We start from the raw sequence: 72,089 nt of genomic DNA, 5'->3' as shown, positions 1-72,089 counted from the left end.
GAAAAGCAGTGTAGGCTCAAGGGGTGTAGATTTAGTATGAAATGAGTCAAAAGCGTAGATAAAGTGGGTGCAGAAATGTATTTGGAGTGTAAGAAATTAAAGGATTGTGAGAGGTTTAAGAAGCAATGGTAATTATGTTAGATGTTTTAAGTGTTTGCAGGTAAAATTGCATTGGTGCAGCTGTGCTTAAAAAACAAAATTACAATAATACAGATACAGGCATTTGTAGGTGAAATGGATGGTTTATGAAATGTCCAAGTAAGGTAGTTCTGTGCTATGTAATCAGATGCAACAATCAGGAGGTGAGTGATCTGAGGAGTAAGTGACTCACATTTGTTATTAGTTCTTCAGTTTTCTTTGTTTTGTTAGATTGGTGTGCTTCTGTTTTCCTTCTTTTTCACTTCGATTGAACGCTGATTGAACACTGCTGTTATGTGTCAATTTTATCACGCTTTGATAAAAATGCACGCTTAGATCAATAAATGCACAGCCAAATGGCTTTGCACAGCCTACACCAGGCAAGTCCAAACTGCGGCCCTCCAGCTGTTGTGAAACTACATATCCCAGCATGCCCTGACACAGTTTTTCTGTCAGAGAATGCAAAAGTTGCATGCTGGGATGTGTAGTTTCTCAACAGCTGGAGGGCCACAGTTTGGACATGCCTGGCCTACACCATTGGACTTAAGTAGAAGACTATTACAAGTGAAACCAATAATTGAAATCTGTAACCACACCCCACCCCCTCAAATGCCAGGCAATAAATTACCTTAAAAACAACAACCAGGCATTCCACAAAGATTAAACTGGGTCTATATCATTCAAAACTTTAAAAAAGTACTTCAAAATCACATACTATGCAATAATGTTTCAATTTGCATTACCCAGCAGAATTAGCTTTGCATATATAGATATAGTGCAGCAGAATATATTGGTGGTTGTAGTCAATTGTAATTACCTGGAGGTGACAAGAAGAGAAGAAACGTCAATTCACAATCGATATCAGCTGAAGATAAATTAATGCTGATTGAACACTGCTGTTATGTGTCAATTTTATCACGCTTTGATAAAAATGCATGCTTAGATCAATAAATGCACAGCCAAACGGCTTTGCACAGCCTACACCATTGGACTTAAGTAGAAGACTATTACAAGTGAAACCAATAATTGAAATCTGTAACCACACCCCACCCCCTCAAATGCCAGGCAATAAATTACCTTAAAAACAACAACCAGGCATTCCACAAAGATTAAACTGGGTCTATATCATTCAAAACTTTAAAAAAGTACTTCAAAATCACATACTATGCAATAATGTTTCAATTTGCATAACCCAGCAGAATTAGCTTTGCATATATAGATATAGTGCAGCAGAATATATTGGTGGTTGTAGTCAATTGTAATTACCTGTAGGTGACAAGAAGAGAAGAAACGTCAATTCACAATTGATATCAGTTGAAGATAAATTAATGCTGATTGAACACTGCTGTTATGTGTCAATTTTATCACGCTTTGATAAAAATGCACGCTTAGATCAATAAATGCACAGCCAAACGGCTTTGCACAGCCTACACCATTGGACTTAAGTAGAAGACTATTACAAGTGAAACCAATAATTGAAATCTGTAACCACACCCCACCCCCTCAAATGCCAGGCAATAAATTACCTTAAAAACAACAACCAGGCATTCCACAAAGATTAAACTGGGTCTATATCATTCAAAACTTTAAAAAAGTACTTCAAAATCACATACTATGCAATAATGTTTCAATTTGCATAACCCAGCAGAATTAGCTTTGCATATATAGATATAGTGCAGCAGAATATATTGGTGGTTGTAGTCAATTGTAATTACCTGTAGGTGACAAGAAGAGAAGAAACGTCAATTCACAATTGATATCAGTTGAAGATAAATTAATGCTGATTGAACACTGCTGTTATGTGTCAATTTTATCACGCTTTGATAAAAATGCACGCTTAGATCAATAAATGCACAGCCAAACGGCTTTGCACAGCCTACACCATTGGACTTAAGTAGAAGACTATTACAAGTAAAACCAATAATTGAAATCTGTAACCAAACCCCCCCCCCACCTCAAATGCCAGGCAATAAATTTCCTTAAAAACAACAACCAGGCATTCCACAAAGATTAAACTGGGTCTATATCATTCAAAACTTTAAAAAAGTACTTAAAAATCACATACTATGCAATAATGTTTCAATTTGCATTACCCAGCAGAATTAGCTTTGCATATATAGATATAGTGCAGCAGAATATATTGGTGGTTGTAGTCAATTGTAATTACTCAGCAGAATTAGCTTTGCATATATAGATATAGTGCAGCAGAATATATTGGTGGTTGTAGTCAATTGTAATTACCCAGCAGAATTAGCTTTGCAAATATAGATATAGTGCAGCAGAATATATTGGTGGTTGTAGTCAATTGTAATTACCCAGCAGAATTAGCTTTGCATATATATAGTGCAGCAGAATATATTGGTGGTTGTAGTAAATTGTAATTACCCAGCAGCAGCTCTACTGCACTCAACATCACCAGTGCTCACAATATATATAATGCTATATACTATGCCATAGTGGTGCTTACTATATAACACCTCCTACTGCGTTCCCCCTGGCAATGAGCATGACACCCAGAGAGTGAAACCCCTGGCAATGAGCATGACACCCAGCACGTGAAACTCTTGGCGTTGAGCAGTTTTTGTAAAAGTAATTAGAAGCTTTACTGTAGGGCATAGTGTATCACAGATATTGTGGTGAGTGACATAATATGTTCCAAAGGGCATTAATGTGTGGGGCTTAACATGGTGGAAATTACTGTACTTTTTTCCCTGTGGTGGCCGAGGTCTGTTGGTGCAGGGTCAAGAACTAGGGTGTAAGGTAGTCTTTGCCTGCAAGGCTACGCTCATTTTATGGAGACCATACCCATACATTTAAGTGTGGCATATACCTGCGCTTGCTCGCGGGGTGAGAACATCTCCCTAATTGAATTCAGCGATATGAATAGAGGTTGTGCAGCAGCCACAGAAAGGGTTAATCTCTGCAGCTTGTCACTAAATTACATTGTTGCAATTTTAGCTGGGAGCTGCAATAATTACTCTAATACATAACACAGCCAACACTTCTATATTCACACAATATACTGCATGGTGAATATAGAAGTGGTGCTTGCTAAACAGCACCTCCTACTGCATTCCACATCACCGCTGGTCACACTCATATCAGGCCCATAATGCTGTATACTATGCCATAGTGGTGCTTACTATATAACACCAGGTGCTGTGCAGTGGTCAAAACACACTAACTGGTCCCATGCTGTTGTTGAACTAAAGGCCTATACACACGATGAGATCCGGTCTATGCTAATAGGTTTAAAAAGGTTACATAAAAGCTACTTTATGTATTTATTCATTAAAGTTTTTAAGTTGTATTTTACAACCATACAATGATATGATATATAATGTATCGTATAATCATTACATAATGTTGATGGCATTGAATTGTCTCTGCCTTGACTAGTGGCAGCAGCTTCAGCACTAGGTGGAAGTGGATCTTGATCTTTCCCTATTTTACCCTCCACCTTTTTGTTCTCCATTTTTTAATGTGTGGAATTATATGCCAGTAATATATCTGGAATTAGACGGTGGTAATGTCTGGAATTAGATACCACTAGATAGATACCAGATATCACTGTGACTGGAATGATGACATATGCACAGTGACAGGACACTACCACAGCACCCTACAGCAGCCATATGCGGCACAAGACACTGGAGTATTAGCAATGTACTGTAGTATACTGAGCACCACAAGACAATGAGCAGTGATACGGAGCACTGATGAGATTACTAGAACTGACACTGAGCAGCCAGATGCAGCACTGGACTATTAGTAATGTTCTGTAGTATACTGAGCACCACAATGCAGCACAAGACAATGAGCAGTGATACTGAGCACTGATGAGGATACTAGAACTGACACTGAGCAGCAAGATGCAGCACTGGACTATTAGTAATGTACTCTAGTATACTGAGCACCACATTGCAGCACAAGACAATGAGCAGTGATACTGAGCACTGATGAGGATACTACTGAGAACTGACACTGAGCAGGAGAGACACACTACAATTTCATCTTGCGCCTCTTTTTTATTTATCTTTGCATCATGTGCTGTTTGGGGCTATTTTTTTAAGTGCCATCCTGTCTGACACTGCAGTGCCACTCCTAGATGGGCCAGGTGTTTGTGCTGCCCACTTGGGTCGCTTAGCTTAGTCATCCAGGGACCTTGGTGCAAATTTTAGGACTAAAAATAATATTGGGAGGTGTGAGGTGTTCAGAATAGACTGGAAAGGAGTAGAAATTATGGTTATTGAGCTTAATACTATAGGATCAAAATTACCCCCAAATTCTATGATTTTAGCTGTTTGAGGTTTTAAAAAAAAATCACCCGAATACAAAACCCGAAAGGGTGGTTTTGCCAAAACGCGTCCGTATCCAAAACACAACTGCGGATCCGAAACCAAAACCAAAACATGAAACATGAAAAATGCCCGCTGCACATCTCTAGTTAGGGGAGAAGCATGTAGCCTTGTAGACTATGCACAGCTATATCTAGAAAAATATACGATCTAATCTTTAACCAACCAATGCAAGAAAGTATTTAATGTGAAAATAGGAAACACTAGACTAATTGGAGGTGCGCCCTAAAGCAAATTACAATGTTAGGATTAGGGGGTTCGGAAAGACCTCTAGTGTAAACACTACTATATATATTTTAAGATAGGAAGGTACAAATTACATATTCACATTGCATCTATGGGCTGGATTCAAATGTCCCTTTCCTCCCTCAATCGTGCCCGTCAGCAGCTATTCTAATGTTGCTGCCAACGGGTGCGACATGTTTATTTCAGCTCGCTACCCCCAGGGGAAACAAGCTGAAATGTGTGCAAAGAGACCCATTTGGGCAACCAAACGGTGTCTTTTCATGATCGCGCCCATTACTTTATTCAGGTTTAGGTGCTTTGTGCACCTAAACCAGAGTGTAATGGGCGCAATAATTGAGGACATTTGAATTTCCCTTATATGTGTGTGTGTGTGTGATATACACACAGACACACATACTGTATTTCTTTATATAATGGACACCTCAGTTTCTATTCATTCATGTCCTGCCCCCTACTCTGTCAGACCCCTTCCCCTCTACTTTTCTGACCCCAAACGCCACTCATTCTTGTTGAGTGCTGGTGGGCCCATTCAGAATTTTGCTATGGGGCCCACAAAGGTCTAGTTACGCCACTGGGCAGGGTTATAGATGAGGCGGTGCAAGGCATCCTGGGAACAGTCAAAGCTTTAGCCTGTTGGTGCCTTGGATCAAGATCCAACTCTACACCCCGATGTTAGTGTAGTGCCTTTTGGGGTTAAGGTTTTACAGAAAGTTACAGGTTTTTTTAATTTAGTAAAATATGCCCCATTTTAAAGATAGGGCATTTACATTTGTTGCACCTGTGCAGTACATAGCAGCCTGCAGGGCATGTACAGTGGCTTCATTTGGGTGCACATACATTGCCGGCTCCTGGTCGCAAACTGAAATTATTGTGTGTAAGTGGAATTAGCGGTGTTTATGTCATACAGGGGGGTGGGGGAGGTTTGTGGTTGGTGGGGGGCACGCTGTGTGATTATTATCCTGCATCTATACATACATGCGCTAACACCTGGACATACACTGATGTACCCACACCTAATATCCATACATACACGCCCTGACACCTGGACATACACCAACATTCCCACACCTGCATCTATACATACACATGCTGACACCTGGACATACACCAACATACAAGCACCTGCATCTATATATACACGCGCTGACAAATGGACATACACCGACGTACTAGAGATGAGCGCCTGAAATTTTTCGGGTTTTGTGTTTTGGTTTTGGGTTCGGTTCCGCGGCCGTGTTTTGGGTTCGAACGCGTTTTGGCAAAACCTCACCGAATTTTTTTTGTCGGATTCGGGTGTGTTTTGGATTCGGGTGTTTTTTTCAAAAAACACTAAAAAACAGCTTAAATCATAGAATTTGGGGGTCATTTTGATCCCAAAGTATTATTAACCTCAAAAACCATAATTTACACTCATTTTCAGTCTATTCTGAATACCTCACACCTCACAATATTATTTTTAGTCCTAAAATTTGCACCGAGGTCGCTGTGTGAGTAAGATAAGCGACCCTAGTGGCCGACACAAACACCGGGCCCATCTAGGAGTGGCACTGCAGTGTCACGCAGGATGTCCCTTCCAAAAAACCCTCCCCAAACAGCACATGACGCAAAGAAAAAAAGAGGCGCAATGAGGTAGCTGTGTGAGTAAGATTAGCGACCCTAGTGGCCGACACAAACACCGGGCCCATCTAGGAGTGGCACTGCAGTGTCACGCAGGATGGCCCTTCCAAAAAACCCTCCCCAAACAGCACATGACGCAAAGAAAAAAAGAGGCGCAATGAGGTAGCTGTGTGAGTAAGATTAGCGACCCTAGTGGCCGACACAAACACCGGGCCCATCTAGGAGTGGCACTGCAGTGTCACGCATGATGTCCCTTCCAAAAAACCCTCCCCAAACAGCACATGACGCAAAGAAAAAAAGAGGCGCAATGAGGTAGCTGTGTGAGTAAGATTAGCGACCCTAGTGGCCGACACAAACACCGGGCCCATCTAGGAGTGGCACTGCAGTGTCACGCAGGATGTCCCTTCCAAAAAACCCTCCCCAAACAGCACATGACGCAAAGAAAAAAAGAGGCTCAATGAGGTAGCTGACTGTGTGAGTAAGATTAGCGACCCTAGTGGCCGACACAAACACCGGGCCCATCTAGGAGTGGCACTGCAGTGTCACGCAGGATGTCCCTTCCAAAAAACCCTCCCCAATCAGCACATGATGCAAAGAAAAAGAAAAGAAAAAAGAGGTGCAAGATGGAATTGTCCTTGGGCCCTCCCACCCACCCTTATGTTGTATAAACAAAACAGGACATGCACACTTTAACCAACCCATCATTTCAGTGACAGGGTCTGCCACACGACTGTGACTGATATGACGGGTTGGTTTGGACCCCCCCCAAAAAAGAAGCAATTAATCTCTCCTTGCACAAACTGGCTCTACAGAGGCAAGATGTCCACCTCATCTTCACCCTCCGATATATCACCGTGTACATCCCCCTCCTCACAGATTATCAATTCGTCCCCACTGGAATCCACCATCTCAGCTCCCTGTGTACTTTGTGGAGGCAATTGCTGCTGGTCAATGTCTCCGCGGAGGAATTGATTATAATTCATTTTAATGAACATCATCTTCTCCACATTTTCTGGATGTAACCTCGTACGCCGATTGCTGACAAGGTGAGCGGCGGCACTAAACACTCTTTCGGAGTACACACTTGTGGGAGGGCAACTTAGGTAGAATAAAGCCAGTTTGTGCAAGGGCCTCCAAATTGCCTCTTTTTCCTGCCAGTATAAGTACGGACTGTGTGACGTGCCTACTTGGATGCGGTCACTCATATAATCCTCCACCATTCTATCAATGTTGAGAGAATCATGACAATTCTAAATTCTTTTGTCGTATAAACAACCCTTAATGAAGTCTAAGAACACTGTACGCTGTTTACTTAAGAAGTACCGTAAGGGTACGCTAGTTGCGTAACGATCGCTCAGCCGTAGGCGAGACGCTCAAGCGTCACGTTCGCTCACGGCCCAGTGATCACAGGACAGCACGTTATTGGTTATGTCTAGAGTAATGATTCGCTATGGCGTAGCGTACGCTCGAGACCACGAGGAGATCACCAGCGACGCAGACGCTCACAACGCTATACCTTTATGTCTAAACCTTTTATCAATGAAATACACAGAATACCTTAATGTGAATACAGGGTGTATGTGCAACCTTGTGTAACCTAACTAACTACAAAGCTGCTTGAGCGTCACCGACGCTCAAGTGAACACTTAAAACTATAGAAAATACACAGATACTGGTTTAGGGTCCAAAGCCTATTAACTGTATTATATCTAATATACTTGTAAAAAGAATAACAGTACAAATGATACACTACAATATAACAGAGACTTCCTAACCAAAATACAATACTATCTAATACAATACAATACTAGTCTAGGGGAGATGTGAGAGAAAAGAGAAGGGAGAGAGAGAAATGGAGAGAGATGAGAGAAATTGGCTCACAGTAAGACAATGATTACGGAGAGAAAACTTACGCACAAGGGGAAACGATCGCATGCGCCTGGACATCCAGCACCCGATTTTCAGCAATGAGAACCGTTGAAGAGTGAGAGCTGGATGTGGTCGGCCTGCCTATTTATGCCCCACACACAATGCAATCCAATGGTCCCTACAATCTTGTCACCCATTGGACACAGGAATTCGGCTTCGCATCATAACAAAAGGTCATAGGTTGATTCATACAGGTGGGCTGTGACGATTTCCAACAGCTCAGGTGGGTGGGAAACTGGGTTTCCCGCCGCATACCTGAGTATGAGTAAATAATAGAAATGGACATAAACTTCTTATGTCCATAACTATCCGCACGAGCGATTAATACGCTCCAAACCAACACCGGAATATTGTTAATTAAATACTCTTCCGATGGGTACCAAACACTGCTATATGATTCCTGTTAGACCCTTCGTACAATACAAAGAGGGATTCCTCCGTTCAGGGATGTTCTATATTAACCAAACTTTCAGGAACCATTAAAGGGATCATGATCTATAAACTACATTAATTATGAAAATGTGTAACGAATGAGTCGCACGCTACGACTACATAAACTCTACCGTAAATACGCATACCGTGCGCCCGCGGGTGCACGCTATTGCGGGTATGCGCCTTCACGGGAGAGCGTACGCATGCGCAGCGCGGACCAGTGTGCGGTGCAAATATGGCAACGTGTATAGAGATATTTTTCTGACTTTGACAGTCCACCCTTTGGCAGTCAATAATAACTGCCACCTTCTAAAACATTTCAAAAGGAGAAAAATATATGTCAGGGGTTAATTCATTTCCATGGTTGGGTAGGGGAGGAGAGAGGAGTAGGTGTGAAGAGGGTATGACCTAGTGAGATAGCAGAAGCATGTGTGTATGAGTCCATGTTTGGGGGGGTCATGTATCATCGTGCCGTACGTGTTGTAAATCAAGCTTCGAGGTATTGCGAAGTATACATTTGAATTCCTTCTTATCCTGCGGTACAGGTCTGTGGATGGGCTGTCAAACTTTACCGAGCTCTTTTCGGATTTTTGAACAAAATGGGGAGCACATTTTAGTTGATGATACATGAATGGGGGAATATGTGATTGTTGATATCTGTGCCTGTATTCCCTATACTATGTGTGTTATTACCTGAGGGTTGTAGAGATGAAGATGAAGAACACTTATGGAAAATGCAATGATATTCTATGTCAGGTAAATGTACATCTGTCGTCGAAGTTTTGTTCGGTATCAGTTGAAAGTCGTCTTCTTTGCGCTGTTTTGCTCCTTAGGCATGAGCAACAAGCTTTGTCAGTGCCATCAGATTTACAAAAAATGTTGGGCTAGCGTGAGTTTAAAAATACTAGGGAAACTGGGGATCCATGGCAAAGTTCATCAAGTGTCCATTTCTCAAGTGGTCAAAACTTCATCTTTGGTGCTTGTCTGTTGTCTGTATAGTGTCTCATCAACTTCCTCGTCCAAAAGGGGTCTTGTTATCTTGGAGAAAAGCAGAAAAACAGGTGAAAGAAACGGACCGTATAATCGCATTTTCATCACATCCTGGTTTCTATCATTGGGTCATAAATCAAATCCAGGTTAATTACGGTTTCCTCACTCCTCAAGCTCATCACTTTTGTACTTTGTTTGCACCTCATTAAAGCCTGCCCGCATCTAAATATCAATCCAATGGATATAACAACACCCAAGATACATAGTAGAAACTTTCCAACATCCATTATGACTCCTTGAGCCCAGTCTCCTAAACCGGAGAACCAATTTCGCGGGTTCAACCATGACACCCAACCAGTCAGCTCATTACCTACAGCAGCAAGGGTGAGATTGTGTTTTCGACGAAATTCCCACTTCAATTGGAGAATGTCGTCCATCTTTTGGTCTATGACCTCTACCGGATCCTCGGTGCTATTTGTGATATACGTGCAACACTTTATGCCGTACTGTGTTGCCAATGTAACACAATATCCGCCTGTTACTGCTGTAAGATAATTAAGAACCATTCTATGCTGAACTAGTTCTGTTTTGTAGGCCTGAAGTTCTCTTCCAGTGTATCTAAACGTGTCATCATACATTTCAGTGATATTATCTAACAAATTGGCGAGTGCGGAAATGTATCTATAATTCATCACTCCTCGAGCGGTGCGAGTGAAATCTAACGCTACCAGAACCTGAATCCCGGTGGATTCATGGATAAGATCAGAGGCCGGATGCTCTAACCTTTCTGACAGTTGTCTTTTAACTCGGTGCTCGTAATGAGTGTGAGTATAAGGAGCTTGGGCACCACGGTGTATGTCCTTCATTTTGTCATGTGTTACAGTCATCACTTCAGGCAATACTTTTCCAATATAACACAATCCTTCAGAGTTTGGGGCAAGCCACTTGTACGCCTTTCTCCCGCATATGAAATATGCATCATCGGGGAGAACATATGGGACGGAGAAGGACATTACCATGTTACACACCTTCCAGGTGAACTCTCCTGACCCTAATTCTTCCATCTGTTTAATGCACGTATCAGTTTGTACGATATGTGCACAGTATCCTGGTGATACCTCTCCAACTCTAGTAATCCTATTTCCTAAGGTATATCGATACCGGAAAGATTTTCCTCTACTGGCTATGTGGCGTACAAGCTCTGTATCTGTAGGCATTCTATCTGCTCTATGCGAAAAGGTCATGGTAAGGTTGCTCCATGACACTTCCCAATTTCCCGGCTTACGGGGATTGGAGATATTAAAACATAAGAGGGACCTATCCACATGGTATTGGTGGAGCTTCAAACTAGGAGGGCTGGAGATGTTAAACCTCCGGTCCACCGGTCTCCCACCACTTAGCTCAAGTACCTCCCCTAACGTTAAAGGAAATGGTACTAGCCCTGATTTGCTATGACCCTGAGGTACTTGAGAGCATACCCAACAATCTGTTTGGTTTAGTATGTTACCCACTAAGGAGTGATAGTCACTCAATGGATGCCGGTCCATATGGATATTAAAACTGGATTGGCATTTCTTTATGCATCCATCTTCAATCAAATTGTCACAAAGCCTACAGATACAGTTTTCTTCAGCTAACAATCCATCACAATTTCTTCTATCGGATCGTTTTCTGATACTCGCCTTTGCTTGTTGGTTTGGTTGATCTTGGAAAACTACGCCTTCATCATCATAATCGGAACCCATTCCAGAACCTCTTTCGACCTCTATGGTACTCTCGCCGGAACAGACTGCTCTGGTCAACATCATGGTCAACAGGAAAATTCGGATCACAGTCTCTTGGGGCAAGTCCATCTTTGAGGAGGAAATGGAGAAGTATGAGAAGGGGGAAAAAGAAATTTCAAGGGAGAGGGGATGGGAAGTGGAAAAAAAACAATAAAGGGGAGAAGGGAGTCGACAACTGCTTTTGGTCTTCAAGGCTCAGGTGCCGCCTCAGTCCTCCTGGAACAGACACTCCAGTGATACAACCTCTACCGTCTGTTCCTTATCACGGGACTTCTCTGGATCAGCAACCTTCTTGCAGTGGGATGAATGGACCCAAGTCTCTCTCTCAGCAACCTTCAATGCTGTGGTGCTAGTCAATAAGACCTGGTATGGTCCTTCCCATCTATCAATAAGACAACCTGAGCGTAGAAAATTTCGTATCATTACATAATCCCCAGGTTCAATGTCATGACAATTACTACCTGGTAAATCAGGAATCACCAACTTCAGATTATCATTTTGATTCCTCAACTGCTTGCTCATGTTAATCAAGTATTTTACAGTTACTTCATTGTTACATTTCAAATCATCCTGAGGGTTAATCATGACATGCGGTTGTCGACCAAACAAGATTTCAAAAGGGGACAGATTAAGAGGGGACCTGGGAGTGGTTCTGATGCTATACAAAACAATGGGTAAAGCTTCTGGCCACGTCAATCCTGTCTCTGCCATTACTTTACTCAATTTATTTTTAATAGTGCTGTTCACTCTTTCGACCTTCGCACTCGCCTGTGGACGGTACGGAGTGTGCAGCTTGCTATCAATTCCCATCAACTTACACATTCCTTGAAAGACATCACCGGTAAAATGGGTACCCCTATCACTTTCAATTATTCTAGGGATACCATATCTACATACAAATTCCTGCACAATTTTCTTAGCTGTAAACATAGCGGTATTTGTGGCTGCTGGAAAAGCTTCGACCCAATTTGAGAAAACATCTATACAAACAAGTACATATTTCAAATTTCGACATGGGGGTAATTGAATGAAGTCAATTTGTATTACCTGAAAAGGGCCGCCGGCAGGTGGGATATGGGATGGTTCTGTAGGTATTGCCTTTCCAATATTCTTTCTCAGACAGGTAAGGCATGACATTGCTCTTTTACTCGCATGAGAGGAGAATCCTGGGGCGCACCAGTATGCTCTTACCAATTTGCACATCCCCTCCTTGCCTAGATGAGTCAGCCCGTGAGCTGCTTCAGCCAGACATGGAAGATATGCTCTGGGGGCCACTGGTTTACCATGTCCATCCGTCCAGAGCCCTGAGGACTCCTGGCCATATCCTTTTGCCTTCCAGACTGCTCTTTCCTGTGTGGAACACAAATTCTGCATCTCACACAACTTTTGTGTGTTGATGGTATTAAATACCATCAGTTGTGTGGTGTCTGTCTGTATGGGGGTAGCAGCTGCAAGCTTTGCGGCTTCGTCTGCTCGGCTGTTACCAAGGGATACTGGGTCTTGACTATATGTATGTGCTTTACATTTGATAACAGCCACTCTGTCGGGTTCCTGTATCGCTGTTAGAAGCCTTTTTATATAAGCTGCATGCGCTATCGGTGTACCAGCTGCCGTCATGAAATTTCTGAGGCGCCATAGGGCTCCGAAATCATGTACTACCCCGAAGGCGTATCTAGAATCGGTGTAGATATTGGCTGACTTACCCTTAGCCAATTCACATGCTCTGGTTAGGGCGACCAGTTCAGCAACCTGGGCTGAGTGAGGTGGACCTAGCGGTTCCGCTTCTATGGTGTCTTGGTCATTTACGACTGCGTATCCAGTACACAAGTCTCCCGAGTCTGACTGTCTATGACAACTACCGTCAGTGTAGAACGTGAGTTCTGCATCTTCCAGTGGATTGTCACTGATGTCAGGCCTTGCGGTAAAATTTTGGGTCAAATATTCCATACAATCATGTGTATCTTCCTTTGTATTAAATCCTCCTTCCCCATCACTCTCACCTTCCACCCTTTGTGCCTGACCAGGCACACCTGGGAGATATGTTGCAGGATTTAATGCGCTGCATCTCCTTATGGTGATGTTTACTGGGGCCATTAGTGCCAATTCCCATCTTGTAAACCTTGCTGATGAGACGTGTCTGGTTTGGGCAGAATTCAATAAGGCTGATACTGCATGTGGTGTATGGATTGTGAGGTTGTGGCCTAGCACGACATCTTCGCTTTTTGTCACTAGCAATGCTATCGCAGCAACGCTTCGCAAGCATGTGGGGAGGGACCGCGCTACCGTATCTAGCTGAGCGCTGTAGTATGCAACTGGCCTGCTGGCATCACCGTGTTTTTGGGTTAGTACACCTGCTGCGCAACCAGCACTTTCTGTTCCGTATAGTTCAAAGGGTTTCCCATAGTCTGGCATACCTAGTGCTGGCGCCTGCGTTAGGCACTGTTTGAGTCTCTCAAATGCTGTTTCGGATTCGTCAGTATGCGAAATCCTATCAGGTTTGTTTGAGGAGACCATTTCCTGCAGAGGTAACGCCAATATGGAAAACCCTGGGATCCAATTACGGCAATACCCACACATTCCTAAAAACGTCCTGATCTGTTGCTGGGTTTGTGGCAGTGTCATGTCTCTAATGGCTTGGATTCTATCAGCGGTCAGGTGTCTCAGTCCTTGTGTTAGACAGTGTCCCAAATATTTTACCTTAGTTTGGCATAATTGTAACTTGTCTTTGGAAACCTTGTGACCTGTGTCTGAAAGATGAAACAGGAGCTGTTTCGTATCCTTCAGAGAGGCTTCCAGTGAATCTGAACACAGCAGTAAATCGTCCACGTACTGTATCAATACTGATCCACTCTCTGGTTGGAAAGACTGTAAACAATCATGCAAAGCCTGAGAAAATATACTTGGACTATCTATGAAACCTTGGGGTAACCGAGTCCACGTGTATTGGACTCCTCTGTATGTGAATGCAAACAAATATTGGCTGTCAGGATGCAGAGGTACCGAAAAGAAAGCGGAGCAGAGGTCAATAACAGTGAAAAATTTGGCAGTGGGAGGAATTTGCATTAGGATGACAGCTGGATTAGGCACTACGGGGAACTGACTCTCAACTATTTTGTTAATCCCCCTTAGATCCTGCACTAACCTGTAACCCCTCCCCCCACTCTTTTTAACAGGGAAGATGGGACTATTTGCTGTGCTGGACGTTCTTACCAGAATGCCCTGTTGCAGCAAGCGCTCTATTACTGGGAAAACTCCTAACTCCACCTCTGGCTTCAGAGGATACTGTGGGATTTTTGGAGCTATCCTACCATCTTTTACTTGTACAACTACTGGAGCTACGTTTGCCATTAATCCAGTGTCCTGTCCATCTTTTGTCCAAAGTGACTCTGGTATCTGAGATGTCATCTCTTCTACTTGGGATGGATTCCTATTTGTCATAATGGAATGTGACATTAATTTTGATGGGGAGTCTAACATGTCTCGTACCTCCTGAGCGTGATTCTCAGGAATGTCCAAGAATACACCTTCAGGAGTACAATAAATGACGCAACCCATTTTACATAGTAAGTCTCTACCCAGGAGATTAGTTGGTGCAGATGCAGCCAGCAAAAAGGAATGCTTGGTATGCAAAGGCCCTATTGTAATCTCGGCTGGTTTGCTAACAGGGTAGTGCTGGACTACTCCTGTTACTCCCATGGCTGGAATTGTCCTACCAGTGGTTCTCATGCCCACTGTCGAATTTATCACTGACTTGGCCGCCCCTGTGTCTACAAGAAAGTTTAAAGTTTTACCAGCTACATTGATTGCGATTTCTGGTTCACTTCCAAGACTGGCAATCAATTTTACTGGCTGCAGATTACAGGTATGGCCACACCCCTAGTGGGTATGCTGACCTCCCTGAATCCCGCTGGCAGCAACTACTTGTGAGGGGGTTAGCTGGGAACTACCAGAGGCATGCCAATCTCTGTTCGGGGGGTATCTTTTTGTTTCCCCTGTATGTGGCTCATAACTCCGCCTCTGTGGATCCTGATCCCAATGTCTTGTGTTGTGTCGTTGTCTAGGGGGTTGGTATGATTTTGGTACATTTCTTACTCTACATTCTCGTGCATAGTGTCCCGGTCTGTTACAGGAATAACAAGTTATTACAGTTGACTTACTTACAGGATTCGATGGTACATACGCAGGCTGCTTTGTAGTCAGCGCCTGTATACTTACTGACATTAACTTATCACTTTGCGACTCTCTGTGCCTGGTGATGTTTCTGTCGTGATCAATAGCAGCCTCTCTCAAGGTGGACACTGACAGACTCTTCATTTTCTAGCTTTATTTTTATGCTAACAAATTTGTTCTCTGAAAAGTGTCCACAAAGCCAAGTCTCTGATTAACACCTTTGTAGGGATGGTTTTTCACCTATTACTAAATTAAACTTGCTTCATTGGAAAGGCAGCAAGATGCATCCTCATTTCAATGTCTACTGAAATAATACAAGTTGACACCAGGAAACATTAACGCCACTGCATCCTTGCTGCTTTCTCATGTGGAAGTCTGTTTAATGCGAAAACAAGGTGATATCTAATTAGCACACAGGTAAGGAATTAAGAAAATCTTTATTTAAGGGTGAAGATGTTTCTCACAAAATCGTTGCCCCAATGCATCATTGAAATTCAAGCTGGAAAGATGATTTTAATATATCACTTGTACATTTTGTATTGCTCTTCTGGTGACAATGTAGTTTGTTTTTGTCAATTACCATTTTAATAATAGGGTAAAGAAAATTATGTGGAATTTTGAAAGAAAACAATACTGTCAATATACTATTAAAACAAATTAAAATGGTAAAAGTTATTGTACTTTAAGTAAAAATAAAAGAGCCAAAATATCAATCCCAGTTTTGGATTACTTTAATTAAAAAAAAAAAAGCATACAGCAGAGGATAGTTTCAATCTGCCTACCTCTGGGTTATGAGCCCAGCATGCTTCCATTGCTGTACTTTGCTGCACATGTAAGTGCAAGAGATCCTGAAGCACTCACTCATCATGGGAAAGTACCAATGTGTTTCTTCGTTGGTTGATGGAAGAAACATCTTACAAAAACTCTCCAGATTATTGACTTTTTAAAGTTTTTCTAGGAAACGTTTTAGATGAATGCTTATTAGCCTTTGTCAGTATGCACTTTCGCAAAGTGTCTCTGTGGCGCAATCAGTTAGTGTGTATGGCTATTAACTAAAAGGTTGGTGGTTCAATCCCACCCAGGGATGTAATTGATCTTGTTATCAGATTTTGGTGATCTTTAAGTAGACAAGTCAAAATTTCAAACCCCCTCTTATGGTGTAGGGTACCTGGCCTTCTCTGATGTAATCAGAGTTAGATTTGATTCATTGATTTTATAAAAACAGCGAGGAAGCACAATTTAGCAGTGGTTTGCAGAGAAAAAAAATATGCTGGCAGAAAAATCCAATTGAGTGATTAAACAGCTCTTCATTTTCTGGCTTTATTTTTATGCTAACAAATTTGTTCTCTGAAAAGTGTCCACAAAGCCAAGTCTCTGATTAACACCTTTGTAGGGATGGTTTTTCACCTATTACTAAATTAAACTTGCTTCATTGGAAAGGCAGCAAGATGCATCCTCATTTCAATGTCTACTGAAATAATACAAGTTGACACCAGGAAACATTAACGCCACTGCATCCTTGCTGCTTTCTCATGTGGAAGTCTGTTTAATGTGAAAACAAGGTGATATCTAATTAGCACACAGGTAAGGAATTACGAAAATCTTTATTTAAGGGTGAAGATGTTTCTCACAAAATCGTTGCCCCAATGCATCATTGAAATTCAAGCTGGAAAGATGATTTTAATATATCACTTGTACATTTTGTATTGCTCTTCTGGTGACAATGTAGTTTGTTTTTGTCAATTACCATTTTAATAATAGGGTAAAGAAAATTAAGTGGATTTTTGACAGAAAACAATACTGTCAATATACTATTAAAACAAATTAAAATGGTAAAAGTTATTGTACTTTAAGTAAAAATAAAAGAGCCAAAATATCAATCCCAGTTTTGGATTACTTTAATTAAAAAAAAAAAAGCATACAGCAGAGGATAGTTTCAATCTGCCTACCTCTGGGTTATGAGCCCAGCATGCTTCCATTGCTGTACTTTGCTGCACATGTAAGTGCAAGAGATCCTGAAGCACTCACTCATCATGGGAAAGTACCAATGTGTTTCTTCGTTGGTTGATGGAAGAAACATCTTACAAAAACTCTCCAGATTATTGACTTTTTAAAGTTTTTCTAGGAAACGTTTTAGATGAATGCTTATTAGCCTTTGTCAGTATGCACTTTCGCAAAGTGTCTCTGTGGCGCAATCAGTTAGTGTGTATGGCTATTAACTAAAAGGTTGGTGGTTCAATCCCACCCAGGGATGTAATTGATCTTGTTATCAGATTTTGGTGATCTTTAAGTAGACAAGTCAAAATTTCAAACCCCCTCTTATGGTGTAGGGTACCTGGCCTTCTCTGATGTAATCAGAGTTAGATTTGATTCATTGATTTTATAAAAACAGCGAGGAAGCACAATTTAGCAGTGGTTTGCAGAGAAAAAAAATATGCTGGCAGAAAAATCCAATTGAGTGATTAAACAGCTCTTCATTTTCTGGCTTTATTTTTATGCTAACAAATTTGTTCTCTGAAAAGTGTCCACAAAGCCAAGTCTCTGATTAACACCTTTGTAGGGATGGTTTTTCACCTATTACTAAATTAAACTTGCTTCATTGGAAAGGCAGCAAGATGCATCCTCATTTCAATGTCTACTGAAATAATACAAGTTGACACCAGGAAACATTAACGCCACTGCATCCTTGCTGCTTTCTCATGTGGAAGTCTGTTTAATGTGAAAACAAGGTGATATCTAATTAGCACACAGGTAAGGAATTACGAAAATCTTTATTTAAGGGTGAAGATGTTTCTCACAAAATCGTTGCCCCAATGCATCATTGAAATTCAAGCTGGAAAGATGATTTTAATATATCACTTGTACATTTTGTATTGCTCTTCTGGTGACAATGTAGTTTGTTTTTGTCAATTACCATTTTAATAATAGGGTAAAGAAAATTAAGTGGATTTTTGACAGAAAACAATACTGTCAATATACTATTAAAACAAATTAAAATGGTAAAAGTTATTGTACTTTAAGTAAAAATAAAAGAGCCAAAATATCAATCCCAGTTTTGGATTACTTTAATTAAAAAAAAAAAAGCATACAGCAGAGGATAGTTTCAATCTGCCTACCTCTGGGTTATGAGCCCAGCATGCTTCCATTGCTGTACTTTGCTGCACATGTAAGTGCAAGAGATCCTGAAGCACTCACTCATCATGGGAAAGTACCAATGTGTTTCTTCGTTGGTTGATGGAAGAAACATCTTACAAAAACTCTCCAGATTATTGACTTTTTAAAGTTTTTCTAGGAAACGATTTAGATGAATGCTTATTAGCCTTTGTCAGTATGCACTTTCGCAAAGTGTCTCTGTGGCGCAATCAGTTAGTGTGTACGACTATTAACTAAAAGGTTGGTGGTTCAATCCCACCCAGGGATGTAATTGATCTTGTTATCAGATTTTGGTGATCTTTAAGTAGACAAGTCAAAATTTCAAACCCCCTCTTATGGTGTAGGGTACCTGGCCTTCTCTGATGTAATCAGAGTTAGATTTGATTCATTGATTTTATAAAAACAGCGAGGAAGCACAATTTAGCAGTGGTTTGCAGAGAAAAAAAATATGCTGGCAGAAAAATCCAATTGAGTGATTAAACAGCTCTTCATTTTCTGGCTTTATTTTTATGCTAACAAATTTGTTCTCTGAAAAGTGTCCACAAAGCCAAGTCTCTGATTAGCACCTTTGTAAGGATGGTTTTTCACCTATTACTAAATTAAACTTGCTTCATTGGAAAGGCAGCAAGATGCATCCTCATTTCAATGTCTACTGAAATAATACAAGTTGACACCAGGAAACATTAACGCCACTGCATCCTTGCTGCTTTCTCATGTGGAAGTCTGTTTAATGCGAAAACAAGGTGATATCTAATTATCACACAGGTAAGGAATTAAGAAAATCTTTATTTAAGGGTGAAGATGTTTCTCACAAAATCGTTGCCCCAATGCATCATTGAAATTCAAGCTGGAAAGATGATTTTAATATATCACTTGTACATTTTGTATTGCTCTTCTGGTGACAATGTAGTTTGTTTTTGTCAATTACCATTTTAATAATAGGGTAAAGAAAATTAAGTGGATTTTTGAAAGAAAACAATACTGTCAATATACTATTAAAACAAATTAAAATGGTAAAAGTTATTGTACTTTAAGTAAAAATAAAAGAGCCAAAATATCAATCCCAGTTTTGGATTACTTTAATTAACAAAAAAAAAAGCATATAGCAGAGGATAGTTTCAATCTGCCTACCTCTGGGTTATGGGCCCAGCATGCTTCCATTGCTGTACTCTGCTGCACATGTAAGTGCAAGAGATCCTGAAGCACTCACTCATCATGGGAAAGTACCAATGTGTTTCTTCGTTGGTTGATGGAAGAAACATCTTACAAAAACTCTCCAGATTATTAACTTTTTAAAGTTTTTCTAGGAAACGTTTTAGATGAATGCTTATTAGCCCTTGTCAGTATATACTTTTGCAATGTGTCTCTGTGGCGCAATCAGTTAGTGTGTACGGCTATTAACCAAAAGGTTGGTGGTTCAATCCCACCCAGGTACGTAATTGACCTTGTTATCAGATTTTGGTGATCTTTAAGTAGACAAGTCAAAATTTCAAACCCCCTGTTATGGTGTAGGGTACCTGGCCTTCTCTGATGTAATCAGAGTTAGATTTGATTCAGTGATTTATAAAAACAGCTAGGAAGCACAATTTAGCAGTGGGTTGTAGAGAAAAAGAAATATGCTGGCAGAAAAATCCAATTGAGTGATTAAACAGCTCTTCATTTTCTGGCTTTATTTTTATGCTAACAAATTTGTTCTCTGAAAAGTGTCCACAAAGCAAAGTCTCTGATTAACACCTTTGTAGGGATGGTTTTTCACCTATTACTAAATTAAACTTGCTTCATTGGAAAGGCAGCAAGATGCATCCTCATTTCAATGTCTACTGAAATAATACAAGTTGACACCAGGAAACATTCACGCCACTGCATCCTTGCTGCTTTCTCATGTGGAAGTCTGTTTAATGTGAAAACAAGGTGATATCTAATTAGCACACAGGTAAGGAATTAAGAAAATCTTTATTTAAGGGTGAAGATGTTTCTCACAAAATCGTTGCCCCAATGCATCATTGAAATTCAAGCTGGAAAGATGATTTTAATATATCACTTGTACATTTTGTATTGCTCTTCTGGTGACAATGTAGTTTGTTTTTGTCAATTACCATTTTAATAATAGGGTAAAGAAAATGAAGTGGATTTTTGAAAGAAAACAATACTGTCAATATACTATTAAAACAAATTAAAATGGTAAGAGTTATTGTACTTTAAGTAAAAATAAAAGAGCCAAAATATCAATCCCAGTTTTGGATTACTTTAATTAACAAAAAAAAATGCATATAGCAGAGGATAGTTTCAATCTGCCTACCTCTGGGTTATGGGCCCAGCATGCTTCCATTGCTGTACTCTGCTGCACATGTAAGTGCAAGAGATCCTGAAGCACTCACTCATCATGGGAAAGTACCAATGTGTTTCTTCGTTGGTTGATAGAAGAAACATCTTACAAAAACTCTCCAGATTATTGACTTTTTTAAGTTTTTCTAGGAAACGTTTTAGATGAATGCTTATTAGCATTTGTCAGTATGTACTTTTGCAAAGTGTCTCTGTGGCGCAATCAGTTAGTGTGTACGGCTATTAACCAAAAGGTTAGTGCTTCAATCCCACCCAGGGACGCAATTGACCTTGTGATCAGATTTTGGTGATCTTTAAGTAGACAAGTCAAATTTCATACTCCCTGTTATTGTGTAGGGTACCTGGCCTTCTCTGATGTAATCAGAGTTAGATTTGATTCAGTGATTTTATAAAAAAAAGCTAGGAAGCACAATTTAGCAGTGGGTTGCAGAGAAAAAAAATATGCTGGCAGAAAAATCCAATTGAGTGATTAAACAGCTCTTTATTTTCTGGCTTTATTTTTATGCTAACAAATTTGTTCTCTGAAAAGTGTCCACAAAGCCAAGTCTCTGATTAACACCTTTGTAAGGATGGTTTTTCACCTATTACTAAATTAAACTTGCTTCATTGGAAAGGCAGCAAGATGCATCCTCATTTCAATGTCTACTGAAATAATACAGGTTGACACCAGGAAACATTAACGCCACTGCATCCTTGCTGCTTTCTCATGTGGAAGTCTGTTTAATGTGAAAACAAGGTGATATCTAATTAGCACACAGGTAAGGAATTAAGAAAATCTTTATTTAAGGGTGAAGATGTTTCTCACAAAATCGTTGCCCCAATGCATCATTGAAATTCAAGCTGGAAAGATGATTTTAATATATCACTTGTACATTTTGTATTGCTCTTCTGGTGACAATGTAGTTTGTTTTTGTCAATTACCATTTTAATAATAGGGTAAAGAAAATGAAGTGGATTTTTGAAAGAAAACAATACTGTCAATATACAATTAAAACAAATTAAAATGGTAAAAGTTATTGTACTTTAAGTAAAAATAAAAGAGCCAAAATATCAATCCCAGTTTTGGAATACTTTAATTAACAAACAAAAAAATGCATATAGCAGAGGATAGTTTCAATCTGCCTACCTCTGGGTTATGGGCCCAGCATGCTTCCATTGCTGTACTGTGCTGCACATGTAAGTGCAAGAGATCCTGAAGCACTCACTCATCATGGGAAAGTACCAATGTGTTTCTTCGTTGGTTGATAGAAGAAACATCTTACAAAAACTCTCCAGATTATTGACTTTATTAAGTTTTTCTAGGAAACGTTTTAGATGAATGCTTATTAGCCTTTGTCAGTATGTACTTTTGCAAAGTGTCTCTGTGGCGCAATCAGTTAGAGTGTATGGCTATTAACCAAAAGGTTGGTGGTTCAATCCCACCCAGGGACGTAATTGACCTTGTTATCAGATTTTGGTGATATTTAAGTAGACAAGTCAAAATTTCAAACCCCCTCTTATTGTGTAGGGTACCTGGCCTTCTCTGATGTAATCAGAGTTAGATTTGATTCAGTGATTTTATAAAAACATCTAGGAAGCACAATTTAGCAGTGGGTTGCAGAGAAAAAGAAATATGCTTGCAAAAAAATCCAATTGCTTGATTTAACAGCTCTTCATTTTCTGGCTTTATTTTTATGCTAACAAATTTGTTCTCTGAAAAGTGTCCACAAAGCCAAGTCTCTGATTAACACCTTTGTAGGGATGGTTTTTCACCTATTACTAAATTAAACTTGCTTCATTGGAAAGGCAGCAAGATGCATCCTCATTTCAATGTCTACTGAAATAATACAGGTTGACACCAGGAAACATTAACGCCACTGCATCCTTGCTGCTTTCTCATGTGGAAGTCTGTTTAATGTGAAAACAAGGTGATATCTAATTAGCACACAGGTAAGGAATTACGAAAATCTTTATTTAAGGGTGAAGATGTTTCTCACAAAATTGTTGCCCCAATGCATCATTGAAATTCAAGCTGGAAAGATGATTTTAATATATCACTTGTACATTTTGTATTGCTCTTCTGGTGACAATGTAGTTTTTTTTGTCAATTACCATTTTAATAACAGGGTAAAGAAAATTAAGTGGATTTTTGAAAGAAAACTATACTGTCAATATACTATTAAAACAAATTAAAATGGTAAAAGTTATTGTACTTTAAGTAAAAATAAAAGAGCAAAAATATCAATCCCAGTTTTGATTACTTAAATTAACAAAAAAAATGCATATAGCAAAGGATAGTTTCAATCTGCCTACCTCTGGGTTATGGGTCCAGCATGCTTCCATTGCAGTACTCTGCTGCACATGTAAGTGCAAGAGATCCTGAAGCACTCACTCATCATGGGAAAGTACCAAAGTGTTTCTTCATTGGTTGATGGAAGAAACATCTTACAAAAACTCTCCAGATTATTAACTTTTTAAAGTTTTTCTAGGAAACGTTTTAGATGAATGCTTATTAGCCCTTGTCAGTATATACTTTTGCAATGTGTCTCTGTGGCGCAATCAGTTAGTGTGAACGGCTATTAACCAAAAGGTTGGTGGTTCAATCCCACCCAGGTACGTAATTGACCTTGTTATCAGATTTTGGTGATCTTTAAGTAGACAAGTCAAAATTTCAAACCCCCTGTTATGGTGTAGGGTACCTGGCCTTCTCTGATGTAATCAGAGTTAGATTTGATTCAGTGATTTATAAAAACAGCTAGGAAGCACAATTTAGCAGTGGGTTGTAGAGAAAAAGAAATATGCTGGCAGAAAAATCCAATTGAGTGATTAAACAGCTCTTCATTTTCTGGCTTTATTTTTATGCTAACAAATTTGTTCTCTGAAAAGTGTCCACAAAGCAAAGTCTCTGATTAACACCTTTGTAGGGATGGTTTTTCACCTATTACTAAATTAAACTTGCTTCATTGGAAAGGCAGCAAGATGCATCCTCATTTCAATGTCTACTGAAATAATACAAGTTGACACCAGGAAACATTCACGCCACTGCATCCTTGCTGCTTTCTCATGTGGAAGTCTGTTTAATGTGAAAACAAGGTGATATCTAATTAGCACACAGGTAAGGAATTAAGAAAATCTTTATTTAAGGGTGAAGATGTTTCTCACAAAATCGTTGCCCCAATGCATCATTGAAATTCAAGCTGGAAAGATGATTTTAATATATCACTTGTACATTTTGTATTGCTCTTCTGGTGACAATGTAGTTTGTTTTTGTCAATTACCATTTTAATAATAGGGTAAAGAAAATGAAGTGGATTTTTGAAAGAAAACAATACTGTCAATATACTATTAAAACAAATTAAAATGGTAAGAGTTATTGTACTTTAAGTAAAAATAAAAGAGCCAAAATATCAATCCCAGTTTTGGATTACTTTAATTAACAAAAAAAAATGCATATAGCAGAGGATAGTTTCAATCTGCCTACCTCTGGGTTATGGGCCCAGCATGCTTCCATTGCTGTACTCTGCTGCACATGTAAGTGCAAGAGATCCTGAAGCACTCACTCATCATGGGAAAGTACCAATGTGTTTCTTCGTTGGTTGATAGAAGAAACATCTTACAAAAACTCTCCAGATTATTGACTTTTTTAAGTTTTTCTAGGAAACGTTTTATATGAATGCTTATTAGCATTTGTCAGTATGTACTTTTGCAAAGTGTCTCTGTGGCGCAATCAGTTAGTGTGTACGGCTATTAACCAAAAGGTTAGTGGTTCAATCCCACCCAGGGACGCAATTGACCTTGTGATCAGATTTTGGTGATCTTTAAGTAGACAAGTCAAATTTCATACTCCCTGTTATTGTGTAGGGTACCTGGCCTTCTCTGATGTAATCAGAGTTAGATTTGATTCAGTGATTTTATAAAAAAAGCTAGGAAGCACAATTTAGCAGTGGGTTGCAGAGAAAAAAAATATGCTGGCAGAAAAATCCAATTGAGTGATTAAACAGCTCTTTATTTTCTGGCTTTATTTTTATGCTAACAAATTTGTTCTCTGAAAAGTGTCCACAAAGCCAAGTCTCTGATTAACACCTTTGTAAGGATGGTTTTTCACCTATTACTAAATTAAACTTGCTTCATTGGAAAGGCAGCAAGATGCATCCTCATTTCAATGTCTACTGAAATAATACAAGTTGACACCAGGAAACATTCACGCCACTGCATCCTTGCTGCTTTCTCATGTGGAAGTCTGTTTAATGTGAAAACAAGGTGATATCTAATTAGCACACAGGTAAGGAATTAAGAAAATCTTTATTTAAGGGTGAAGATGTTTCTCACAAAATCGTTGCCCCAATGCATCATTGAAATTCAAGCTGGAAAGATGATTTTAATATATCACTTGTACATTTTGTATTGCTCTTCTGGTGACAATGTAGTTTGTTTTTGTCAATTACCATTTTAATAATAGGGTAAAGAAAATGAAGTGGATTTTTGAAAGAAAACAATACTGTCAATATACTATTAAAACAAATTAAAATGGTAAGAGTTATTGTACTTTAAGTAAAAATAAAAGAGCCAAAATATCAATCCCAGTTTTGGATTACTTTAATTAACAAAAAAAAATGCATATAGCAGAGGATAGTTTCAATCTGCCTACCTCTGGGTTATGGGCCCAGCATGCTTCCATTGCTGTACTCTGCTGCACATGTAAGTGCAAGAGATCCTGAAGCACTCACTCATCATGGGAAAGTACCAATGTGTTTCTTCGTTGGTTGATAGAAGAAACATCTTACAAAAACTCTCCAGATTATTGACTTTTTTAAGTTTTTCTAGGAAACGTTTTAGATGAATGCTTATTAGCATTTGTCAGTATGTACTTTTGCAAAGTGTCTCTGTGGCGCAATCAGTTAGTGTGTACGGCTATTAACCAAAAGGTTAGTGGTTCAATCCCACCCAGGGACGCAATTGACCTTGTGATCAGATTTTGGTGATCTTTAAGTAGACAAGTCAAATTTCATACTCCCTGTTATTGTGTAGGGTACCTGGCCTTCTCTGATGTAATCAGAGTTAGATTTGATTCAGTGATTTTATAAAAAAAGCTAGGAAGCACAATTTAGCAGTGGGTTGCAGAGAAAAAAAATATGCTGGCAGAAAAATCCAATTGAGTGATTAAACAGCTCTTTATTTTCTGGCTTTATTTTTATGCTAACAAATTTGTTCTCTGAAAAGTGTCCACAAAGCCAAGTCTCTGATTAACACCTTTGTAAGGATGGTTTTTCACCTATTACTAAATTAAACTTGCTTCATTGGAAAGGCAGCAAGATGCATCCTCATTTCAATGTCTACTGAAATAATACAGGTTGACACCAGGAAACATTAACGCCACTGCATCCTTGCTGCTTTCTCATGTGAAAGTCTGTTTAATGTGAAAACAAGGTGATATCTAATTAGCACACAGGTAAGGAATTAAGAAAATCTTTATTTAAGGGTGAAGATGTTTCTCACAAAATCGTTGCCCCAATGCATCATTGAAATTCAAGCTGGAAAGATGATTTTAATATATCACTTGTACATTTTGTATTGCTCTTCTGGTGACAATGTAGTTTGTTTTTGTCAATTACCATTTTAATAATAGGGTAAAGAAAATGAAGTGGATTTTTGAAAGAAAACAATACTGTCAATATACTATTAAAACAAATTAAAATGGTAAAAGTTATTGTACTTTAAGTAAAAATAAAAGAGCCAAAATATCAATCCCAGTTTTGGAATACTTTAATTAACAAACAAAAAAATGCATATAGCAGAGGATAGTTTCAATCTGCCTACCTCTGGGTTATGGGCCCAGCATGCTTCCATTGCTGTACTGTGCTGCACATGTAAGTGCAAGAGATCCTGAAGCACTCACTCATCATGGGAAAGTACCAATGTGTTTCTTCGTTGGTTGATAGAAGAAACATCTTACAAAAACTCTCCAGATTATTGACTTTATTAAGTTTTTCTAGGAAACGTTTTAGATGAATGCTTATTAGCCTTTGTCAGTATGTACTTTTGCAAAGTGTCTCTGTGGCGCAATCAGTTAGTGTGTATGGCTATTAACCAAAAGGTTGGTGGTTCAATCCCACCCAGGGACGTAATTGACCTTGTTATCAGATTTTGGTGATATTTAAGTAGACAAGTCAAAATTTCAAACCCCCTCTTATTGTGTAGGGTACCTGGCCTTCTCTGATGTAATCAGAGTTAGATTTGATTCAGTGATTTTATAAAAACATCTAGGAAGCACAATTTAGCAGTGGGTTGCAGAGAAAAAGAAAAATGCTTGCAAAAAAATCAAATTGCTTGATTTAACAGCTCTTCATTTTCTGGCTTTATTTTTATGCTAACAAATTTGTTCTCTGAAAAGTGTCCACAAAGCCAAGTCTCTGAATAACACCTTTGTAGGGATGGTTTTTCACCTATTACTAAATTAAACTTGCTTCATTGGAAAGGCAGCAAGATGCATCCTCATTTCAATGTCTACTGAAATAATACAGGTTGACACCAGGAAACATTAACGCCACTGCATCCTTGCTGCTTTCTCATGTGGAAGTCTGTTTAATGTGAAAACAAGGTGATATCTAATTAGCACACAGGTAAGGAATTACGAAAATCTTTATTTAAGGGTGAAGATGTTTCTCACAAAATTGTTGCCCCAATGCATCATTGAAATTCAAGCTGGAAAGATGATTTTAATATATCACTTGTACATTTTGTATTGCTCTTCTGGTGACAATGTAGTTTTTTTTGTCAATTACCATTTTAATAACAGGGTAAAGAAAATTAAGTGGATTTTTGAAAGAAAACTATACTGTCAATATACTATTAAAACAAATTAAAATGGTAAAAGTTATTGTACTTTAAGTAAAAATAAAAGAGCCAAAATATCAATCCCAGTTTTGGATTACTTTAATTAACAAAAAAAAATGCATATAGCAGAGGATAGTTTCAATCTGCCTACCTCTGGGTTATGGGCCCAGCATGCTTCCATTGCTGTACTCTGCTGCACATGTAAGTGCAAGAGATCCTGAAGCACTCACTCATCATGGGAAAGTACCAATGTGTTTCTTCGTTGGTTGATAGAAGAAACATCTTACAAAAACTCTCCAGATTATTGACTTTTTTAAGTTTTTCTAGGAAACGTTTTAGATGAATGCTTATTAGCATTTGTCAGTATGTACTTTTGCAAAGTGTCTCTGTGGCGCAATCAGTTAGTGTGTACGGCTATTAACCAAAAGGTTAGTGGTTCAATCCCACCCAGGGACGCAATTGACCTTGTGATCAGATTTTGGTGATCTTTAAGTAGACAAGTCAAATTTCATACTCCCTGTTATTGTGTAGGGTACCTGGCCTTCTCTGATGTAATCAGAGTTAGATTTGATTCAGTGATTTTATAAAAAAAGCTAGGAAGCACAATTTAGCAGTGGGTTGCAGAGAAAAAAAATATGCTGGCAGAAAAATCCAATTGAGTGATTAAACAGCTCTTTATTTTCTGGCTTTATTTTTATGCTAACAAATTTGTTCTCTGAAAAGTGTCCACAAAGCCAAGTCTCTGATTAACACCTTTGTAAGGATGGTTTTTCACCTATTACTAAATTAAACTTGCTTCATTGGAAAGGCAGCAAGATGCATCCTCATTTCAATGTCTACTGAAATAATACAGGTTGACACCAGGAAACATTAACGCCACTGCATCCTTGCTGCTTTCTCATGTGAAAGTCTGTTTAATGTGAAAACAAGGTGATATCTAATTAGCACACAGGTAAGGAATTAAGAAAATCTTTATTTAAGGGTGAAGATGTTTCTCACAAAATCGTTGCCCCAATGCATCATTGAAATTCAAGCTGGAAAGATGATTTTAATATATCACTTGTACATTTTGTATTGCTCTTCTGGTGACAATGTAGTTTGTTTTTGTCAATTACCATTTTAATAATAGGGTAAAGAAAATGAAGTGGATTTTTGAAAGAAAACAATACTGTCAATATACTATTAAAACAAATTAAAATGGTAAAAGTTATTGTACTTTAAGTAAAAATAAAAGAGCCAAAATATCAATCCCAGTTTTGGAATACTTTAATTAACAAACAAAAAAATGCATATAGCAGAGGATAGTTTCAATCTGCCTACCTCTGGGTTATGGGCCCAGCATGCTTCCATTGCTGTACTGTGCTGCACATGTAAGTGCAAGAGATCCTGAAGCACTCACTCATCATGGGAAAGTACCAATGTGTTTCTTCGTTGGTTGATAGAAGAAACATCTTACAAAAACTCTCCAGATTATTGACTTTATTAAGTTTTTCTAGGAAACGTTTTAGATGAATGCTTATTAGCCTTTGTCAGTATGTACTTTTGCAAAGTGTCTCTGTGGCGCAATCAGTTAGTGTGTATGGCTATTAACCAAAAGGTTGGTGGTTCAATCCCACCCAGGGACGTAATTGACCTTGTTATCAGATTTTGGTGATATTTAAGTAGACAAGTCAAAATTTCAAACCCCCTCTTATGGTGTAGGGTACATGGCCTTCTCTGATGTAATCAGAGTTACATTTGATTCAGTGATTTTATAAAAAAACAGCTAGGAAGCACAATTTAGCAGTGGGTTGCAGAGAAAAAAAATATGCTGGCAGAAAAATCCAATCGAGTGATTAAACAGCTCTTCATTTTCTGGCTTTATTTTTATGCTAACAAATTTGTTCTCTGAAAAGTGTCCACAAAGCCAAGTCTCTGATTAACACCTTTGTAAGGATGGTTTTTCACCTATTACTAAATTAAACTTGCTTCATTGGAAAGGCAGCAAGATGCATCCTCATTTCAATGTCTACTGAAATAATACAAGTTGACACCAGGAAACATTCACGCCACTGCATCCTTGCTGCTTTCTCATGTGGAAGTCTGTTTAATGTGAAAACAAGGTGATATCTAATTAGCACACAGGTAAGGAATTAAGAAAATCTTTATTTAAGGGTGAAGATGTTTCTCACAAAATCGTTGCCCCAATGCATCATTGAAATTCAAGCTGGAAAGATGATTTTAATATATCACTTGTACATTTTGTATTGCTCTTCTGGTGACAATGTAGTTTGTTTTTGTCAATTACCATTTTAATAATAGGGTAAAGAAAATGAAGTGGAATTTTGAAAGAAAACAATACTGTCAATATACTATTAAAACAAATTAAAATGGTAAGAGTTATTGTACTTTAAGTAAAAATAAAAGAGCCAAAATATCAATCCCAGTTTTGGATTACTTTAATTAACAAAAAAAAATGCATATAGCAGAGGATAGTTTCAATCTGCCTACCTCTGGGTTATGGGCCCAGCATGCTTCCATTGCTGTACTCTGCTGCACATGTAAGTGCAAGAGATCCTGAAGCACTCACTCATCATGGGAAAGTACCAATGTGTTTCTTCGTTGGTTGATAGAAGAAACATCTTACAAAAACTCTCCAGATTATTGACTTTTTTAAGTTTTTCTAGGAAACGTTTTAGATGAATGCTTATTAGCATTTGTCAGTATGTACTTTTGCAAAGTGTCTCTGTGGCGCAATCAGTTAGTGTGTACGGCTATTAACCAAAAGGTTAGTGGTTCAATCCCACCCAGGGACGCAATTGACCTTGTGATCAGATTTTGGTGATCTTTAAGTAGACAAGTCAAATTTCATACTCCCTGTTATTGTGTAGGGTACCTGGCCTTCTCTGATGTAATCAGAGTTAGATTTGATTCAGTGATTTTATAAAAAAAGCTAGGAAGCACAATTTAGCAGTGGGTTGCAGAGAAAAAAATATGCTGGCAGAAAAATCCAATTGAGTGATTAAACAGCTCTTTATTTTCTGGCTTTATTTTTATGCTAACAAATTTGTTCTCTGAAAAGTGTCCACAAAGCCAAGTCTCTGATTAACACCTTTGTAAGGATGGTTTTTCACCTATTACTAAATTAAACTTGCTTCATTGGAAAGGCAGCAAGATGCATCCTCATTTCAATGTCTACTGAAATAATACAGGTTGACACCAGGAAACATTAACGCCACTGCATCCTTGCTGCTTTCTCATGTGAAAGTCTGTTTAATGTGAAAACAAGGTGATATCTAATTAGCACACAGGTAAGGAATTAAGAAAATCTTTATTTAAGGGTGAAGATGTTTCTCACAAAATCGTTGCCCCAATGCATCATTGAAATTCAAGCTGGAAAGATGATTTTAATATATCACTTGTACATTTTGTATTGCTCTTCTGGTGACAATGTAGTTTGTTTTTGTCAATTACCATTTTAATAATAGGGTAAAGAAAATGAAGTGGATTTTTGAAAGAAAACAATACTGTCAATATACTATTAAAACAAATTAAAATGGTAAAAGTTATTGTACTTTAAGTAAAAATAAAAGAGCCAAAATATCAATCCCAGTTTTGGAATACTTTAATTAACAAACAAAAAAATGCATATAGCAGAGGATAGTTTCAATCTGCCTACCTCTGGGTTATGGGCCCAGCATGCTTCCATTGCTGTACTGTGCTGCACATGTAAGTGCAAGAGATCCTGAAGCACTCACTCATCATGGGAAAGTACCAATGTGTTTCTTCGTTGGTTGATAGAAGAAACATCTTACAAAAACTCTCCAGATTATTGACTTTATTAAGTTTTTCTAGGAAACGTTTTAGATGAATGCTTATTAGCCTTTGTCAGTATGTACTTTTGCAAAGTGTCTCTGTGGCGCAATCAGTTAGTGTGTATGGCTATTAACCAAAAGGTTGGTGGTTCAATCCCACCCAGGGACGTAATTGACCTTGTTATCAGATTTTGGTGATATTTAAGTAGACAAGTCAAAATTTCAAACCCCCTCTTATGGTGTAGGGTACATGGCCTTCTCTGATGTAATCAGAGTTACATTTGATTCAGTGATTTTATAAAAAAACAGCTAGGAAGCACAATTTAGCAGTGGGTTGCAGAGAAAAAAAATATGCTGGCAGAAAAATCCAATCGAGTGATTAAACAGCTCTTCATTTTCTGGCTTTATTTTTATGCTAACAAATTTGTTCTCTGAAAAGTGTCCACAAAGCCAAGTCTCTGATTAACACCTTTGTAAGGATGGTTTTTCACCTATTACTAAATTAAACTTGCTTCATTGGAAAGGCAGCAAGATGCATCCTCATTTCAATGTCTACTGAAATAATACAAGTTGACACCAGGAAACATTAACGCCACTGCTTCCTTGCTGCTTTCTCATGTGGAAGTCTGTTTAATGTGAAAACAAGGTGATATCTAATTAGCACACAGGTAAGGAATTAAGAAAATCTTTATTTAAGGGTGAAGATGTTTCTCACAAAATCGTTGCCCCAATGCATCATTGAAATTCAAGCTGGAAAGATGATTTTAATATATCACTTGTACATTTTGTATTGCTCTTCTGGTGACAATGTAGTTTGTTTTTGTCAATTACCATTTTAATAATAGGGTAAAGAAAATGAAGTGGATTATTGAAAGAAAACAATACTGTCAATATACTATTAAAACAAATTAAAATGGTAAGAGTTATTGTACTTTAAGTAAAAATAAAAGAGCCAAAATATCAATCCCAGTTTTGGATTACTTTAATTAACAAAAAAAAATGCATATAGCAGAGGATAGTTTCAATCTGCCTACCTCTGGGTTATGGGCCCAGCATGCTTCCATTGCTGTACTCTGCTGCACATGTAAGTGCAAGAGATCCTGAAGCACTCACTCATCATGGGAAAGTACCAATGTGTTTCTTCGTTGGTTGATAGAAGAAACATCTTACAAAAACTCTCCAGATTATTGACTTTTTTAAGTTTTTCTAGGAAACGTTTTAGATGAATGCTTATTAGCATTTGTCAGTATGTACTTTTGCAAAGTGTCTCTGTGGCGCAATCAGTTAGTGTGTACGGCTATTAACCAAAAGGTTGGTGGTTCAATCCCACCCAGTGACGTAATTGACCTTGTTATCAGATTTTGGTGATCTTTAAGTAGACAAGTCAAATGTCATACCCCCTGTTATTGTGTAGGGTACCTGGCCTTCTCTGATGTAATCAGAGTTAGATTTGATTCAGTGATTTTATAAAAAACTGCTAGGAAGCACAATTTAGCAGTGGGTTGCAGAGAAAAAAAATATGCTGGCAGAAAAATCCAATTGAGTGATTAAACAGCTCTTCATTTTCTGGCTTTATTTTTATGCTAACAAATTTGTTCTCTGAAAAGTGTCCACAAAGCCAAGTCTCTGATTAACACCTTTGTAGGGATGGTTTTTCACCTATTACTAAATTAAACTTGCTTCATTGGAAAGGCAGCAAGATGCATCCTCATTTCAATGTTTACTGAAATAATACAGGTTGACACCAGGAAACATTAACGCCACTGCATCCTTGCTGCTTTCTCATGTGGAAGTCTGTTTAATGTGAAAACAAGGTGATATCTAATTAGCACACAGGTAAGGAATTAAGAAAATCTTTATTTAAGGGTGAAGATGTTTCTCACAAAATCGTTGCCCCAATGCATCATTGAAATTCAAGCTGGAAAGATTATTTTAATATATCACTTGTACATTTTGTATTGCTCTTCTGGTGACAATGTAGTTTGTTTTTGTCAATTACAATTTTAATAATAGGGTAAAGAAAATTAAGTGGATTTTTAAAAGAAAACAATACTGTCAATATACTATCAAAACAAATTAAAATGGTAAAAGTTATTGTACTTTAAGTAAAAATAAAAGAGCCAAAATATCAATCCCAGTTTTGGATTACTTTAATTAACAAAAAAAATGCATATAGCAAAGGATAGTTTCAATCTGCCTACCTCTGGGTTATGGGCCCAGCATGCTTCCATTGCAGTACTCTGCTGCACATGTAAGTGCAAGAGATCCTGAAGCACTCACTCATCATGGGAAAGTACCAATGTGTTTCTTCATTGGTTGATGGAAGAAACATCTTACAAAAACTCTCCAGATTATTGACTTTTTAAAGTTTTTCTAGGAAACGTTCTAGATGAATGCTTATTAGCCTTTGTCAGTATGGACTTTTGCAAAGTGTCTCTGTGGTGCAATTGGTTAGTGTGTAAGGCTATTAACCAAAAGGTTGGTGGTTCAATCCCACCCAGGGACGTAATTGACCTTGTTATCAGATTTTGGTGATCTTTAAGTAGACAAGTCAAATTTCATACCCCCTGTTATTGTGTAGGGTACCTGGCCTTCTCAGATGTAATCAGAGTTAGATTTGATTCAGTGATTTTATAAAAACATCTAGGAAGCACAATTTAGCAGTGGGTTGCAGAGAAAAAGAAATATGCTGGCAAAAAAATCAAATTGCGTGATTAAACAGCTCTTCATTTTCTGGCTTTATTTTTATGCTAACAAATTTGTTCTCTGAAAAGTGTCCACAAAGCCAAGTCTCTGAATAACACCTTTGTAGGGATGGTTTTTCACCTATTACTAAATTAAACTTGCTTCATTGGAAAGGCAGCAAGATGCATCCTCATTTCAATGTCTACTGAAATAATACAGGTTGACACCAGGAAACATTAACGCCACTGCATCCTTGCTGCTTTCTCATGTGGAAGTCTGTTTAATGTGAAAACAAGGTGATATCTAATTAGCACACAGGTAAGGAATTACGAAAATCTTTATTTAAGGGTGAAGATGTTTCTCACAAAATTGTTGCCCCAATGCATCATTGAAATTCAAGCTGGAAAGATGATTTTAATATATCACTTGTACATTTTGTATTGCTCTTCTGGTGACAATGTAGTTTTTTTTGTCAATTACCATTTTAATAACAGGGTAAAGAAAATTAAGTGGATTTTTGAAAGAAAACTATACTGTCAATATACTATTAAAACAAATTAAAATGGTAAAAGTTATTGTACTTTAAGTAAAAATAAAAGAGCAAAAATATCAATCCCAGTTTTGATTACTTAAATTAACAAAAAAAATGCATATAGCAAAGGATAGTTTCAATCTGCCTACCTCTGGGTTATGGGTCCAGCATGCTTCCATTGCAGTACTCTGCTGCACATGTAAGTGCAAGAGATCCTGAAGCACTCACTCATCATGGGAAAGTACCAATGTGTTTATTCGTTAGTTGATGGAAGAAACATCTTACAAAAACTCTCCAGATTATTGATTTTTTAATGTTTTTCTAGGAAACGTTCTAGATGTATGCTTATTAGCCTTTGTCAGTAGGCACTTTTTGCAAAGTGTCTCTGTGGCGCAATCGGTTAGTGTGTTCGGCTATTAACCGAAAGGTTGGTGGTTCAATCCCACCCAGGGACCTAATTAAACTTGTGATCAGATTTTGGTGATATTTAAGTAGACAAGTCAAAATTTCAAACCCCCTCTTATGGTGTAGGGTACATGGCCTTCTCTGATGTAATCAGAGTTACATTTGATTCAGTGATTTTATAAAAAAACAGCTAGGAAGCACAATTTAGCAGTGGGTTGCAGAGAAAAAAAATATGCTGGCAGAAAAATCCAATCGAGTGATTAAACAGCTCTTCATTTTCTGGCTTTATTTTTATGCTAACAAATTTGTTCTCTGAAAAGTGTCCACAAAGCCAAGTCTCTGATTAACACCTTTGTAAGGATGGTTTTTCACCTATTACTAAATTAAACTTGCTTCATTGGAAAGGCAGCAAGATGCATCCTCATTTCAATGTCTACTGAAATAATACAAGTTGACACCAGGAAACATTAACGCCACTGCTTCCTTGCTGCTTTCTCATGTGGAAGTCTGTTTAATGTGAAAACAAGGTGATATCTAATTAGCACACAGGTAAGGAATTAAGAAAATCTTTATTTAAGGGTGAAGATGTTTCTCACAAAATCGTTGCCCCAATGCATCATTGAAATTCAAGCTGGAAAGATGATTTTAATATATCACTTGTACATTTTGTATTGCTCTTCTGGTGACAATGTAGTTTGTTTTTGTCAATTACCATTTTAATAATAGGGTAAAGAAAATGAAGTGGATTATTGAAAGAAAACAATACTGTCAATATACTATTAAAACAAATTAAAATGGTAAGAGTTATTGTACTTTAAGTAAAAATAAAAGAGCCAAAATATCAATCCCAGTTTTGGATTACTTTAATTAACAAAAAAAAATGCATATAGCAGAGGATAGTTTCAATCTGCCTACCTCTGGGTTATGGGCCCAGCATGCTTCCATTGCTGTACTCTGCTGCACATGTAAGTGCAAGAGATCCTGAAGCACTCACTCATCATGGGAAAGTACCAATGTGTTTCTTCGTTGGTTGATAGAAGAAACATCTTACAAAAACTCTCCAGATTATTGACTTTTTTAAGTTTTTCTAGGAAACGTTTTAGATGAATGCTTATTAGCATTTGTCAGTATGTACTTTTGCAAAGTGTCTCTGTGGCGCAATCAGTTAGTGTGTACGGCTATTAACCAAAAGGTTGGTGGTTCAATCCCACCCAGTGACGTAATTGACCTTGTTATCAGATTTTGGTGATCTTTAAGTAGACAAGTCAAATGTCATACCCCCTGTTATTGTGTAGGGTACCTGGCCTTCTCTGATGTAATCAGAGTTAGATTTGATTCAGTGATTTTATAAAAAACTGCTAGGAAGCACAATTTAGCAGTGGGTTGCAGAGAAAAAAAATATGCTGGCAGAAAAATCCAATTGAGTGATTAAACAGCTCTTCATTTTCTGGCTTTATTTTTATGCTAACAAATTTGTTCTCTGAAAAGTGTCCACAAAGCCAAGTCTCTGATTAACACCTTTGTAGGGATGGTTTTTCACCTATTACTAAATTAAACTTGCTTCATTGGAAAGGCAGCAAGATGCATCCTCATTTCAATGTTTACTGAAATAATACAGGTTGACACCAGGAAACATTAACGCCACTGCATCCTTGCTGCTTTCTCATGTGGAAGTCTGTTTAATGTGAAAACAAGGTGATATCTAATTAGCACACAGGTAAGGAATTAAGAAAATCTTTATTTAAGGGTGAAGATGTTTCTCACAAAATCGTTGCCCCAATGCATCATTGAAATTCAAGCTGGAAAGATTATTTTAATATATCACTTGTACATTTTGTATTGCTCTTCTGGTGACAATGTAGTTTGTTTTTGTCAATTACAATTTTAATAATAGGGTAAAGAAAATTAAGTGGATTTTTAAAAGAAAACAATACTGTCAATATACTATCAAAACAAATTAAAATGGTAAAAGTTATTGTACTTTAAGTAAAAATAAAAGAGCCAAAATATCAATCCCAGTTTTGGATTACTTTAATTAACAAAAAAAATGCATATAGCAAAGGATAGTTTCAATCTGCCTACCTCTGGGTTATGGGCCCAGCATGCTTCCATTGCAGTACTCTGCTGCACATGTAAGTGCAAGAGATCCTGAAGCACTCACTCATCATGGGAAAGTACCAATGTGTTTCTTCATTGGTTGATGGAAGAAACATCTTACAAAAACTCTCCAGATTATTGACTTTTTAAAGTTTTTCTAGGAAACGTTCTAGATGAATGCTTATTAGCCTTTGTCAGTATGGACTTTTGCAAAGTGTCTCTGTGGTGCAATTGGTTAGTGTGTAAGGCTATTAACCAAAAGGTTGGTGGTTCAATCCCACCCAGGGACGTAATTGACCTTGTTATCAGATTTTGGTGATCTTTAAGTAGACAAGTCAAATTTCATACCCCCTGTTATTGTGTAGGGTACCTGGCCTTCTCAGATGTAATCAGAGTTAGATTTGATTCAGTGATTTTATAAAAACATCTAGGAAGCACAATTTAGCAGTGGGTTGCAGAGAAAAAGAAATATGCTGGCAAAAAAATCAAATTGCGTGATTAAACAGCTCTTCATTTTCTGGCTTTATTTTTATGCTAACAAATTTGTTCTCTGAAAAGTGTCCACAAAGCCAAGTCTCTGATTAACACCTTTGTAGGGATGGTTTTTCACCTATTACTAAATAAAACTTGCTTCATTGGAAAGGCAGCAAGATGCATCCTCATTTCAATGTCTACTGAAATAATACAGGTTGAAACCAGGAAACATTAACGCCACTGCATCCTTGCTGCTTTCTCATGTGGAAGTCTGTTTAATGTGAAAACAAGGTGATATCTAATTAGCACACAGGTAAGGAATTACGAAAATCTTTATTTAAGGGTGAAGATGTTTCTCACAAAATTGTTGCCCCAATGCATCATTGAAATTCAAGCTGGAAAGATGATTTTAATATATCACTTGTACATTTTGTATTGCTCTTCTGGTGACAATGTAGTTTTTTTTGTCAATTACCATTTTAATAATAGGGTAAAGAAAATTAAGTGGATTTTTGAAAGAAAACTATACTGTCAATATACTATTAAAACAAATTAAAATGGTAAGAGTTATTGTACTTTAAGTAAAAATAAAAGAGCCAAAATATCAATCCCAGTTTTGGATTACTTTAATTAACAAAAAAAAATGCATATAGCAGAGGATAGTTTCAATCTGCCTACCTCTGGGTTATGGGCCCAGCATGCTTCCATTGCTGTACTCTGCTGCACATGTAAGTGCAAGAGATCCTGAAGCACTCACTCATCATGGGAAAGTACCAATGTGTTTCTTCGTTGGTTGATAGAAGAAACATCTTACAAAAACTCTCCAGATTATTGACTTTTTTAAGTTTTTCTAGGAAACGTTTTAGATGAATGCTTATTAGCATTTGTCAGTATGTACTTTTGCAAAGTGTCTCTGTGGCGCAATCAGTTAGTGTGTACGGCTATTAACCAAAAGGTTAGTGGTTCAATCCCACCCAGGGACGCAATTGACCTTGTGATCAGATTTTGGTGATCTTTAAGTAGACAAGTCAAATTTCATACTCCCTGTTATTGTGTAGGGTACCTGGCCTTCTCTGATGTAATCAGAGTTAGATTTGATTCAGTGATTTTATAAAAAAAGCTAGGAAGCACAATTTAGCAGTGGGTTGCAGAGAAAAAAAATATGCTGGCAGAAAAATCCAATTGAGTGATTAAACAGCTCTTTATTTTCTGGCTTTATTTTTATGCTAACAAATTTGTTCTCTGAAAAGTGTCCACAAAGCCAAGTCTCTGATTAACACCTTTGTAAGGATGGTTTTTCACCTATTACTAAATTAAACTTGCTTCATTGGAAAGGCAGCAAGATGCATCCTCATTTCAATGTCTACTGAAATAATACAGGTTGACACCAGGAAACATTAACGCCACTGCATCCTTGCTGCTTTCTCATGTGAAAGTCTGTTTAATGTGAAAACAAGGTGATATCTAATTAGCACACAGGTAAGGAATTAAGAAAATCTTTATTTAAGGGTGAAGATGTTTCTCACAAAATCGTTGCCCCAATGCATCATTGAAATTCAAGCTGGAAAGATGATTTTAATATATCACTTGTACATTTTGTATTGCTCATCTGGTGACAATGTAGTTTGTTTTTGTCAATTACCATTTTAATAATAGGGTAAAGAAAATGAAGTGGATTTTTGAAAGAAAACAATACTGTCAATATACTATTAAAACAAATTAAAATGGTAAAAGTTATTGTACTTTAAGTAAAAATAAAAGAGCCAAAATATCAATCCCAGTTTTGGAATACTTTAATTAACAAACAAAAAAATGCATATAGCAGAGGATAGTTTCAATCTGCCTACCTCTGGGTTATGGGCCCAGCATGCTTCCATTGCTGTACTGTGCTGCACATGTAAGTGCAAGAGATCCTGAAGCACTCACTCATCATGGGAAAGTACCAATGTGTTTCTTCGTTGGTTGATAGAAGAAACATCTTACAAAAACTCTCCAGATTATTGACTTTATTAAGTTTTTCTAGGAAACGTTTTAGATGAATGCTTATTAGCCTTTGTCAGTATGTACTTTTGCAAAGTGTCTCTGTGGCGCAATCAGTTAGTGTGTATGGCTATTAACCAAAAGGTTGGTGGTTCAATTCCACCCAGGGACGTAATTGACCTTGTTATCAGATTTTGGTGATATTTAAGTAGACAAGTCAAAATTTCAAACCCCCTCTTATTGTGTAGGGTACCTGGCCTTCTCTGATGTAATCAGAGTTAGATTTGATTCAGTGATTTTATAAAAACATCTAGGAAGCACAATTTAGCAGTGGGTTGCAGAGAAAAAGAAATATGCTTGCAAAAAAATCAAATTGCTTGATTTAACAGCTCTTCATTTTCTGGCTTTATTTTTATGCTAACAAATTTGTTCTCTGAAAAGTGTCCACAAAGCCAAGTCTCTGATTAACACCTTTGTAGGGATGGTTTTTCACCTATTACTAAATTAAACTTGCTTCATTGGAAAGGCAGCAAGATGCATCCTCATTTCAATGTCTACTGAAATAATACAGGTTGACACCAGGAAACATTAACGCCACTGCATCCTTGCTGCTTTCTCATGTGGAAGTCTGTTTAATGTGAAAACAAGGTGATATCTAATTAGCACACAGGTAAGAAATTACGAAAATCTTTATTTAAGGGTGAAGATGTTTCTCACAAAATTGTTGCCCCAATGCATCATTGAAATTCAAGCTGGAAAGATGATTTTAATATATCACTTGTACATTTTGTATTGCTCTTCTGGTGACAATGTAGTTTTTTTTGTCAATTACCATTTTAATAACAGGGTAAAGAAAATTAAGTGGATTTTTGAAAGAAAACTATACTGTCAATATACTATTAAAACAAATTAAAATGGTAAAAGTTATTGTACTTTAAGTAAAAATAAAAGAGCAAAAATATCAATCCCAGTTTTGATTACTTAAATTAACAAAAAAAATGCATATAGCAAAGGATAGTTTCAATCTGCCTACCTCTGGGTTATGGGTCCAGCATGCTTCCATTGCAGTACTCTGCTGCACATGTAAGTGCAAGAGATCCTGAAGCACTCACTCATCATGGGAAAGTACCAATGTGTTTCTTCGTTGGTTGATGGAAGAAACATCTTACAAAAACTCTCCAGATTATTAACTTTTTAAAGTTTTTCTAGGAAACGTTTTAGATGAATGCTTATTAGCCCTTGTCAGTATATACTTTTGCAATGTGTCTCTGTGGCGCAATCAGTTAGTGTGTACGGCTATTAACCAAAAGGTTGGTGGTTCAATCCCACCCAGGTACGTAATTGACCTTGTTATCAGATTTTGGTGATCTTTAAGTAGACAAGTCAAAATTTCAAACCCCCTGTTATGGTGTAGGGTACCTGGCCTTCTCTGATGTAATCAGAGTTAGATTTGATTCAGTGATTTATAAAAACAGCTAGGAAGCACAATTTAGCAGTGGGTTGTAGAGAAAAAGAAATATGCTGGCAGAAAAATCCAATTGAGTGATTAAACAGCTCTTCATTTTCTGGCTTTATTTTTATGCTAACAAATTTGTTCTCTGAAAAGTGTCCACAAAGCAAAGTCTCTGATTAACACCTTTGTAGGGATGGTTTTTCACCTATTACTAAATTAAACTTGCTTCATTGGAAAGGCAGCAAGATGCATCCTCATTTCAATGTCTACTGAAATAATACAAGTTGACACCAGGAAACATTCACGCCACTGCATCCTTGCTGCTTTCTCATGTGGAAGTCTGTTTAATGTGAAAACAAGGTGATATCTAATTAGCACACAGGTAAGGAATTAAGAAAATCTTTATTTAAGGGTGAAGATGTTTCTCACAAAATCGTTGCCCCAATGCATCATTGAAATTCAAGCTGGAAAGATGATTTTAATATATCACTTGTACATTTTGTATTGCTCTTCTGGTGACAATGTAGTTTGTTTTTGTCAATTACCATTTTAATAATAGGGTAAAGAAAATGAAGTGGATTTTTGAAAGAAAACAATACTGTCAATATACTATTAAAACAAATTAAAATGGTAAGAGTTATTGTACTTTAAGTAAAAATAAAAGAGCCAAAATATCAATCCCAGTTTTGGATTACTTTAATTAACAAAAAAAAATGCATATAGCAGAGGATAGTTTCAATCTGCCTACCTCTGGGTTATGGGCCCAGCATGCTTCCATTGCTGTACTCTGCTGCACATGTAAGTGCAAGAGATCCTGAAGCACTCACTCATCATGGGAAAGTACCAATGTGTTTCTTCGTTGGTTGATAGAAGAAACATCTTACAAAAACTCTCCAGATTATTGACTTTTTTAAGTTTTTCTAGGAAACGTTTTAGATGAATGCTTATTAGCATTTGTCAGTATGTACTTTTGCAAAGTGTCTCTGTGGCGCAATCAGTTAGTGTGTACGGCTATTAACCAAAAGGTTAGTGGTTCAATCCCACCCAGGGACGCAATTGACCTTGTGATCAGATTTTGGTGATCTTTAAGTAGACAAGTCAAATTTCATACTCCCTGTTATTGTGTAGGGTACCTGGCCTTCTCTGATGTAATCAGAGTTAGATTTGATTCAGTGATTTTATAAAAAAAGCTAGGAAGCACAATTTAGCAGTGGGTTGCAGAGAAAAAAAATATGCTGGCAGAAAAATCCAATTGAGTGATTAAACAGCTCTTTATTTTCTGGCTTTATTTTTATGCTAACAAATTTGTTCTCTGAAAAGTGTCCACAAAGCCAAGTCTCTGATTAACACCTTTGTAAGGATGGTTTTTCACCTATTACTAAATTAAACTTGCTTCATTGGAAAGGCAGCAAGATGCATCCTCATTTCAATGTCTACTGAAATAATACAGGTTGACACCAGGAAACATTAACGCCACTGCATCCTTGCTGCTTTCTCATGTGGAAGTCTGTTTAATGTGAAAACAAGGTGATATCTAATTAGCACACAGGTAAGGAATTAAGAAAATCTTTATTTAAGGGTGAAGATGTTTCTCACAAAATCGTTGCCCCAATGCATCATTGAAATTCAAGCTGGAAAGATGATTTTAATATATCACTTGTACATTTTGTATTGCTCTTCTGGTGACAATGTAGTTTGTTTTTGTCAATTACCATTTTAATAATAGGGTAAAGAAAATGAAGTGGATTTTTGAAAGAAAACAATACTGTCAATATACTATTAAAACAAATTAAAATGGTAAAAGTTATTGTACTTTAAGTAAAAATAAAAGAGCCAAAATATCAATCCCAGTTTTGGAATACTTTAATTAACAAACAAAAAAATGCATATAGCAGAGGATAGTTTCAATCTGCCTACCTCTGGGTTATGGGCCCAGCATGCTTCCATTGCTGTACTGTGCTGCACATGTAAGTGCAAGAGATCCTGAAGCACTCACTCATCATGGGAAAGTACCAATGTGTTTCTTCGTTGGTTGATAGAAGAAACATCTTACAAAAACTCTCCAGATTATTGACTTTATTAAGTTTTTCTAGGAAACGTTTTAGATGAATGCTTATTAGCCTTTGTCAGTATGTACTTTTGCAAAGTGTCTCTGTGGCGCAATCAGTTAGTGTGTATGGCTATTAACCAAAAGGTTGGTGGTTCAATCCCACCCAGGGAAGTAATTGACCTTGTTATCAGATTTTGGTGATATTTAAGTAGACAAGTCAAAATTTCAAACCCCCTCTTATTGTGTAGGGTACCTGGCCTTCTCTGATGTAATCAGAGTTAGATTTGATTCAGTGATTTTATAAAAACATCTAGGAAGCACAATTTAGCAGTGGGTTGCAGAGAAAAAGAAATATGCTTGCAAAAAAATCCAATTGCTTGATTTAACAGCTCTTCATTTTCTGGCTTTATTTTTATGCTAACAAATTTGTTCTCTGAAAAGTGTCCACAAAGCCAAGTCTCTGATTAACACCTTTGTAGGGATGGTTTTTCACCTATTACTAAATTAAACTTGCTTCATTGGAAAGGCAGCAAGATGCATCCTCATTTCAATGTCTACTGAAATAATACAGGTTGACACCAGGAAACATTAACGCCACTGCATCCTTGCTGCTTTCTCATGTGGAAGTCTGTTTAATGTGAAAACAAGGTGATATCTAATTAGCACACAGGTAAGGAATTACGAAAATCTTTATTTAAGGGTGAAGATGTTTCTCACAAAATTGTTGCCCCAATGCATCATTGAAATTCAAGCTGGAAAGATGATTTTAATATATCACTTGTACATTTTGTATTGCTCTTCTGGTGACAATGTAGTTTTTTTTGTCAATTACCATTTTAATAACAGGGTAAAGAAAATTAAGTGGATTTTTGAAAGAAAACTATACTGTCAATATACTATTAAAACAAATTAAAATGGTAAAAGTTATTGTACTTTAAGTAAAAATAAAAGAGCAAAAATATCAATCCCAGTTTTGATTACTTAAATTAACAAAAAAAATGCATATAGCAAAGGATAGTTTCAATCTGCCTACCTCTGGGTTATGGGTCCAGCATGCTTCCATTACAGTACTCTGCTGCACATGTAAGTGCAAGAGATCCTGAAGCACTCACTCATCATGGGAAAGTACCAATGTGTTTCTTCATTGGTTGATGGAAGAAACATCTTACAAAAACTCTCCAGATTATTAACTTTTTAAAGTTTTTCTAGGAAACGTTTTAGATGAATGCTTATTAGCCCTTGTCAGTATATACTTTTGCAATGTGTCTCTGTGGCGCAATCAGTTAGTGTGTACGGCTATTAACCAAAAGGTTGGTGGTTCAATCCCACCCAGGTACGTAATTGACCTTGTTATCAGATTTTGGTGATCTTTAAGTAGACAAGTCAAAATTTCAAACCCCCTGTTATGGTGTAGGGTACCTGGCCTTCTCTGATGTAATCAGAGTTAGATTTGATTCAGTGATTTATAAAAACAGCTAGGAAGCACAATTTAGCAGTGGGTTGTAGAGAAAAAGAAATATGCTGGCAGAAAAATCCAATTGAGTGATTAAACAGCTCTTCATTTTCTGGCTTTATTTTTATGCTAACAAATTTGTTCTCTGAAAAGTGTCCACAAAGCAAAGTCTCTGATTAACACCTTTGTAGGGATGGTTTTTCACCTATTACTAAATTAAACTTGCTTCATTGGAAAGGCAGCAAGATGCATCCTCATTTCAATGTCTACTGAAATAATACAAGTTGACACCAGGAAACATTCACGCCACTGCATCCTTGCTGCTTTCTCATGTGGAAGTCTGTTTAATGTGAAAACAAGGTGATATCTAATTAGCACATAGGTAAGGAATTAAGAAAATCTTTATTTAAGGGTGAAGATGTTTCTCACAAAATCGTTGCCCCAATGCATCATTGAAATTCAAGCTGGAAAGATGATTTTAATATATCACTTGTACATTTTGTATTGCTCTTCTGGTGACAATGTAGTTTGTTTTTGTCAATTACCATTTTAATAATAGGGTAAAGAAAATGAAGTGGATTTTTGAAAGAAAACAATACTGTCAATATACTATTAAAACAAATTAAAATGGTAAGAGTTATTGTACTTTAAGTAAAAATAAAAGAGCCAAAATATCAATCCCAGTTTTGGATTACTTTAATTAACAAAAAAAAATGCATATAGCAGAGGATAGTTTCAATCTGCCTACCTCTGGGTTATGGGCCCAGCATGCTTCCATTGCTGTACTCTGCTGCACATGTAAGTGCAAGAGATCCTGAAGCACTCACTCATCATGGGAAAGTACCAATGTGTTTCTTCGTTGGTTGATAGAAGAAACATCTTACAAAAACTCTCCAGATTATTGACTTTTTTAAGTTTTTCTAGGAAACGTTTTAGATGAATGCTTATTAGCATTTGTCAGTATGTACTTTTGCAAAGTGTTTCTGTGGCGCAATCAGTTAGTGTGTACGGCTATTAACCAAAAGGTTAGTGGTTCAATCCCACCCAGGGACGCAATTGACCTTGTTATCAGATTTTGGTGATCTTTAAGTAGACAAGTCAAATTTCATACTCCCTGTTATTGTGTAGGGTACCTGGCCTTCTCTGATGTAATCAGAGTTAGATTTGATTCAGTGATTTTATAAAAAAAGCTAGGAAGCACAATTTAGCAGTGGGTTGCAGAGAAAAAAAATATGCTGGCAGAAAAATCCAATTGAGTGATTAAACAGCTCTTTATTTTCTGGCTTTATTTTTATGCTAACAAATTTGTTCTCTGAAAAGTGTCCACAAAGCCAAGTCTCTGATTAACACCTTTGTAAGGATGGTTTTTCACCTATTACTAAATTAAACTTGCTTCATTGGAAAGGCAGCAAGATGCATCCTCATTTCAATGTCTACTGAAATAATACAGGTTGACACCAGGAAACATTAACGCCACTGCATCCTTGCTGCTTTCTCATGTGAAAGTCTGTTTAATGTGAAAACAAGGTGATATCTAATTAGCACACAGGTAAGGAATTAAGAAAATCTTTATTTAAGGGTGAAGATGTTTCTCACAAAATCGTTGCCCCAATGCATCATTGAAATTCAAGCTGGAAAGATGATTTTAATATATCACTTGTACATTTTGTATTGCTCTTCTGGTGACAATGTAGTTTGTTTTTGTCAATTACCATTTTAATAATAGGGTAAAGAAAATGAAGTGGATTTTTGAAAGAAAACAATACTGTCAATATACTATTAAAACAAATTAAAATGGTAAAAGTTATTGTACTTTAAGTAAAAATAAAAGAGCCAAAATATCAATCCCAGTTTTGGAATACTTTAATTAACAAACAAAAAAATGCATATAGCAGAGGATAGTTTCAATCTGCCTACCTCTGGGTTATGGGCCCAGCATGCTTCCATTGCTGTACTGTGCTGCACATGTAAGTGCAAGAGATCCTGAAGCACTCACTCATCATGGGAAAGTACCAATGTGTTTCTTCGTTGGTTGATAGAAGAAACATCTTACAAAAACTCTCCAGATTATTGACTTTATTAAGTTTTTCTAGGAAACGTTTTAGATGAATGCTTATTAGCCTTTGTCAGTATGTACTTTTGCAAAGTGTCTCTGTGGCGCAATCAGTTAGTGTGTATGGCTATTAACCAAAAGGTTGGTGGTTCAATCCCACCCAGGGACGTAATTGACCTTGTTATCAGATTTTGGTGATATTTAAGTAGACAAGTCAAAATTTCAAACCCCCTCTTATTGTGTAGGGTACCTGGCCTTCTCTGATGTAATCAGAGTTAGATTTGATTCAGTGATTTTATAAAAACATCTAGGAAGCACAATTTAGCAGTGGGTTGCAGAGAAAAAGAAAAATGCTTGCAAAAAAATCAAATTGCTTGATTTAACAGCTCTTCATTTTCTGGCTTTATTTTTATGCTAACAAATTTGTTCTCTGAAAAGTGTCCACAAAGCCAAGTCTCTGAATAACACCTTTGTAGGGATGGTTTTTCACCTATTACTAAATTAAACTTGCTTCATTGGAAAGGCAGCAAGATGCATCCTCATTTCAATGTCTACTGAAATAATACAGGTTGACACCAGGAAACATTAACGCCACTGCATCCTTGCTGCTTTCTCATGTGGAAGTCTGTTTAATGTGAAAACAAGGTGATATCTAATTAGCACACAGGTAAGGAATTACGAAAATCTTTATTTAAGGGTGAAGATGTTTCTCACAAAATTGTTGCCCCAATGCATCATTGAAATTCAAGCTGGAAAGATGATTTTAATATATCACTTGTACATTTTGTATTGCTCTTCTGGTGACAATGTAGTTTTTTTTGTCAATTACCATTTTAATAACAGGGTAAAGAAAATTAAGTGGATTTTTGAAAGAAAACTATACTGTCAATATACTATTAAAACAAATTAAAATGGTAAAAGTTATTGTACTTTAAGTAAAAATAAAAGAGCAAAAATATCAATCCCAGTTTTGATTACTTAAATTAACAAAAAAAATGCATATAGCAAAGGATAGTTTCAATCTGCCTACCTCTGGGTTATGGGTCCAGCATGCTTCCATTGCAGTACTCTGCTGCACATGTAAGTGCAAGAGATCCTGAAGCACTCACTCATCATGGGAAAGTACCAATGTGTTTATTCGTTAGTTGATGGAAGAAACATCTTACAAAAACTCTCCAGATTATTGATTTTTTAATGTTTTTCTAGGAAACGTTCTAGATGTATGCTTATTAGCCTTTGTCAGTAGGCACTTTTTGCAAAGTGTCTCTGTGGCGCAATCGGTTAGTGTGTTCGGCTATTAACCGAAAGGTTGGTGGTTCAATCCCACCCAGGGACCTAATTAAACTTGTGATCAGATTTTGGTGATATTTAAGTAGACAAGTCAAAATTTCAAACCCCCTCTTATGGTGTAGGGTACATGGCCTTCTCTGATGTAATCAGAGTTACATTTGATTCAGTGATTTTATAAAAAAACAGCTAGGAAGCACAATTTAGCAGTGGGTTGCAGAGAAAAAAAATATGCTGGCAGAAAAATCCAATCGAGTGATTAAACAGCTCTTCATTTTCTGGCTTTATTTTTATGCTAACAAATTTGTTCTCTGAAAAGTGTCCACAAAGCCAAGTCTCTGATTAACACCTTTGTAAGGATGGTTTTTCACCTATTACTAAATTAAACTTGCTTCATTGGAAAGGCAGCAAGATGCATCCTCATTTCAATGTCTACTGAAATAATACAAGTTGACACCAGGAAACATTAACGCCACTGCTTCCTTGCTGCTTTCTCATGTGGAAGTCTGTTTAATGTGAAAACAAGGTGATATCTAATTAGCACACAGGTAAGGAATTAAGAAAATCTTTATTTAAGGGTGAAGATGTTTCTCACAAAATCGTTGCCCCAATGCATCATTGAAATTCAAGCTGGAAAGATGATTTTAATATATCACTTGTACATTTTGTATTGCTCTTCTGGTGACAATGTAGTTTGTTTTTGTCAATTACCATTTTAATAATAGGGTAAAGAAAATGAAGTGGATTATTGAAAGAAAACAATACTGTCAATATACTATTAAAACAAATTAAAATGGTAAGAGTTATTGTACTTTAAGTAAAAATAAAAGAGCCAAAATATCAATCCCAGTTTTGGATTACTTTAATTAACAAAAAAAAATGCATATAGCAGAGGATAGTTTCAATCTGCCTACCTCTGGGTTATGGGCCCAGCATGCTTCCATTGCTGTACTCTGCTGCACATGTAAGTGCAAGAGATCCTGAAGCACTCACTCATCATGGGAAAGTACCAATGTGTTTCTTCGTTGGTTGATAGAAGAAACATCTTACAAAAACTCTCCAGATTATTGACTTTTTTAAGTTTTTCTAGGAAACGTTTTAGATGAATGCTTATTAGCATTTGTCAGTATGTACTTTTGCAAAGTGTCTCTGTGGCGCAATCAGTTAGTGTGTACGGCTATTAACCAAAAGGTTGGTGGTTCAATCCCACCCAGTGACGTAATTGACCTTGTTATCAGATTTTGGTGATCTTTAAGTAGACAAGTCAAATGTCATACCCCCTGTTATTGTGTAGGGTACCTGGCCTTCTCTGATGTAATCAGAGTTAGATTTGATTCAGTGATTTTATAAAAAACTGCTAGGAAGCACAATTTAGCAGTGGGTTGCAGAGAAAAAAAATATGCTGGCAGAAAAATCCAATTGAGTGATTAAACAGCTCTTCATTTTCTGGCTTTATTTTTATGCTAACAAATTTGTTCTCTGAAAAGTGTCCACAAAGCCAAGTCTCTGATTAACACCTTTGTAGGGATGGTTTTTCACCTATTACTAAATTAAACTTGCTTCATTGGAAAGGCAGCAAGATGCATCCTCATTTCAATGTTTACTGAAATAATACAGGTTGACACCAGGAAACATTAACGCCACTGCATCCTTGCTGCTTTCTCATGTGGAAGTCTGTTTAATGTGAAAACAAGGTGATATCTAATTAGCACACAGGTAAGGAATTAAGAAAATCTTTATTTAAGGGTGAAGATGTTTCTCACAAAATCGTTGCCCCAATGCATCATTGAAATTCAAGCTGGAAAGATTATTTTAATATATCACTTGTACATTTTGTATTGCTCTTCTGGTGACAATGTAGTTTGTTTTTGTCAATTACAATTTTAATAATAGGGTAAAGAAAATTAAGTGGATTTTTAAAAGAAAACAATACTGTCAATATACTATCAAAACAAATTAAAATGGTAAAAGTTATTGTACTTTAAGTAAAAATAAAAGAGCCAAAATATCAATCCCAGTTTTGGATTACTTTAATTAACAAAAAAAATGCATATAGCAAAGGATAGTTTCAATCTGCCTACCTCTGGGTTATGGGCCCAGCATGCTTCCATTGCAGTACTCTGCTGCACATGTAAGTGCAAGAGATCCTGAAGCACTCACTCATCATGGGAAAGTACCAATGTGTTTCTTCGTTGGTTGATAGAAGAAACATCTTACAAAAACTCTCCAGATTATTGACTTTTTTAAGTTTTTCTAGGAAACGTTCTAGATGAATGCTTATTAGCCTTTGTCAGTATGGACTTTTGCAAAGTGTCTCTGTGGTGCAATTGGTTAGTGTGTAAGGCTATTAACCAAAAAGTTGGTGGTTCAATCCCACCCAGGGACGTAATTGACCTTGTTATCAGATTTTGGTGATCTTTAAGTAGACAAGTCAAATTTCATACCCCCTGTTATTGTGTAGGGTACCTGGCCTTCTCAGATGTAATCAGAGTTAGATTTGATTCAGTGATTTTATAAAAACATCTAGGAAGCACAATTTAGCAGTGGGTTGCAGAGAAAAAGAAATATGCTGGCAAAAAAATCAAATTGCGTGATTAAACAGCTCTTCATTTTCTGGCTTTATTTTTATGCTAACAAATTTGTTCTCTGAAAAGTGTCCACAAAGCCAAGTCTCTGATTAACACCTTTGTAGGGATGGTTTTTCACCTATTACTAAATAAAACTTGCTTCATTGGAAAGGCAGCAAGATGCATCCTCATTTCAATGTCTACTGAAATAATACAGGTTGAAACCAGGAAACATTAACGCCACTGCATCCTTGCTGCTTTCTCATGTGGAAGTCTGTTTAATGTGAAAACAAGGTGATATCTAATTAGCACACAGGTAAGGAATTACGAAAATCTTTATTTAAGGGTGAAGATGTTTCTCACAAAATTGTTGCCCCAATGCATCATTGAAATTCAAGCTGGAAAGATGATTTTAATATATCACTTGTACATTTTGTATTGCTCTTCTGGTGACAATGTAGTTTTTTTTGTCAATTACCATTTTAATAATAGGGTAAAGAAAATTAAGTGGATTTTTGAAAGAAAACTATACTGTCAATATACTATTAAAACAAATTAAAATGGTAAGAGTTATTGTACTTTAAGTAAAAATAAAAGAGCCAAAATATCAATCCCAGTTTTGGATTACTTTAATTAACAAAAAAAAATGCATATAGCAGAGGATAGTTTCAATCTGCCTACCTCTGGGTTATGGGCCCAGCATGCTTCCATTGCTGTACTCTGCTGCACATGTAAGTGCAAGAGATCCTGAAGCACTCACTCATCATGGGAAAGTACCAATGTGTTTCTTCGTTGGTTGATAGAAGAAACATCTTACAAAAACTCTCCAGATTATTGACTTTTTTAAGTTTTTCTAGGAAACGTTTTAGATGAATGCTTATTAGCATTTGTCAGTATGTACTTTTGCAAAGTGTCTCTGTGGCGCAATCAGTTAGTGTGTACGGCTATTAACCAAAAGGTTAGTGGTTCAATCCCACCCAGGGACGCAATTGACCTTGTGATCAGATTTTGGTGATCTTTAAGTAGACAAGTCAAATTTCATACTCCCTGTTATTGTGTAGGGTACCTGGCCTTCTCTGATGTAATCAGAGTTAGATTTGATTCAGTGATTTTATAAAAAAAGCTAGGAAGCACAATTTAGCAGTGGGTTGCAGAGAAAAAAAATATGCTGGCAGAAAAATCCAATTGAGTGATTAAACAGCTCTTTATTTTCTGGCTTTATTTTTATGCTAACAAATTTGTTCTCTGAAAAGTGTCCACAAAGCCAAGTCTCTGATTAACACCTTTGTAAGGATGGTTTTTCACCTATTACTAAATTAAACTTGCTTCATTGGAAAGGCAGCAAGATGCATCCTCATTTCAATGTCTACTGAAATAATACAGGTTGACACCAGGAAACATTAACGCCACTGCATCCTTGCTGCTTTCTCATGTGAAAGTCTGTTTAATGTGAAAACAAGGTGATATCTAATTAGCACACAGGTAAGGAATTAAGAAAATCTTTATTTAAGGGTGAAGATGTTTCTCACAAAATCGTTGCCCCAATGCATCATTGAAATTCAAGCTGGAAAGATGATTTTAATATATCACTTGTACATTTTGTATTGCTCTTCTGGTGACAATGTAGTTTGTTTTTGTCAATTACCATTTTAATAATAGGGTAAAGAAAATGAAGTGGATTTTTGAAAGAAAACAATACTGTCAATATACTATTAAAACAAATTAAAATGGTAAAAGTTATTGTACTTTAAGTAAAAATAAAAGAGCCAAAATATCAATCCCAGTTTTGGAATACTTTAATTAACAAACAAAAAAATGCATATAGCAGAGGATAGTTTCAATCTGCCTACCTCTGGGTTATGGGCCCAGCATGCTTCCATTGCTGTACTGTGCTGCACATGTAAGTGCAAGAGATCCTGAAGCACTCACTCATCATGGGAAAGTACCAATGTGTTTCTTCGTTGGTTGATAGAAGAAACATCTTACAAAAACTCTCCAGATTATTGACTTTATTAAGTTTTTCTAGGAAACGTTTTAGATGAATGCTTATTAGCCTTTGTCAGTATGTACTTTTGCAAAGTGTCTCTGTGGCGCAATCAGTTAGTGTGTATGGCTATTAACCAAAAGGTTGGTGGTTCAATTCCACCCAGGGACGTAATTGACCTTGTTATCAGATTTTGGTGATATTTAAGTAGACAAGTCAAAATTTCAAACCCCCTCTTATTGTGTAGGGTACCTGGCCTTCTCTGATGTAATCAGAGTTAGATTTGATTCAGTGATTTTATAAAAACATCTAGGAAGCACAATTTAGCAGTGGGTTGCAGAGAAAAAGAAATATGCTTGCAAAAAAATCAAATTGCTTGATTTAACAGCTCTTCATTTTCTGGCTTTATTTTTATGCTAACAAATTTGTTCTCTGAAAAGTGTCCACAAAGCCAAGTCTCTGATTAACACCTTTGTAGGGATGGTTTTTCACCTATTACTAAATTAAACTTGCTTCATTGGAAAGGCAGCAAGATGCATCCTCATTTCAATGTCTACTGAAATAATACAGGTTGACACCAGGAAACATTAACGCCACTGCATCCTTGCTGCTTTCTCATGTGGAAGTCTGTTTAATGTGAAAACAAGGTGATATCTAATTAGCACACAGGTAAGGAATTACGAAAATCTTTATTTAAGGGTGAAGATGTTTCTCACAAAATTGTTGCCCCAATGCATCATTGAAATTCAAGCTGGAAAGATGATTTTAATATATCACTTGTACATTTTGTATTGCTCTTCTGGTGACAATGTAGTTTTTTTTGTCAATTACCATTTTAATAACAGGGTAAAGAAAATTAAGTGGATTTTTGAAAGAAAACTATACTGTCAATATACTATTAAAACAAATTAAAATGGTAAAAGTTATTGTACTTTAAGTAAAAATAAAAGAGCAAAAATATCAATCCCAGTTTTGATTACTTAAATTAACAAAAAAAATGCATATAGCAAAGGATAGTTTCAATCTGCCTACCTCTGGGTTATGGGTCCAGCATGCTTCCATTGCAGTACTCTGCTGCACATGTAAGTGCAAGAGATCCTGAAGCACTCACTCATCATGGGAAAGTACCAATGTGTTTCTTCGTTGGTTGATGGAAGAAACATCTTACAAAAACTCTCCAGATTATTAACTTTTTAAAGTTTTTCTAGGAAACGTTTTAGATGAATGCTTATTAGCCCTTGTCAGTATATACTTTTGCAATGTGTCTCTGTGGCGCAATCAGTTAGTGTGTACGGCTATTAACCAAAAGGTTGGTGGTTCAATCCCACCCAGGTACGTAATTGATCTTGTTATCAGATTTTGGTGATCTTTAAGTAGACAAGTCAAAATTTCAAACCCCCTGTTATGGTGTAGGGTACCTGGCCTTCTCTGATGTAATCAGAGTTAGATTTGATTCAGTGATTTATAAAAACAGCTAGGAAGCACAATTTAGCAGTGGGTTGTAGAGAAAAAGAAATATGCTGGCAGAAAAATCCAATTGAGTGATTAAACAGCTCTTCATTTTCTGGCTTTATTTTTATGCTAACAAATTTGTTCTCTGAAAAGTGTCCACAAAGCAAAGTCTCTGATTAACACCTTTGTAGGGATGGTTTTTCACCTATTACTAAATTAAACTTGCTTCATTGGAAAGGCAGCAAGATGCATCCTCATTTCAATGTCTACTGAAATAATACAAGTTGACACCAGGAAACATTCACGCCACTGCATCCTTGCTGCTTTCTCATGTGGAAGTCTGTTTAATGTGAAAACAAGGTGATATCTAATTAGCACACAGGTAAGGAATTAAGAAAATCTTTATTTAAGGGTGAAGATGTTTCTCACAAAATCGTTGCCCCAATGCATCATTGAAATTCAAGCTGGAAAGATGATTTTAATATATCACTTGTACATTTTGTATTGCTCTTCTGGTGACAATGTAGTTTGTTTTTGTCAATTACCATTTTAATAATAGGGTAAAGAAAATGAAGTGGATTTTTGAAAGAAAACAATACTGTCAATATACTATTAAAACAAATTAAAATGGTAAGAGTTATTGTACTTTAAGTAAAAATAAAAGAGCCAAAATATCAATCCCAGTTTTGGATTACTTTAATTAACAAAAAAAAATGCATATAGCAGAGGATAGTTTCAATCTGCCTACCTCTGGGTTATGGGCCCAGCATGCTTCCATTGCTGTACTCTGCTGCACATGTAAGTGCAAGAGATCCTGAAGCACTCACTCATCATGGGAAAGTACCAATGTGTTTCTTCGTTGGTTGTTAGAAGAAACATCTTACAAAAACTCTCCAGATTATTGACTTTTTTAAGTTTTTCTAGGAAACGTTTTAGATGAATGCTTATTAGCATTTGTCAGTATGTACTTTTGCAAAGTGTCTCTGTGGCGCAATCAGTTAGTGTGTACGGCTATTAACCAAAAGGTTAGTGGTTCAATCCCACCCAGGGACGCAATTGACCTTGTGATCAGATTTTGGTGATCTTTAAGTAGACAAGTCAAATTTCATACTCCCTGTTATTGTGTAGGGTACCTGGCCTTCTCTGATGTAATCAGAGTTAGATTTGATTCAGTGATTTTATAAAAAAAGCTAGGAAGCACAATTTAGCAGTGGGTTGCAGAGAAAAAAAATATGCTGGCAGAAAAATCCAATTGAGTGATTAAACAGCTCTTTATTTTCTGGCTTTATTTTTATGCTAACAAATTTGTTCTCTGAAAAGTGTCCACAAAGCCAAGTCTCTGATTAACACCTTTGTAAGGATGGTTTTTCACCTATTACTAAATTAAACTTGCTTCATTGGAAAGGCAGCAAGATGCATCCTCATTTCAATGTCTACTGAAATAATACAGGTTGACACCAGGAAACATTAACGCCACTGCATCCTTGCTGCTTTCTCATGTGGAAGTCTGTTTAATGTGAAAACAAGGTGATATCTAATTAGCACACAGGTAAGGAATTAAGAAAATCTTTATTTAAGGGTGAAGATGTTTCTCACAAAATCGTTGCCCCAATGCATCATTGAAATTCAAGCTGGAAAGATGATTTTAATATATCACTTGTACATTTTGTATTGCTCTTCTGGTGACAATGTAGTTTGTTTTTGTCAATTACCATTTTAATAATAGGGTAAAGAAAATGAAGTGGATTTTTGAAAGAAAACAATACTGTCAATATACTATTAAAACAAATTAAAATGGTAAAAGTTATTGTACTTTAAGTAAAAATAAAAGAGCCAAAATATCAATCCCAGTTTTGGAATACTTTAATTAACAAACAAAAAAATGCATATAGCAGAGGATAGTTTCAATCTGCCTACCTCTGGGTTATGGGCCCAGCATGCTTCCATTGCTGTACTGTGCTGCACATGTAAGTGCAAGAGATCCTGAAGCACTCACTCATCATGGGAAAGTACCAATGTGTTTCTTCGTTGGTTGATAGAAGAAACATCTTACAAAAACTCTCCAGATTATTGACTTTATTAAGTTTTTCTAGGAAACGTTTTAGATGAATGCTTATTAGCCTTTGTCAGTATGTACTTTTGCAAAGTGTCTCTGTGGCGCAATCAGTTAGTGTGTATGGCTATTAACCAAAAGGTTGGTGGTTCAATCCCACCCAGGGACGTAATTGACCTTGTTATCAGATTTTGGTGATATTTAAGTAGACAAGTCAAAATTTCAAACCCCCTCTTATTGTGTAGGGTACCTGGCCTTCTCTGATGTAATCAGAGTTAGATTTGATTCAGTGATTTTATAAAAACATCTAGGAAGCACAATTTAGCAGTGGGTTGCAGAGAAAAAGAAATATGCTTGCAAAAAAATCCAATTGCTTGATTTAACAGCTCTTCATTTTCTGGCTTTATTTTTATGCTAACAAATTTGTTCTCTGAAAAGTGTCCACAAAGCCAAGTCTCTGATTAACACCTTTGTAGGGATGGTTTTTCACCTATTACTAAATTAAACTTGCTTCATTGGAAAGGCAGCAAGATGCATCCTCATTTCAATGTCTACTGAAATAATACAGGTTGACACCAGGAAACATTAACGCCACTGCATCCTTGCTGCTTTCTCATGTGGAAGTCTGTTTAATGTGAAAACAAGGTGATATCTAATTAGCACACAGGTAAGGAATTACGAAAATCTTTATTTAAGGGTGAAGATGTTTCTCACAAAATTGTTGCCCCAATGCATCATTGAAATTCAAGCTGGAAAGATGATTTTAATATATCACTTGTACATTTTGTATTGCTCTTCTGGTGACAATGTAGTTTTTTTTGTCAATTACCATTTTAATAACAGGGTAAAGAAAATTAAGTGGATTTTTGAAAGAAAACTATACTGTCAATATACTATTAAAACAAATTAAAATGGTAAAAGTTATTGTACTTTAAGTAAAAATAAAAGAGCAAAAATATCAATCCCAGTTTTGATTACTTAAATTAACAAAAAAAATGCATATAGCAAAGGATAGTTTCAATCTGCCTACCTCTGGGTTATGGGTCCAGCATGCTTCCATTGCAGTACTCTGCTGCACATGTAAGTGCAAGAGATCCTGAAGCACTCACTCATCATGGGAAAGTACCAATGTGTTTCTTCATTGGTTGATGGAAGAAACATCTTACAAAAACTCTCCAGATTATTAACTTTTTAAAGTTTTTCTAGGAAACGTTTTAGATGAATGCTTATTAGCCCTTGTCAGTATATACTTTTGCAATGTGTCTCTGTGGCGCAATCAGTTAGTGTGTACGGCTATTAACCAAAAGGTTGGTGGTTCAATCCCACCCAGGTACGTAATTGACCTTGTTATCAGATTTTGGTGATCTTTAAGTAGACAAGTCAAAATTTCAAACCCCCTGTTATGGTGTAGGGTACCTGGCCTTCTCTGATGTAATCAGAGTTAGATTTGATTCAGTGATTTATAAAAACAGCTAGGAAGCACAATTTAGCAGTGGGTTGTAGAGAAAAAGAAATATGCTGGCAGAAAAATCCAATTGAGTGATTAAACAGCTCTTCATTTTCTGGCTTTATTTTTATGCTAACAAATTTGTTCTCTGAAAAGTGTCCACAAAGCAAAGTCTCTGATTAACACCTTTGTAGGGATGGTTTTTCACCTATTACTAAATTAAACTTGCTTCATTGGAAAGGCAGCAAGATGCATCCTCATTTCAATGTCTACTGAAATAATACAAGTTGACACCAGGAAACATTCACGCCACTGCATCCTTGCTGCTTTCTCATGTGGAAGTCTGTTTAATGTGAAAACAAGGTGATATCTAATTAGCACATAGGTAAGGAATTAAGAAAATCTTTATTTAAGGGTGAAGATGTTTCTCACAAAATCGTTGCCCCAATGCATCATTGAAATTCAAGCTGGAAAGATGATTTTAATATATCACTTGTACATTTTGTATTGCTCTTCTGGTGACAATGTAGTTTGTTTTTGTCAATTACCATTTTAATAATAGGGTAAAGAAAATGAAGTGGATTTTTGAAAGAAAACAATACTGTCAATATACTATTAAAACAAATTAAAATGGTAAGAGTTATTGTACTTTAAGTAAAAATAAAAGAGCCAAAATATCAATCCCAGTTTTGGATTACTTTAATTAACAAAAAAAAATGCATATAGCAGAGGATAGTTTCAATCTGCCTACCTCTGGGTTATGGGCCCAGCATGCTTCCATTGCTGTACTCTGCTGCACATGTAAGTGCAAGAGATCCTGAAGCACTCACTCATCATGGGAAAGTACCAATGTGTTTCTTCGTTGGTTGATAGAAGAAACATCTTACAAAAACTCTCCAGATTATTGACTTTTTTAAGTTTTTCTAGGAAACGTTTTAGATGAATGCTTATTAGCATTTGTCAGTATGTACTTTTGCAAAGTGTTTCTGTGGCGCAATCAGTTAGTGTGTACGGCTATTAACCAAAAGGTTAGTGGTTCAATCCCACCCAGGGACGCAATTGACCTTGTTATCAGATTTTGGTGATCTTTAAGTAGACAAGTCAAATTTCATACTCCCTGTTATTGTGTAGGGTACCTGGCCTTCTCTGATGTAATCAGAGTTAGATTTGATTCAGTGATTTTATAAAAAAAGCTAGGAAGCACAATTTAGCAGTGGGTTGCAGAGAAAAAAAATATGCTGGCAGAAAAATCCAATTGAGTGATTAAACAGCTCTTTATTTTCTGGCTTTATTTTTATGCTAACAAATTTGTTCTCTGAAAAGTGTCCACAAAGCCAAGTCTCTGATTAACACCTTTGTAAGGATGGTTTTTCACCTATTACTAAATTAAACTTGCTTCATTGGAAAGGCAGCAAGATGCATCCTCATTTCAATGTCTACTGAAATAATACAGGTTGACACCAGGAAACATTAACGCCACTGCATCCTTGCTGCTTTCTCATGTGAAAGTCTGTTTAATGTGAAAACAAGGTGATATCTAATTAGCACACAGGTAAGGAATTAAGAAAATCTTTATTTAAGGGTGAAGATGTTTCTCACAAAATCGTTGCCCCAATGCATCATTGAAATTCAAGCTGGAAAGATGATTTTAATATATCACTTGTACATTTTGTATTGCTCTTCTGGTGACAATGTAGTTTGTTTTTGTCAATTACCATTTTAATAATAGGGTAAAGAAAATGAAGTGGATTTTTGAAAGAAAACAATACTGTCAATATACTATTAAAACAAATTAAAATGGTAAAAGTTATTGTACTTTAAGTAAAAATAAAAGAGCCAAAATATCAATCCCAGTTTTGGAATACTTTAATTAACAAACAAAAAAATGCATATAGCAGAGGATAGTTTCAATCTGCCTACCTCTGGGTTATGGGCCCAGCATGCTTCCATTGCTGTACTGTGCTGCACATGTAAGTGCAAGAGATCCTGAAGCACTCACTCATCATGGGAAAGTACCAATGTGTTTCTTCGTTGGTTGATAGAAGAAACATCTTACAAAAACTCTCCAGATTATTGACTTTATTAAGTTTTTCTAGGAAACGTTTTAGATGAATGCTTATTAGCCTTTGTCAGTATGTACTTTTGCAAAGTGTCTCTGTGGCGCAATCAGTTAGTGTGTATGGCTATTAACCAAAAGGTTGGTGGTTCAATCCCACCCAGGGACGTAATTGACCTTGTTATCAGATTTTGGTGATATTTAAGTAGACAAGTCAAAATTTCAAACCCCCTCTTATTGTGTAGGGTACCTGGCCTTCTCTGATGTAATCAGAGTTAGATTTGATTCAGTGATTTTATAAAAACATCTAGGAAGCACAATTTAGCAGTGGGTTGCAGAGAAAAAGAAAAATGCTTGCAAAAAAATCAAATTGCTTGATTTAACAGCTCTTCATTTTCTGGCTTTATTTTTATGCTAACAAATTTGTTCTCTGAAAAGTGTCCACAAAGCCAAGTCTCTGAATAACACCTTTGTAGGGATGGTTTTTCACCTATTACTAAATTAAACTTGCTTCATTGGAAAGGCAGCAAGATGCATCCTCATTTCAATGTCTACTGAAATAATACAGGTTGACACCAGGAAACATTAACGCCACTGCATCCTTGCTGCTTTCTCATGTGGAAGTCTGTTTAATGTGAAAACAAGGTGATATCTAATTAGCACACAGGTAAGGAATTACGAAAATCTTTATTTAAGGGTGAAGATGTTTCTCACAAAATTGTTGCCCCAATGCATCATTGAAATTCAAGCTGGAAAGATGATTTTAATATATCACTTGTACATTTTGTATTGCTCTTCTGGTGACAATGTAGTTTTTTTTGTCAATTACCATTTTAATAACAGGGTAAAGAAAATTAAGTGGATTTTTGAAAGAAAACTATACTGTCAATATACTATTAAAACAAATTAAAATGGTAAAAGTTATTGTACTTTAAGTAAAAATAAAAGAGCAAAAATATCAATCCCAGTTTTGATTACTTAAATTAACAAAAAAAATGCATATAGCAAAGGATAGTTTCAATCTGCCTACCTCTGGGTTATGGGTCCAGCATGCTTCCATTGCAGTACTCTGCTGCACATGTAAGTGCAAGAGATCCTGAAGCACTCACTCATCATGGGAAAGTACCAATGTGTTTATTCGTTAGTTGATGGAAGAAACATCTTACAAAAACTCTCCAGATTATTGATTTTTTAATGTTTTTCTAGGAAACGTTCTTGATGTATGCTTATTAGCCTTTGTCAGTAGGCACTTTTTGCAAAGTGTCTCTGTGGCGCAATCGGTTAGTGTGTTCGGCTATTAACCGAAAGGTTGGTGGTTCAATCCCACCCAGGGACCTAATTAAACTTGTGATCAGATTTTGGTGATATTTAAGTAGACAAGTCAAAATTTCAAACCCCCTCTTATGGTGTAGGGTACATGGCCTTCTCTGATGTAATCAGAGTTACATTTGATTCAGTGATTTTATTAAAAAACAGCTAGGAAGCACAATTTAGCAGTGGGTTGCAGAGAAAAAAAATATGCTGGCAGAAAAATCCAATCGAGTGATTAAACAGCTCTTCATTTTCTGGCTTTATTTTTATGCTAACAAATTTGTTCTCTGAAAAGTGTCCACAAAGCCAAGTCTCTGATTAACACCTTTGTAAGGATGGTTTTTCACCTATTACTAAATTAAACTTGCTTCATTGGAAAGGCAGCAAGATGCATCCTCATTTCAATGTCTACTGAAATAATACAAATTGACACCAGGAAACATTAACGCCACTGCTTCCTTGCTGCTTTCTCATGTGGAAGTCTGTTTAATGTGAAAACAAGGTGATATCTAATTAGCACACAGGTAAGGAATTAAGAAAATCTTTATTTAAGGGTGAAGATGTTTCTCACAAAATCGTTGCCCCAATGCATCATTGAAATTCAAGCTGGAAAGATGATTTTAATATATCACTTGTACATTTTGTATTGCTCTTCTGGTGACAATGTAGTTTGTTTTTGTCAATTACCATTTTAATAATAGGGTAAAGAAAATGAAGTGGATTATTGAAAGAAAACAATACTGTCAATATACTATTAAAACAAATTAAAATGGTAAGAGTTATTGTACTTTAAGTAAAAATAAAAGAGCCAAAATATCAATCCCAGTTTTGGATTACTTTAATTAACAAAAAAAAATGCATATAGCAGAGGATAGTTTCAATCTGCCTACCTCTGGGTTATGGGCCCAGCATGCTTCCATTGCTGTACTCTGCTGCACATGTAAGTGCAAGAGATCCTGAAGCACTCACTCATCATGGGAAAGTACCAATGTGTTTCTTCGTTGGTTGATAGAAGAAACATCTTACAAAAACTCTCCAGATTATTGACTTTTTTAAGTTTTTCTAGGAAACGTTTTAGATGAATGCTTATTAGCATTTGTCAGTATGTACTTTTGCAAAGTGTCTCTGTGGCGCAATCAGTTAGTGTGTACGGCTATTAACCAAAAGGTTGGTGGTTCAATCCCACCCAGTGACGTAATTGACCTTGTTATCAGATTTTGGTGATCTTTAAGTAGACAAGTCAAATGTCATACCCCCTGTTATTGTGTAGGGTACCTGGCCTTCTCTGATGTAATCAGAGTTAGATTTGATTCAGTGATTTTATAAAAAACTGCTAGGAAGCACAATTTAGCAGTGGGTTGCAGAGAAAAAAAATATGCTGGCAGAAAAATCCAATTGAGTGATTAAACAGCTCTTCATTTTCTGGCTTTATTTTTATGCTAACAAATTTGTTCTCTGAAAAGTGTCCACAAAGCCAAGTCTCTGATTAACACCTTTGTAGGGATGGTTTTTCACCTATTACTAAATTAAACTTGCTACATTGGAAAGGCAGCAAGATGCATCCTCATTTCAATGTTTACTGAAATAATACAGGTTGACACCAGGAAACATTAACGCCACTGCATCCTTGCTGCTTTCTCATGTGGAAGTCTGTTTAATGTGAAAACAAGGTGATATCTAATTAGCACACAGGTAAGGAATTAAGAAAATCTTTATTTAAGGGTGAAGATGTTTCTCACAAAATCGTTGCCCCAATGCATCATTGAAATTCAAGCTGGAAAGATGATTTTAATATATCACTTGTACATTTTGTATTGCTCTTCTGGTGACAATGTAGTTTGTTTTTGTCAATTACAATTTTAATAATAGGGTAAAGAAAATTAAGTGGATTTTTAAAAGAAAACAATACTGTCAATATACTATCAAAACAAATTAAAATGGTAAAAGTTATTGTACTTTAAGTAAAAATAAAAGAGCCAAAATATCAATCCCAGTTTTGGATTACTTTAATTAACAAAAAAAATGCATATAGCAAAGGATAGTTTCAATCTGCCTACCTCTGGGTTATGGGCCCAGCATGCTTCCATTGCAGTACTCTGCTGCACATGTAAGTGCAAGAGATCCTGAAGCACTCACTCATCATGGGAAAGTACCAATGTGTTTCTTCATTGGTTGATGGAAGAAACATCTTACAAAAACTCTCCAGATTATTGACTTTTTAAAGTTTTTCTAGGAAACGTTCTAGATGAATGCTTATTAGCCTTTGTCAGTATGGACTTTTGCAAAGTGTCTCTGTGGTGCAATTGGTTAGTGTGTAAGGCTATTAACCAAAAGGTTGGTGGTTCAATCCCACCCAGGGACGTAATTGACCTTGTTATCAGATTTTGGTGATCTTTAAGTAGACAAGTCAAATTTCATACCCCCTGTTATTGTGTAGGGTACCTGGCCTTCTCAGATGTAATCAGAGTTAGATTTGATTCAGTGATTTTATAAAAACATCTAGGAAGCACAATTTAGCAGTGGGTTGCAGAGAAAAAGAAATATGCTGGCAAAAAAATCAAATTGCGTGATTAAACAGCTCTTCATTTTCTGGCTTTATTTTTATGCTAACAAATTTGTTCTCTGAAAAGTGTCCACAAAGCCAAGTCTCTGATTAACACCTTTGTAGGGATGGTTTTTCACCTATTACTAAATAAAACTTGCTTCATTGGAAAGGCAGCAAGATGCATCCTCATTTCAATGTCTACTGAAATAATACAGGTTGAAACCAGGAAACATTAACGCCACTGCATCCTTGCTGCTTTCTCATGTGGAAGTCTGTTTAATGTGAAAACAAGGTGATATCTAATTAGCACACAGGTAAGGAATTACGAAAATCTTTATTTAAGGGTGAAGATGTTTCTCACAAAATTGTTGCCCCAATGCATCATTGAAATTCAAGCTGGAAAGATGATTTTAATATATCACTTGTACATTTTGTATTGCTCTTCTGGTGACAATGTAGTTTTTTTTGTCAATTACCATTTTAATAATAGGGTAAAGAAAATTAAGTGGATTTTTGAAAGAAAACTATACTGTCAATATACTATTAAAACAAATTAAAATGGTAAAAGTTATTGTACTTTAAGTAAAAATAAAAGAGCAAAAATATCAATCCCAGTTTTGATTACTTAAATTAACAAAAAAAAATCAATATAGCAAAGGATAGTTTCAATCTGCCTACCTCTGGGTTATGGGTCCAGCATGCTTCCATTGCAGTACTCTGCTGCACATGTAAGTGCAAGAGATCCTGAAGCACTCACTCATCATGGGAAAGTACCAATGTGTTTATTCGTTGGTTGATAGAAGAAACATCTTACAAAAACTCTCCAGATTATTGATTTTTTAATGTTTTTCTAGGAAACGTTCTAGATGTATGCTTATTAGCCTTTGTCAGTATGTACTTTTTGCAAAGTGTCTCTGTGGCGCAATCGGTTAGTGTGTTCGGCTATTAACCAAAAGGTTGGTGGTTTAATCCCACCCAGGGACGTAATTGACCTTGTGATAAGATTTTGGTGATATTTAAGTAGACAAGTCAAAATTTCAAACCCCATCTTATTGTGTAGGGTACCTGGCCTTCTCTGATGTTATCAGAGTTAGATTTGATTCAGTGATTTTATAAAAAACAGCTAGGAAGCACAATTTAGCAGTGGGTTGCAGAGAAAAAAAATATGCTGGCAAAAAAATCCAATTGAGTGATTAAACAGCTCTTCATTTTCTGGTTTATTTTTATGCTAACAAATTTGTTCTCTGAAAAGTGTCCACAAAGCCAAGTCTCTGATTAACACCGTTGTAGGGATGGTTTTTCACCTATTACTAAATTAAACTTGCTTCATTGGAAAGGCAGCAAGATGCATCCTCATTTCAATGTCTACTGAAATAATACAGGTTGACACCAGGAAACATTAACGCCACTGCATCCTTGCTGCTTTCTCATGTGGAAGTCTATTTAATGTGAAAACAAGGTGATATCTAATTAGCACACAGGTAAGGAATTAAGAAAATCTTTATTTAAGGGTGAAGATGTTTCTCCCAAAATCGTTGCCCCAATGCATCATTGAAATTCAAGCTGGAAAGATGATTTTAATATATCACTTGTACATTTTGTATTGCTCTTCTGGTGACAATGTAGTTTGTTTTTGTCAATTACCATTTTAATAATAGGGTAAAGAAAATGAAGTGGATTTTTGAAAGAAAACAATACTGTCAATATACTATTAAAACAAATTAAAATGGTAAAAGTTATTGTACTTTAAGTAAAAATAAAAGAGACAAAATATCAATCCCAGTTTTGGATTACTTTAATTAACAAAAAAAATGCATATAGCAGAGGATAGTTTCAATCTAGCTATCTCTGGGTAATGGGCCCAGCATGCTTCCATTGCAGTACTCTGCTGCACATGTAAGTGCAAGAGATCCTGAAGCACTCACTCATCATGGGAAAGTACCAATGTGTTTCTTCATTGGTTGATGGAAGAAACATCTTACAAAAACTCTCCAGATTATTGACTTTTTAATGTTTTTCTAGGAAACGTTCTAGATGTATGCTTATTAGCCTTTGTCAGTATGTACTTTTTGCAAAGTGTCTCTGTGGTGCAATTGGTTAGTGTGTAAGACTATTAACCAAAAGGTTGGTGGTTCAATCCCACCCAGGAACGTAATTGACCTTGTGATCAGATTTTGGTGATATTTAAGTAGACAAGTCAAAATTTCAAACCCCCTCTTATTGTGTAGGGTACCTGGCCTTCTCTGATGTAATCAGAGTTAGATTTGATTCAGTGATTTTATAAAAAACAGCTAGGAAGCACAATTTAGCAGTGGGTTGCAGAGAAAAAAAATATGCTGGCAAAAAAAATCCAATTGAGTGATTAAACAGCTCTTCATTTTCTGGCTTTATTTTTATGCTAACAAATTTGTTCTCTGAAAAGTGTCCACAAAGCCAAGTCTCTGATTAACACCTTTGTAAGGATGGTTTTTCACCTATTACTAAATTAAACTTGCTTCATTGGAAAGGCAGCAAGATGCATCCTCATTTCAATGTCTACTGAAATAATACAAGTTGACACCAGGAAACATTAACGCCACTGCATCCTTGCTGCTTTCTCATGTGGAAGTCTGTTTAATGCGAAAACAAGGTGATATCTAATTATCACACAGGTAAGGAATTAAGAAAATCTTTATTTAAGGGTGAAGATGTTTCTCACAAAATCGTTGCCCCAATGCATCATTGAAATTCAAGCTGGAAAGATGATTTTAATATATCACTTGTACATTTTGTATTGCTCTTCTGGTGACAATGTAGTTTGTTTTTGTCAATTACCATTTTAATAATAGGGTAAAGAAAATGAAGTGGATTTTTGAAAGAAAACAATACTGTCAATATATTATTAAAACAAATTAAAATGGTAAAAGTTATTGTACTTTAAGTAAAAATAAAAGAGCCAAAATATCAATCCCAGTTTTGGATTACTTTAATTAACAAAAAAAAAGCATATAGCAGAGGATAGTTTCAATCTGCCTACCTCTGGGTTATGGGCCCAGCATGCTTCCATTGCTGTACTCTGCTGCACATGTAAGTGCAAGAGATCCTGAAGCACTCACTCATCATGGGAAAGTACCAATGTGTTTCTTCGTTGGTTGATGGAAGAAACATCTTACAAAAACTCTCCAGATTATTAACTTTTTAAAGTTTTTCTAGGAAACGTTTTAGATGAATGCTTATTAACCCTTGTCAGTATATACTTTCGCAATGTGTCTCTGTGGCGCAATCAGTTAGTGTGTACGGCTATTAACCAAAAGGTTGGTGGTTCAATCCCACCCAGGTACGTAATTGACCTTGTTATCAGATTTTGGTGATCTTTAAGTAGACAAGTCAAAATTTCAAACCCCCTGTTATGGTGTAGGGTACCTGGCCTTCTCTGATGTAATCAGAGTTAGATTTGATTCAGTGATTTATAAAAACAGCTAGGAAGCACAATTTAGCAGTGGGTTGTAGAGAAAAAGAAATATGCTGGCAGAAAAATCCAATTGAGTGATTAAACAGCTCTTCATTTTCTGGCTTTATTTTTATGCTAACAAATTTGTTCTCTGAAAAGTGTCCACAAAGCAAAGTCTCTGATTAACACCTTTGTAGGGATGGTTTTTCACCTATTACTAAATTAAACTTGCTTCATTGGAAAGGCAGCAAGATGCATCCTCATTTCAATGTCTACTGAAATAATACAAGTTGACACCAGGAAACATTAACGCCACTGCATTCTTGCTGCTTTCTCATGTGGAAGTCTGTTTAATGTGAAAACAAGGTGATATTTAATTAGCACACAGGTAAGGAATTAAGAAAATCTTTATTTAAGGGTGAAGATGTTTCTCACAAAATCGTTGCCCCAATGCATCATTGAAATTCAAGCTGGAAAGATGATTTTAATATATCACTTGTACATTTTGTATTGCTCTTCTGGTGACAATGTAGTTTGTTTTTGTCAATTACCATTTTAATAATAGGGTAAAGAAAATGAAGTGGATTTTTGAAAGAAAACAATACTGTCAATATACTATTAAAACAAATTAAAATGGTAAGAGTTATTGTACTTTAAGTAAAAATAAAAGAGCCAAAATATCAATCCCAGTTTTGGATTACTTTAATTAACAAAAAAAAATGCATATAGCAGAGGATAGTTTCAATCTGCCTACCTCTGGGTTATGGGCCCAGCATGCTTCCATTGCTGTACTCTGCTGCACATGTAAGTGCAAGAGATCCTGAAGCACTCACTCATCATGGGAAAGTACCAATGTGTTTCTTCGTTGGTTGATAGAAGAAACATCTTACAAAAACTCTCCAGATTATTGACTTTTTTAAGTTTTTCTAGGAAACGTTTTAGATGAATGCTTATTAGCATTTGTCAGTATGTACTTTTGCAAAGTGTCTCTGTGGCGCAATCAGTTAGTGTGTACGGCTATTAACCAAAAGGTTAGTGGTTCAATCCCACCCAGGGACGTAATTGACCTTGTTATCAGATTTTGGTGATATTTAAGTAGACAAGTCAAAATTTCAAACCCCCTCTTATTGTGTAGGGTACCTGGCCTTCTCTGATGTAATCAGAGTTAGATTTGATTCAGTGATTTTATAAAAACATCTAGGAAGCACAATTTAGCAGTGGGTTGCAGAGAAAAAGAAATATGCTTGCAAAAAAATCAAATTGCTTGATTTAACAGCTCTTAATTTTCTTGCTTTATTTTTATGCTAACAAATTTGTTCTCTGAAAAGTGTCCACAAAGCCAAGTCTCTGATTAACACCTTTGTAGGGATGGTTTTTCACCTATTACTAAATTAAACTTGCTTCATTGGAAAGGCAGCAAGATGCATCCTCATTTCAATGTCTACTGAAATAATACAGGTTGACACCAGGAAACATTAACGCCACTGCATCCTTGCTGCTTTCTCATGTGGAAGTCTGTTTAATGTGAAAACAAGGTGATATCTAATTAGCACACAGGTAAGGAATTACGAAAATCTTTATTTAAGGGTGAAGATGTTTCTCACAAAATTGTTGCCCCAATGCATCATTGAAATTCAAGCTGGAAAGATGATTTTAATATATCACTTGTACATTTTGTATTGCTCTTCTGGTGACAATGTAGTTTTTTTTGTCAATTACCATTTTAATAACAGGGTAAAGAAAATTAAGTGGATTTTTGAAAGAAAACTATACTGTCAATATACTATTAAAACAAATTAAAATGGTAAAAGTTATTGTACTTTAAGTAAAAATAAAAGAGCAAAAATATCAATCCCAGTTTTGATTACTTAAATTAACAAAAAAAATGCATATAGCAAAGGATAGTTTCAATTTGCCTACCTCTGGGTTATGGGTCCAGCATGCTTCCATTGCAGTACTCTGCTGCACATGTAAGTGCAAGAGATCCTGAAGCACTCACTCATCATGGGAAAGTACCAATGTGTTTATTCGTTAGTTGATGGAAGAAACATCTTACAAAAACTCTCCAGATTATTGATTTTTTAATGTTTTTCTAGGAAACGTTCTAGATGTATGCTTATTAGCCTTTGTCAGTAGGCACTTTTTGCAAAGTGTCTCTGTGGCGCAATCGGTTAGTGTGTTCGGCTATTAACCGAAAGGTTGGTGGTTCAATCCTACCCAGGGACCTAATTAAACTTGTGATCAGATTTTGGTGATATTTAAGTAGACAAGTCAAAATTTCAAACCCCCTCTTATGGTGTAGGGTACATGGCCTTCTCTGATGTAATCAGAGTTAGATTTGATTCAGTGATTTTATAAAAAAACAGCTAGGAAGCACAATTTAGCAGTGGGTTGCAGAGAAAAAAAATATGCTGGCAGAAAAATCCAATCGAGTGATTAAACAGCTCTTCATTTTCTGGCTTTATTTTTATGCTAACAAATTTGTTCTCTGAAAAGTGTCCACAAAGCCAAGTCTCTGATTAACACCTTTGTAAGGATGGTTTTTCACCTATTACTAAATTAAACTTGCTTCATTGGAAAGGCAGCAAGATGCATCCTCATTTCAATGTCTACTGAAATAATACAAGTTGACACCAGGAAACATTAACGCCACTGCTTCCTTGCTGCTTTCTCATGTGGAAGTCTGTTTAATGTGAAAACAAGGTGATATCTAATTAGCACACAGGTAAGGAATTAAGAAAATCTTTATTTAAGGGTGAAGATGTTTCTCACAAATTTGTTGACCCAATGCATCATTGAAATTCAAGCTGGAAAGATGATTTTAATATATCACTTGTACATTTTGTATTGCTCTTCTGGTGACAATGTAGTTTGTTTTTGTCAATTACCATTTTAATAATAGGGTAAAGAAAATGAAGTGGATTTTTGAAAGAAAACAATACTGTCAATATACTATTAAAACAAATTAAAATGGTAAAAGTTATTGTACTTTAAGTAAAAATAAAAGAGACAAAATATCAATCCCAGTTTTGGATTACTTTAATTAACAAAAAAAAATGCATATAGCAGAGGATAGTTTCAATCTGCCTACCTCTGGGTTATGGGCCCAGCATGCTTCCATTGCAGTACTCTGCTGCACATGTAAGTGCAAGAGATCCTGAAGCACTCACTCATCATGGGAAAGTACCAATGTGTTTCTTCGTTGGTTGATGGAAGAAACATCTTACAAAAACTCTCCAGATTATTGACTTTTTAAAGTTTTTCTAGGAAACGTTTTAGATGAATGCTTATTAGCCTTTGTCAGTATGGACTTTTGCAAAGTGTCTCTGTGGCGCAATCAATTAGTATGTATGGCTATTAACCATAAGGTTGGTGGTTCAATCCTACCCAGGGACCTAATTTCCCTTGTTATCAGATTTTGGTGATCTTTAAGTAGACAAGTCAAAATTTCAAACCCCCTGTTACGGTGTAGGGTACCTGGCCTTCTCTGATGTAATCAGAGTTAGATTTGATTCAGTGATTTTATAAAAACAGCTAGGAAGCACAATTTAGCAGTGGGTTGCAGAGAAAAAAAATATGCTGGCAGAAAAATCCAATTGAGTGATTAAACAGCTCTTCATTTTCTGGCTTTATTTTTATGCTAACAAATTTGTTCTCTGAAAAGTGTCCACAAAGCCAAGTCTCTGATTAACACCTTTGTAAGGATGGTTTTTCACCTATTACTAAATTAAACTTGCTTCATTGGAAAGGCAGCAAGATGCATCCTCATTTCAATGTCTACTGAAATAATACAAGTTGACACCAGGAAACATTAACGCCACTGCATCCTTGCTGCTTTCTCATGTGGAAGTCTGTTTAATATGAAAACAAGGTGATATCTAATTAGCACACAGGTAAGGAATTAAGAAAATCTTTATTTAAGGGTGAAGATGTTTCTCACAAAATCGTTGCCCCAATGCATCATTGAAATGCAAGCTGGAAATATGATTTTAATATATCACTTGTACATTTTGTATTGCTCTTCTGGTGACAATGTAGTTTGTTTTTGTCAATTACCATTTTAATAATAGGGTAAAGAAAATGAAGTGGATTTTTGAAAGAAAACAATACTGTCAATATACTATTAAAACAAATTAAAATGGTAAAAGTTGTTGTACTTTAAGTAAAAATAAAAGAGCCAAAATATCAATCCCAGTTTTGGATTACTTTAATTAACAAAAAAAAATGCATATAGCAGAAGATAGTTTCAATCTGCCTACCTCTGGGTTATGGGCCTAGCATGCTTCCATTGCTGTACTCTGCTGCACATGTAAGTGCAAGAGATCCTGAAGCACTCACTCATCATGGGAAAGTACCAATGTGTTTCTTCGTTGGTTGATGGAAGAAACATCTTACAAAAACTCTCCAGATTATTGACTTTTTAAAGTTTTTCTAGGAAACGTTTTAGATGAATGCTTATTAGCCTTTGTCAGTATGTACTTTTGCAAAGTGTCTCTGTGGCGCAATCAGTTAGTGTGTACAGCTATTAACCAAAAGGTTGGTGGTTCAATCCCACCCAGGGACGTACTTGACCTTGTTATCAGATTTTGGTGATCTTTAAGTAGACAAGTCAAATTTCATACCCCCTGTTATGGTGTAGGGTACCTGGCCTTCTCTGATGTAATCAGAGTTAGATTTGATTCAGTGATTTTATAAAAACATCTAGGAATCACAATTTAGCAGTGGGTTGCAGAGAAAAAGAAATATGCTGGCAAAAAAATCAAATTGCGTGATTAAACAGCTCTTCATTTTCTGGCTTTATTTTTATGCTAACAAATTTGTTCTCTGAAAAGTGTCCACAAAGCCAAGTCTCTGATTAACACCTTTGTAGGGATGGTTTTTCACCTATTACTAAATTAAACTTGCTTCATTGGAAAGGCAGCAAGATGTATCCTCATTTCAATGTCTACTGAAATAATACAGGTTGACACCAGGAAACATTAACGCCACTGCATCCTTGCTGCTTTCT

General features: G+C 36.5%; 3 non-coding genes across 3 annotated transcripts; all 3 read left to right on the top strand.

Moving 5' to 3' along the window:
- The first annotated feature begins 35,365 nt into the window (after positions 1-35,365).
- On the top strand, positions 35,366-35,439 carry TRNAN-AUU (transfer RNA asparagine (anticodon AUU)). Its single transcript has one exon. It is a non-coding gene; the product is annotated as a tRNA-Asn (tRNA).
- A 12,772-nt stretch (positions 35,440-48,211) lies between these two features.
- On the top strand, positions 48,212-48,285 carry TRNAN-AUU (transfer RNA asparagine (anticodon AUU)). Its single transcript has one exon. It is a non-coding gene; the product is annotated as a tRNA-Asn (tRNA).
- A 12,772-nt stretch (positions 48,286-61,057) lies between these two features.
- TRNAN-AUU (transfer RNA asparagine (anticodon AUU)) lies at positions 61,058-61,131 on the top strand. The gene has a single exon. It is a non-coding gene; the product is annotated as a tRNA-Asn (tRNA).
- Positions 61,132-72,089: the final 10,958 nt, after the last annotated feature.

The sequence above is a fragment of the Pseudophryne corroboree genome, unplaced genomic scaffold (assembly GCF_028390025.1).
Source record: "Pseudophryne corroboree isolate aPseCor3 unplaced genomic scaffold, aPseCor3.hap2 scaffold_239, whole genome shotgun sequence".
Lineage (NCBI taxonomy): Eukaryota > Metazoa > Chordata > Amphibia > Anura > Myobatrachidae > Pseudophryne > Pseudophryne corroboree.
The sequence above is the reverse complement of the archived record's forward strand: the minus strand, read 5'-3'. Positions and strand labels throughout refer to the sequence as shown.